The sequence below is a fragment of the Lycium barbarum genome, chromosome 4, assembly GCF_019175385.1.
Source record: "Lycium barbarum isolate Lr01 chromosome 4, ASM1917538v2, whole genome shotgun sequence".
In the NCBI taxonomy this organism is placed as follows: Eukaryota; Viridiplantae; Streptophyta; class Magnoliopsida; order Solanales; family Solanaceae; genus Lycium; species Lycium barbarum.
The window spans coordinates 16573742-16632857 of record NC_083340.1 but is presented as its reverse complement, the minus strand read 5'-3'; the positions used below and the strand labels follow the sequence as shown (position 1 = coordinate 16632857).

The following is a 59116-nucleotide window of genomic DNA, read 5'->3' as shown; positions in this document are numbered from 1 at the left end:
ACAAATGAAAATTAACTAATATAAAAACCTTGTTTCTTGTAAAAGCTAGTCATTTGATGAGTGATTAAATCCAACTTATTAATTTTATCATCAATTAATTGACTATACTAATAGTTTAAACAAAAACTTACTGATCCAGTGATAATGGAATCAATGTTGTTTGATTATATGAATATTAGAACATCAACTTATTGACTTGATAACAATCAAGTGAATACGTTGATGTTCAAATATTCATATAATCAAACAACATTGATTCCATTATCACTAGATTAGTAAATTATTGTTAAACTATTGGTAGAGTCAATCAATTTTGTGATCAATTGTGATATTATTAATAAGTTGGGTTTAATCACTCATTGGACGACTCGTTTGATATTTAATTGTTATCAAGTGAATACGTTGACGTTCAAATATTCATATAATCAAACAACATTGATTCCATTATCACTAGATCAATAAGTTATTGTTAAACTATTAGTAGAGTCAATCAATTTTGCGATCAATTGTGATATTATTAATAAGTTGAGTTTAGCCACTCATTGGACGACTCGTTTGATATTTAATTGTTATCAAGTGAATACGTTGATGTTCAAATATTCATATAATCAAACAACATTCATTTCAGTATCACTAGATCAGTAAGTTATTGTTAAACTATTAGTAGAGTCAATCAATTTTGCGATCAATTATGATATTATTAATAAGTTGGGTTTAATAACTCATTGAACGACTCGTTTGATATTTAATTGTTATCAAGTCAATAAGTTGATGTTCTAATATTCATATAATCAAATAACATTGATTCCATTATCACTGGATCAATAAATTTTTGTTTAAACTATTAGTATAGTCAATTAATTGATGATAAAATTAATAAGTTGGATTTAATCACTCATCAAATGACTAGTTTTTACAAGAAACAAGGTTTTTATATTAGTTAATTTTCATTTGTGATCAATCAATTAATTTTCAATTGAGTTCATGTATAAGCAATAATGAGTTACTTAAACAACTTCGTGTTGTTTATTATAAGCAACCTTTATTTATTTAAATAACTACTAGTTGTTTACCTAGTTTTAATGAGATACAAGGTTATTGTATAAGCAACAAGGAGTTGTTTAAGCAACCAATAGTTGCTTGCGTATTTTTTAAGAGAAAAACGTACAGTTTTTTTTTTTTTTTTTTTGGTAAAAAGTGCTTTTATTTTTGGGTTTTTGTGTAAATTAAAAAAACTTAGGGGTTTTGTGTAAATTAAAAAAACTTAGAGGGCCCTTAATTAAATGTTTATAACAAAAGAAAAGGAAAAAGAAATAGAAATCCCTTTTATTCATTCCACCCTCAAACAACCCTTTTAGCTCATTTTCCCTAAAGACTTAGGGTGTGTTCGGTATGGAATTTCTCCATGTTTGTTTGGTCAAAAATTTTGAAAAACATTTTCTTTAAGAAAACAAGTTCCTCAAAAATTAAAAAAATAACTTCCCTAATAAAAGTAGGGAAAACAAGTCTATAAGTGCATTCTACCAACCACCCAATCCACCCCCCAACCACTCCATCCACCCCAACCACTCCATCCACCCCACCCCTTCCCCCACCCCGCCCCCATCCTACCACACCCAACTACCCCTACCCAGCCCCTGGCAAAAAAAAAAATAATTTTATTTTGAAAAAAAAAACGTTTTGAATTTTTTTTTGGTTTTTTGCATCACCCCAACCCACCGCCACCCGCAATCAAACCCCACCCTTGACCTATCCTCACCCACCCATCCCTGCCCCACCCCCAAGCCCCTCTAAAAAAAATTAATTTTGTTTGAAAAAAAGTTTTGAATTTTTTTTTTTGGTTTTTTGCACCACCCCAACCACCCTGCCCCCCACCCAAATTTTTTTTTTTGTTTTGAAAAAAATGTTTTGAATTTTTATTTTTTATTTTTTGCACCACCCCTGCCCCCCACCAAAAAAAAAATTGTTTTGAAAAAAACGTTTTGCATTTTTTTTGTTTTTGTTTTTTGCACCACCCAACCACCCCCCACCAAAACAAAAATTAATTTTGTTTTGAAAAAAAAGTTTTGATTTTTTTTTTGTTTTTCTCACCACCCCACCCCACCCCCACCCTCGCTCCCAAAATTAATTTTGTTTTGAAAAAAAAAGGTTTGATTTTTTTTTTTGGTTTTTTGCACCACCCTATCCCCACCCCCACCCACCCTGCCCCAACCTTGCCCCACCCTCACCCCTTCCCAAAAAAATTAATTTTACTTTGAAAAAAAAGTTTTGAATTTTTTTTTTTGCACCACCCCACCCCTGCTTCACGCCCACCTCCCCTCTCCCCTAAAAAAATAATTTTGTTTTGAAAAAAAAAAGTTTTGATTTTTTTTTTTTTGGCTTTTTGCCCCGCCCCACCCCCACGCCCTTTCCAGTCACCCCACCACCCCTCCAAAAAAATTGAGGGTGGGGGGTGGGTGGTTGTGGGGGTTGGTGTGGTATGGGTCCACACCGGGGGGGGGGGGGAGATGTGGTGGTTTAGAAAATTCAGAAAAACATTAAATAATAATAAAAAAAATGGGTTGGGATGGAGGGGGGTGAGGCTTGCCATGGGGTTGGGGGTGGGTATTTTCCTGAAAATGCTTTCTACCAACCAAACGAACATGAGAAAATAAGTAATTAAGAAATTCACTTCTTTTCCGCTACCCAAACGAACATGAGAAAATAAGTAGAAATTCACTTATTTTCTAATAACACATTTTCCAGGAAAACATTTTCCTTCATACCGAACACACCCTTAACCCAAGTAGCGTTAATCATTGTAAAGTGTGACACGTGGGGTCTCTAAAGACATGTGGAATCGATGTGTCCATTCCCAGTGAAATAGGGAAAAGAATTTTGTGCAATATTGAAGGCTTTTTGTACAATTTACTAATGTTGTGTTGGGCCCACTCAACTCCTACCAACTTATGCGTCAATTAATCAAGTTTTACATTTAAAAAACTTTAAATCATGATTTGAAATTTCAAATCATGCCTTTTTAGATGATTTAGGATTTCATCTCATGATATGAAATCATGAGATAAAATCACATGTCCAAACACTGATTTCACCTCATGACATAAAATTGCATGTCCAAACGCCTACTTAAACTTGAAAGAACACAGGAAAAAAATGGAATAAGTATAGTACTGTGTAGGGGTGTCAATGGTACGGTTCGTCGGATATTTTACAAATTTTATACCATATCAATTTTTTGGTTATTTTATTTTGTATAACCAAAATAAGAATTTTTGAAACCGTCCCATCATCTCGATTTTTTTTCGGTATCGGTACGGTTCGGTTAATTTTTTGGTATGTTATAAAATAAAATAAAAAGCGTCATATATGTAGGAAATCAATCCGTCATCTGTATTGATGTATGAAAGTCATTATATATAAAGTAGGTATCTAACTATCAGCATAATACTAGGCTAAATTATAGGACCTAATTACTATACATAAGGAAGAAATCATGCCTAATATACAGTTGCTAATTATGAAAAGATTATCCTAATATTTACAATATTTACGTAGACTATTACATAGTCTATCACACCCCCGCAGTCGAAGCGGGAGGTTGTCGTACGCTTAGACTATCCCTGAAATCATCAAAGAGCACGCGCGGAAGATTTTTAGTGAAGATGTCTGCGATCTGGTAACAGGACGGGACGTGAAGAACACAGACTTCTCCATGAGCAACTTTCTCACGTACGAAATGTATGTCCATCTCAATATGTTTAGTACGTTGGTGCTGAACTGGGTTACCTGATAGGTATATGGCACTAACATTATCACAATAAACCAATGTAGCTGTCCGGATGGGACAACGAAGCTCCAACAGAAGGTTGCGAAGCCAACAGGACTCAGAGACGACATTAGCGACGCCACGGTATTCGGCCTCGGCACTCGACTTAGACAGAGTAGGTTGCCGTTTGGATGACCATGAGAGGAGATTATCGCCAAGGAAAACACAGTAACCGGATGTGGATCGGCGAGTGTCCGGACAACCACCCCAATCTGCATCTGTATAAGAAACAAGAGAGGCAATGAAGGATTTGTACAGATGGAGACCAAACTCAATAGTACCTTAAATGTATCGGATTATGCGTTTAAGAGCATGCATATGTGCAACCTTTGGATCATGCATGTGAAGGCATACTTGTTGAACCGCATAGGAGATGTCTGGTCTTGTGAATGTAAGGTACTGCAACGCGCCGACCAACTTACGATATTGTGTGGGATCATCGCAAGAAGGCCCGGCCGTGGCACCAAGTTTGGCTTTAGTGTCGACCGGTGTCTGACTCGGCTTACAGGCAGTCATGCCCGCACGCTCTATAATATCTGCTGCATAATTTTTCTGAGAGAGAAACATGCCGTGTGAAGTCCGGGTAACAGCAATACCCAGAAAATAGCTTAAAGGGCCCAGATCCTTCATAGCAAATTCGGCACTAAGTAGAGACATGATGGATTTTCTAAGGGCATCTGAAGAAGCTGTGAGAATAATATCATCAACATATAGCAGAATATAAGCAATGTCAGAACCTCGATAATAAATAAAGAGAGAGTGATCAGATCGGCTATGTGAAAAACCAATAGTAGAGACATAGTCTGCAAAGTGTTGGAACCATGCACGGGGAGCTTGTTTAAGTCCGTATAGCGATTTCTTCAAGAGACACACATGATGGGGATGCTTTGGATCCTTAAATCCAATAGGCTGATGCATATAAGCAGTCTCATTAAGATTACCGTGTAAGAAAGCATTCTTGACGTCCAACTGATGAATGGGCCAAGAGTGTGCAAGTGCAATACTCAAGACAACGTGAATAGTAGCCAGTTTGACAACCGGACTGAAAGACTCGTCGCAGTCAACTTCAACCTGTTAAGACCTGCCATCACACACAAGACAGACTTTGTGCCTCTCAAAAGAACCATCAGATTTCTTTTTGTGACAAAAAATCCACATAGAACGAATAAGATTCACATCAATGGGACGTGGAACCAACTCCTACGTCTTATTTTTAATTAGAGCATTATATTCATCAACCATGGTAGCTTTCCAATTGTGGTCATTTAAAGCAGTTATAGGATTTCGCAGGATAGGCGAGATGGTGGAAGTATTTAAGTTAAACGGTTGTTTGGGCTTGAAAATCCCATGTTGGCTTCTAGTGACCATGTGGGTGGGCTGCTGGGGAGGCACGGGTGGGGCAGTGGCGGGGAGGGGCTGCTGGGCAGTGGCCGTGCGGTTGGACTGCTGGGCAGTGAGGGGGACGGGCTGCTGGGCAGTCACGGGTGGAGCAGTGGGGGGAGGGGCTGCTGGGTAGTCACGGGTGGAGCAGCGGGGGGGGGGGGGGGGGGGAGAGGCAGCTGGGCAGTAGGGGGTCGGGCTGGACCGAGGGAACGACGGGTGGAGTAGGCTGCGACAGAAAATGCAGGGTGCATGGAGAAATCCCATGGTCCGAAAAATCATAAGAAGTTAGGGTTGGTGAGTGCAACTTTGAGAAGGAAAATTGAGTTTCCTCAAAGATGACATGCTTTGATATGATGATTTTGTTGGTGGATAAATCATAACATTTATAACCTCTATGATTCAACAGATAGCCCAAAAATACACACGGGGTGGATCTTGCTTGCAACTTATGAATAGTTGTAGATGGGAAAAGTGGATAGCATAGACACCTAAAAATCCGGAGATGAGAATAGGCGGGGATTCGTTGGTAGAGAACTTGCGTTGGTGCTTTATACCCAAGGACCTTGGTGGGAAGTACATTAAGGAGGTATGTGGCCATTTGGAGAGCATGATGCCAAAAGGAGGGGGCATGGAGGAGTGGACAAAAAGAGTGCGCACTATGTTGTTAATGGATTTAATTTTTCTTTCCGCTTTGCCGTTTTGAGGAGAGGTATGGGGGCAAGAAATTTTGAAATTTAAACTATTGGAGGTGCAAAAAGATTGAAAATGCCCATTGGTGAACTCCCACCCATTATCACATTGAATGTTTTTTATGTCTCTTTCGAATTGAGTCCGTATTAATGCCTTAAAAGATAGAAAAGTAGAATAAACTTGGGACTTGTTAGAGATTGGAAAAGTCCAAAGAAAATTACTATAATCATCAAGAAAGAAAACATAATAGCGGTGCCCATTAGAACTCAAAACAGGAGATGTCCATAAATCACTATGAATGATATCAAATGGCATAGTAGTAAATGACAATGAATCATAAAATGGAAATTTAACGTGTTTTCCCAAAGGACAAGAGGTACAAAAAGAAGTTCGGGCCCTATTACATTCAATTAAGGCATTACTACAAAGAGAACTAAGGATAGCATTTTTCGAATGGCCGAGTCGGGAATGCTACAAGCTAGGTGATGATGCAATGAAGGTTGATGGTGGAGTGGTCCGTTTTGTGGCAGTGATAGGATACAATTCCCCGATGCTCTCACATCTCATTAGGCGGCTCTCCGTCGGTAAATCCTTCACAGAAAAACCAAAAGGATCAAACTCAACAGAAACATTATTGTCCTTAGTGAATTTACGTACGGAAATAAGGGTTTTGATGAGTTTTGGAGAATGCAAGACATTTTGGAGACGTAATTGGGGATTAGGTGGGGTTAGGGATGTACGACCATAGCCTCGAATTGGAATAGTGCTACCATTACCAACAATGATTCCAGAATTATTGCTCAAATTAAAATAAGACGTGAGAGTACCTGAGTTGACAGTCATGTGGGAAGTCGCTCCGGTGTCTATGTACTAATTATCATCCGGTTGATACATGGATAGAGTGTGCATGGCTGCCTCCACGTCTGTTGGAGTGTACCCAAAATAGGATGGATCATGCATGGAATAGGCCTGCTGAGGTCGTGGACCGGCACCTAGAATGTCGCTGCCGGGCCGTGGCGTCGTGGGATGCTGCTGCCACGGCCTTGTTGGATACGGGCAGGGGGCAGTGGCCACTGCTATGGTGGCCAGGCAGGCCAGTAGTAGCCCCCTGCCGGTGGCTGTCCCGTCAGCCACTGGCCGTGGCTGGTCTGTCCGCCGCCGCCGTGGCCGGATTTCCTGCGGTGGTTGTTCTTGTTGTTCCCCTTTCCCTTGTTCTTGTTGGAATTCCTGCCACGATTATTATCATGACGGTTAGTTGAATTATTGGTGCCGCCAGGTGGCGGGGAGGGAGTATCATTGTCAACAAGTAGAGCCGCGGGACTAGAATCGTGGGCACGTTCCTTAGCTGCGGCGTCTTCGAGCTTGAGTCTGGAGCACACTTCAGAGAAAGAGGGCAACATATCCTTCTGTTGCATGGTGGTGACAAAGTGTGCATATGTCTCCAGTAAGCCTGCAAAGAGGCGCAAGACCAGACGTTGGTCGGACACCGGCGACCCCACGTTAGCAAGCTGATCCGCAAGTGACTTTAGCCTATTATAATAGGCCATAATCGAGCCGAAGTCTACCACTTTTGTGGTGGTGAATTCAGTTTCAAGGTACGCTGCCCTTGAGTGCTTGTTATCTTGGAAAAGTTGAGCAACTCGATTCCAAGCCTTCTCCGCAACATCATCCGCCACGAGAATAGAGGTAAGAATATCATGGGATACGGTGGCGTATATCCATTGAAGGACCACCGCATCTAGCCGTTTCCAGAGCGGAAGATTAGTCGCCTTCGTTGCGTTGTACGCGGTGAGTTTAGTGGTGTCAGTTGGTGGTATGATGTGCTCAAGTACGGAGTGGACGCGGGCTAGAACTTTGAATAGTGTCGCCCATTCGTGATAATGGCCGGTTTCCATGTCTAGAGTGATTGGTATTAAAGATTTCACATTCGTGACGGTTAAAGCAGAATGAAAATTTTTGTTGTCAGCCATTGAAGAGAGAAGAGGGAGGAGGAAAGGGGGGGGGGGGGGGGGGGGGGGAGAGGGCAACTACGGCTAGGGTTAGGAGAGAGGGAAGTGGACGACTAGGTTTAGGAGGTGAGGGAGGAAATCTAGTATGATACCATGTAGGAAATCAATCCGTCATCTGTATTGATGTATGAAAGTCATTATATACAAAGTATGTATCTAACTATCATCATAATACTAGGCTAAATTATAGGACCTAATTACTATACATAAGGAAGAGATCATGCCTAATATACAGTTGCTAATTATGAAAAGATTATCCTAATATTTACAATATTTACGTAGACTATTACATAGTCTATCAATATAAAGCTCACAAATAGAAGTTGTACACGATATCATGCATACTTGTATAAGACTTTGGCAAAAACTTTATATATATATATATATATATATATATATATATATATATATATATATATTGTTTAAAATGTGAAGAATCAAGAAAACATGAATCACTACAAGAATATAGATTCATCCCACTAATATTAAATAAAGACAAAAAATTTAGATCACACGAGCGAGACATAAGATTGAGTCTAATAAAATTCAGTATCCAGTAAAAAAACTTAAATTATACGAGAGGATAGATATCTAATACATTGTAGCTTTCTACTCAACATCACTGGAATACCTTGTAACTTATTGGTTACGATTCGGGGTGGTAGAACTAATTTAGTTTTAATAGGGGTAACACAACGGGTTTCGAAGTTGGGACTTAAGTGTTAATTATTTGTTGCCAACTTGTAGTCACCACAGTTACAAGGCGAAAAATTTATTGTCTTATGAATTTAAACTTAATATATAAAATATATTTTACACATAAATGTATTCGGTACGGTTCGATATTTTTTCGGTTTATTTTTATAAAATAAAAAACCTATCCAATTTTTCGGTACGGTTAATTTATATAAAAATCGTCGGTTTTATTAAAATATTCTAATGATCGGTTTGGTACAATTCGGTTCTAGCGGTTAAGTCGATTTTTACGAAACTATTGACACCCCTAATACTGTGGGTCCCATATCTTCCATATGGCATTGATTGATTTCCTAGCACGTGACCTTGAGCACATCACCTTTTCTTAGAAACTTGAAAAGCACTCAAACTTGTCCTTATTTACTAAAATGTTACTCCCTCCGGATAAAAAAAGAGTCCACTTAGTCAAATGTTACACCCCTTAAGAAACTATTTACTTTAAAAAAAATATGTAAATTAACTAAACTACCCCTAATTAAATAGACATTGGGATTTGACTACATAACACTTAATAGGGAAAAATCTAAAAAAATAAGTTTAATTATTTCTAATTTAATAAGTGGACATTTTTTTTTATCAAAAAAAAAAAAAACTAAGTGGACACTTTTTTTTGCTCAGGAGCTAGTAACAGATAAATACTGAAATAAATTCAACAATCAAGAGCAAAATGTAGTTATAAAAAAAGGACCCACAATGTTACTGCTAGGGACGCATTTGAAATAAAATAGAAAGGCATATGGGTTTAGAGTCAATTGCGAGAGTAGTACTAATTTCCATTCAACTATGTGCAACAATAAAAAACACAACTTTTCAGAAATACCATAATTGCCCTCCAAATTGCCAAGCAAGCATGTTGATGAAACAGAGTCCTCAAGCTGCTAACTGTGGCTTCTTATATTAGAGAATTGAGTCTAAATTCTTTACACCGGTAAATTGGATATTTTTTCTACTATTTGATCAACCAAAAGAAAATATAAATTGTGCTTATAATTAGCTAAATTATTAATTCAAAAATGATACAAGTAACCCGGTACAATATATTACATTACACATATACTATTAGTGTACACATGTAAAATTCATATAATAACGGTGTAGGAAAGACGTATTATTGTATAGAGGGGGCTATTTTGACACCCGAATATATTTATTGGCACCTAATTGTAATTCATTAACTTGCATTTACAAATAAATTGACCTTATAAAATACTATCACAGTTGATCGTTTTGCTTTATCATATTTCTATCCTCTTTATTATATATTGAAAGGTACTGCTCAGCAGTAAGTACAACAAAATAAACAAAGTATTTAAAAGCAAATTCGTGTAACTTATTTGCTTTGTTTATTCAATCAAAATAATTTAAGTAGAATTACCAATATCTTCCATTGCTATATCCATCTATTTTTGATTTTCATCAATCTCTTCGTTGATGGTTGTTGCTTGCATTTATATAAAATCAATCTCTTCATTTTTTATGGGTCTTTTCTTTTTTCATTTGCCACAATTTTCATTCCCAAAGGGTAATCCACAATTGTTAGCCAATACTCAGAACTAGTGCATATTTAAGTAGAGTGAATGGATAGTAAAAATAGATCTTAATACGGTACTTGATTCGTCTCCGAAAGAAAATTAGAAAATTACATCCAATGGATAATAAAAATAGATCTTAATACTTGCGTGTAGATAAAATCAATTAAATTAGGCCATCTTAAGAAAAATATATCCTTCACAAAAACAAAGAGCCAAAAAGAAGAAAATGGCTGGGAAAAGAAAACACGAATTCTACTTTTTGGTATTTTTTCCATTTGCCACAAACATTCATTCCAAAGCGATAATCCACAACTGTTGGCCACTAATTAGAACTAGTGCATATCCAATAAAACAGCAGCAAGTTGAGTGAATAAATTTTACATTAACAAGTATAATACAAATAGATCTTTAGAAATCGTTCATTTGTTTCTAAAAGAAAATCATAAAATTGCATCCAGTGTGGGAGATTCACAAACAAAGAACCCCAGAAACAATTACAAATAAGACTCATCAAATATACTCATTAGGAATGTCAGCAATTTTGTGCCTCTTCTCCTATTCCCCTCTCACATCGCCTTTTCAGTTCTGGACAATCTCTAACTAGTAAACTTGTGAGGGCAGTTAGGTGCTTCAATCCCTCGGGTAAAGATTTTAGCATCTCACAGTTGTAAACCAATAACTCCGTGAGTGAAGTTAATCCTTCCGGCCATTCCTCGGGGAGACTATCTAGTGCGTTACAATCATCAATAACCAAACTCTTCAAAGCGTTGAGACTAACTAGGCTGGTAGGCAGCTATTTGAGATCATTGATGCCAACGATAATCAAGGATTTGAGATTTGCAAGATTAGATATGGAGCTCAAACCTGTTGCATCTAACTCCCCCCAAATTTCCAATTTCTTGATAGAAGAAAGGGCTGGAAAAAACAAACATAGGGCACTCCCAAATCGTCATCTCTTCAAGCATGTTGGAATTGCTCTCCTCCTTCCTTTTTCAGCAATCCTTTCAGATCATCAAAGAACCTTATATCAAGTTTTCTCAGGGATGGAAACCTTCTTCTTGTGGGGAATCCGGAATGAACATCATCCTCTTCAACATACTCCACCACCTCAGACCCCTCGTGTAACTCTACACTTTCTAGACAATGCAGCTCCCCGCAAGGTGGTAAGCACGAGCAATTTTTGCAGTCTCTAATTTCAATAGTGACTGACCTTTCCCAGAACTAAGTGCTTTATCCAATCTGGGAAACGGGATCCTCTAAAGCTAGTGATTCTTAATGATTTCAGATTGGGGTGTGGTTTTAGAGCTTCAAGCAGTTTAACTTCTTCTGATTCATATCTATGTGGTCCCCATCTATCCCAATCCATGCTTAAAGAGTGCAGATTTGCTTTTGCAGATAAATTGGCTTCTTCTGCCTCTTTATAGTTCTTAACTCTCTCAAGGTGTGTGATTGAAATTGAGCCATGGAGGTTTAAGTTTCGGAGTTCACCAAGTTGATAACCTTTCCTCTCGCCCACAATAAAGAAACCTAGAGTTTTAAGGCAGGTCAAAGATGCCATCCTTGGTGGCATAGAAGTCAAGGGGCAGTCATCAAGTAAAAGATTTCGGAGACTACAAAGTTTACTTGTTTGTTTTGGCAGACAAGAAAATGATTCGCAATCTGATAGATTAAGAGTTGGCAGATTTTGAAGCTTGCATAACCTTTTTGGAAGACTACGAATATCCATATTATCAGACAGGTCCAGGTATCTTAAATGTACTAGATCTCTAATGGAAGACGATAACTGCTTAATATTTGAGTCACTAAGATTAAGCACCCTTAACGAGACAAACTTTGTCAAGAGCAAAGGAGAGTAAGACGACACCACTTTAGCAAAACTAATGGACATCATATTTTCATAATCTTCTTCTACATTCATTTCACGAATATTGCTGCTTGGTGTGCTTGCTGAAAACAGAGATGTAGCCAAATCATGGATGAGATCATGCATCTTGAAATGAGTTTTACCAGCAGATGTATCTTCTTCGACCACTTGAAAGAAAGACCTGAAGTATAATTCTTTCCATACTTCATTACCCACATCCCATAGCTCCAAGTTTCCCCTCGATAAAAGAAAGCCGTGTGCCATCCAGAGAGAGCTTAGCTTTTCCTTTTCCATTTTGGTGTCCTTGGGGAATACTGCACAATATGCAAAGCATTGTCTCAAATCAAGTGGAAGGTGATGGTAACTCAGTCTCAAGGCAGGCAAAATAGAATTTTCTTCTTCAGGTAACTTCCAAATCTCACTGTTTCTCACATGTTCCCATTCACTTTCTTCGCTCTTGAAGCGTAAAAGACCTCCAAGAGTCTTGGCTGCTAGAGGCAGATCACCACATTTTTTCACAATCTCCTTTCCAATAGCCACAACTCCTTAAGCTTATCCTGAAAGGGGGCGAATTCAATGTCACCCACTGACTTTTTTTCAATATATTCTACAATTCCCTTTATCAATCTCCACATCAAAATCATCTGAGACACAAACCCATATTTTGGGCTAGAAATGATCAGTCACTCTCGGATCATTATAGACCATTTGGGCAAGTGTTGTTTTTCCAAGTTCCCCCATACCAAGTATTGGGAGCACTGAAAGTTCTTGGGCAGCATTAACATTGTTTAACAGGATTTCCACTATCTCATTCCTCCCTTTGTCGCTTCCATAAACTTTTGGTTCAGTTAAAACAGAACATGTTCCAAGCAATGTCCACATAAGCATGTTGTTACATTCAAGCTCATTAGGAGTTAGCAGAAAATAGAGAAGTTGCACAATAAAGAGTCACAGATGAGCAGCAGACATGATAATGTGGGGAGTTGACGAACTGGACTGGGAAAATCATGCTAAGTTCCACTAGGCAGAAAGTTATTTAAGAGGACAAAATATAGTTTTGAAGTTTCTCCATTTTCTCTGCAATCATTTTATAAATCAGTTATGAAGTTGTATTTCTCGGTGCCTCATTTTCGAAGTGAAAAATGCAATAAGAATGGGGAATAATGTTAGGAGGATTTCCTAACTTTTCTTATTTATGAAATTACTTTTTATATTATGATGTAGAAGTTAAGTAATCATTAAGAGTAGTCACTCCTACAGTCTTGAATTCACAATTTTTTCATGGTTAATTTTAGAGTTAATGGTAAAAAACACACTAAACTATTATTTTTTCACTAGTTTCACACACCAACTATCACTCCGATCCCTTTGTATTGCGAGCCATCTTTCTCTTTTTGCTTCTTCTCGTTTTCTTTTTTTATCTTCTTTGTTTGTTATAAAACACACCTCTATGCTGAGTTGTTGGTGTGCCTCATACACTCTCCATTTTAGATAAAAAAAAAAAATAGTGCCAAGTGGCACTCCACGTGGCTAAATTTGTCCACCTAATCTAATTAGAACGTTTATTAGATTTTATTTAGTGCCCCTAAAGTTGAAGTTGGATTACCAAAAATGCCCATTAAATATCGAACAACCATTTTACCCTTTCCTTGAATCCTACTCCTAGAATAATTTTGTACAAAAAGGTAAAATACCTTAGAAGTACTTAGAAAAGAGATTTTGATATATAGTGGCTTGTCCTTTAGTTGCTTTTCCTGGGCATCTTCTATCACAGATTGAATTGTAGAAAACGTGCTTGAAAGCTTTTCAAACTCGTCCTTAAAACCAAAAAACAATCCAAGTTCCCCTTGGATGAAAGAACTCAGATTGTCTATCAGAATTTGAAGGAAAGCTTCTGCCATATGTTCAATTGATCACTATAACGAATGTTAGACATTTGGAGGGAGTTGGTGAGTGTTGGTGAGTAAACAATGAATATGTATTATTGAAAAATGGGGAGTTCAAAGTTGTTTAAATAAAAGGAAGGATATAGAATCTCCTACTGCTTCAATGAGGAGTTCAAGCCAGAGTTAGAAAGAAGAAAAACATGAATTCTGATTCTAGCTTGGACTCCTTGTAGAAGCAATTGGAGATTCTATATCTATTCTTTCATCTAAATAAGAACTAAGATTTATTCAACAAATATTGTCCTGAGTTATTGTAGTCGTGTCAACAATTATGGTAGTATCAATTTTAGTTAATTAACACATTATCAACTATTATTGTCGAATTATTTTGGGTTACAATAATTTTCAATTAGAAATTTTCATATTTTGGTTGTGAACTATTATCCTTCGTTAGAAAGTATTAACTCCTCGATAAACTTTTCGTAGGATATGAGCTTTTGTTTCCAATGCATTTTTTCAACTAATATTTCATAATCCTTAAGCATATCAAAATTTAATCGTTTATTCTAATCTTAGTTCTTATTTAGATAAAAGAAAGGATATAGAATCTCCTATTACTTCTGCTAGGAGTCCAAGCTTGAGTTAGAAAGAAGAAAAAAAGGGATTCTCTGATTCTTGGACTCCTCCATTTCGGGGCAAATTTATTCCTCAACTTTGAGGTTTAGAGCTGATACCATTGTTAAAAAAAGTGGTTCACTTATACCCTTGCTTCCTAACAAATAGAGCATATTTTCCCTTTTCGTTAACAGACTCATATTTACTAAATTAAAAAAATCATTTATCCAAGTGGAATATCAGTCCAACTCATTAATATTTACCGATCCAGACCCAACCCATCCGAAAATAACCCAATCCCTCTTTTATTCAGTCACCTGACTTTAGAATCCTAGGTCGACTGAACACAAAAGTGGGTTCTAAATATCATCTTTGCAATTTGAAAGTTGGATGTCTGTTGTGGGGTATATTAGCTAGAAATCGCAAAGTTGAGGGATATATTTGTCCCTTTCCCTTGTGAATATAATATACTATCTCCATCTTAAGGAAAAAAGTCTTGGAAAAAGTGCAGCCAGGTTAGGATAGTAGAAAGACAGATAATCTTATTCTTGTCAAACATATCATGAAATACAGTAACTTAACACGGAACAACTGTTAATTTGTTGAGAAGACCTTTTTTTTTTTTTTTTTGCAATTCTTTAAAGGCGACAATATACATAATATGATGTCCATCCTATTTGCGATGCACAGGTCACTCATTACCACAATATGCAAACACGCAAGTCAATAAGAAACTTTTATTCTTTGATCATAGACTCATAGTAAAGAAAAAAAATATAGATTCGAGAGCATAAGTATGGTGAGCTTCTAATAATAGTTGTTATTGCAATAAGAGTTATCTTCTAATCACAATAAGTACTAGGATAAATATATTTGTTACCGGGAAAAGAAAATGATATCAGATTGAACTATCAAAATTTGTGGTAAGAAAGGATACAACCAGAACTTATTCGGTCAAGCTCTCCATTGAATATAATCAGTTTCCTAGACTTGTTCGACACTGCTGCTCTGTATAGCTCTTCCACGAAATCTCTATATTGCAGAAATAAATGCTGTCATCGTAAAATTTCTATGAAATCGACCACTTGATATACACTAAGGTGGAAGAGTTTTATGTTACCATTAACATTAAAATATGGATAGGCGACTACAAAGAGTTCATCTTCTGGCTTGACACAGTCAGCCATCTTGACCTTCTAGGTGAAACCGAAATCCTTGAAAAAAGAAGGCTGTGTCAAATAGTCCAACTTAAAAGATGCTCCTACGGGAATTGATTGTCTTGCAAATTTCACTTCATTTACCTCCGGCAAAAACTGAATAATGCAAGTTTGACAAATCGCACCTGATAGAGTAAAAGAGCTTAATGGGAAAAGAGGTTATCACAAACATTAACAGGGAAGTATGCTGCAAAATATACAATGCCACATGCATGAAGACGAGAGATGAACTCTGGAAATAGCTGAATTTTGGTTTATGTTGTATAAAGTCGAAACTAGAAGAATTAAGCCCACACTCTTATGCAGTACAGTCCAACAGGTAAGGATTAAGCAACAGCTTTTCCTTGCTAATTTTCTGATTACTTCTTTTACGGTTAATATTTTCCACGTATACCGTTTCCAGGTGATTTTCATCTACACTCCGATTTTAAGCCCCAACTTAAAAAATAAGTTAAATATCTTAGTATCAACCATAAAAAAAGAAAGAAAAATTATCTGAATATCAAATAAGCATTTCAAATTCATGTAAAATGACAAATAAGTGGTTCTTATCTGTTTGAAACAATGAGGGATGTGTGGTGCATATGCTCCTATGTAATGATGCATTTTCCTTTTGTGTTAGGCCAACATCCCTGGTGAGTTGCCAAAGTGGCTTATAGGGGTTATTCGTGTTTCTCGTGCATAACTGTCATCAGCTATTGTACAAAAACTGGAGCCTGGCTCAGCATCATAGGTCAATCTTGACACCCATCAACTATCACAGGAATTAATTTTTGAAATATATACACACATCCCTGTTAGTCGATTCATATTTTCATTCATTAGTTTCTCAAGATTTTCCAGTTTTGAGAAACATTAGATGAAGGTAAACTTTTCCTCTTTTTTTGTTGTTTCGGATTAGTTGTTCCTCGTGCCTTTGAATTGTGGGAATTGTGATGTTTCTCGTATGACATTTCAAGTTGTATCTGTATGGTAGAGTGTATTGCTCGGTGATTAAATATCACAGGTTTGATTAATCAGATAAATTTCTCACACTTTTTTGACTGCCTTTGACTGCATGAAGTTAGTACAGAACGGTGTTGATAGCTTATCTTTTACTTTTTCTTATCCCTGGGATACTGTACGTTTTAATGTGGCTGGTAAGTATGGAAACGTACTGTAAAATAGTGCCCCTTAAAATAAAAATATCAAAAGAAAAAAGGGAAAGAAAAGAAAACGAGACATCGTTTACTACAATCTTTTTCCTCTTCTTGCCTCTTTTACCCCCTCGAAGTTGGTAGGCTTCTTATAGCTTGTATAATCACATATGTAAAATAAAACAAATTATGGAGGATCACAATTTTGTTCGCTTATAATTGAGGTTGTCTAATCTCTAAACTGTCGTGAACTCCAACTTGTAGTCTCATGCATTACATATATGGTTTGCTTCCTCTATTCTATTTGGAGATCGTAAAGGCTGTCCTATGTGGAAGTTTTCCACATTATTTGCTTATGAGTTGAACAAATGACTTCAGAGAGCACATTGAACTATCTGGATAACCATTCTGGAAAATGGATCTTAATGCCATTGCTTGCTTATGAACCCTTCATCATTCATCAACTGGTCAATTCCTTGAACTATGTTAGCTTTCTTCACCATGTCTCTGGGGTCATCAGTAAGTAAAAATCACATGTCCCATTTTCAAGTACTTTGCTACCAATTTGGCATCATGGAATTGATCACCCCGGATTGGCCACGCCAACACTAGGATGTTGCTGAGTTCCATCCGCAATGTGATAGAAATCCGCCAGTTGAAGGATGGCTCAAAATCAACAACTGTGGTGCCCATCCCTTTATTATCAACCCTCTGTTCCCTATTCTTTTTTCCAATCCATGAGGGTAATATCCTCCTCCTTGTTGGCTGCCTCCAAAGAGACCCTTAGGTGGACCGGGTCGGCCAGAACCGGCCTGAATAACCCAAATAAAAGAATGGTCTGATGCCTCTAATGCATCAGCCAGTTGAGCATATGCTTCTAAACGAGGTCAAACTTTACTACCAAAGGACGCATAAATTACGGATCGCTGAGGTTTTGAGTTCAACCATTGCATCACCTCTTCCTCTGTAAAGTTTAATTGGCGGTTCAACCTGACTTCATGATCATGTAGTATTGAACTACGTGATTTCCAAAATGTTTCTGGCAACAATGGGCCTACACCCCATACTGGCTTTTCAATATGATTAATTACATAATCAATGAATGGACCCTCAAGATCATAGCAGGTATTGATCAACGATGCAATAGAACCCTCTACCTGATCTACCCATCTGGGTTTTTGACCCAGTCTTGGAGGCCCATCTTTTATCCCACCCTGTGGTCCCGATAGATCGTTCTATCTATTTGGACCACCACCGTGATGATGACCTGGCCCATGATGATTTCGTTTGATATCAGAGTAACTCAGAGCCATACTTTCAGGCAACCCCACAAGGATCCGAATCTCACCCAGTTTCATCTCATCCACATGGTTCTTCCAGGCTGCAAACTCTATTGCAGCAGCACAAGCTCCAGAAGTGAAGAAAGAGACAAATGGTATGTCAGATTTCATGAAAATTTCCTTGCTCCAACTCATAATGACATCCACCACCACACATATGGGTCGGGTCTTAGAAGATCCATTGCATCGTTCTGATTGTAAGGTATCAATCCCCTGTCCTAACTGCTGATAGTGATGCTGGAAAGGCCCATGCTTGAAATTTTGTCCTTTTCCTTTTGGTGGGAAAGCTAGTAACGGCAGTGGTGATAGAGTTGATGTTATAGTAGAGCTTTCAACACTGGTAATGGAGGTGGTGATGGAGTTGATGTTGTAGTAGAAAGTTCAACGAGTTGAATCAGAGAATGGTGACGAAGATTGGTGGGGATGGAGGAGGAGAGGTGGGAGGGGATGATAAAGGTGACTTTAAAGTTGAAAGAGGTGAGATTTTTGCAGAGTTCCAGACATGGGAAGAGATGACCTTGACCATAAAATGGGAGCACCAAAATCTCTCCGTTAGTGGCTTCCATGTTTTTGTTCTCTGATTAAGATTACACTTGTTGGGTTTGATTCATTCTCTATATATAAACAAGACAATGTTGAATTCTTCTTGTGAAGTGTGAATAAGAATGTGTGGGGAAAGTGGAGAGGAAACTTGGACACAAAGTAAATTGAAAGGATTAATGGAGCTGAAAAGGACATAGTGTAGCACGTAGCAATAGCGTCTTGGCAATGTTGAGTAATTATTAGAAGAAACTAATTAAGAGTAGTTTGTTGTTTACTGTTTACGCTTTTTCATGTAATATCCACATTTTTTAGACCTCCCCTATTTAGGGAAACGTTTCTTTAATTATCCTCACGTCAGTAAACAACAATACAGTAATTTGTTGTTTACTGTATTCTAGTCTAAATGCTGTTTGGGGTAAAACCTAAGTATTCTAGTCTAAAAGTGTTTGGTTGTCTAGCATATGTTTGTACTGTTCCCGCTCACAGAAGTAAATTAGACCCTAGAGCTATACTATGTGTCTTTCTTGGGTATCCTGCTGGGAAGAAAGGTTTCAAACTCTTGAATTTAGAAACTAAACAAATTTTTGTTTCCAGAGATGTCAAGTTTCATGAGTCCATTTTTCCTTTCTCATCTGTCAAGGACAGTACCTCTACTTTCCCTATTCCCACTCACACTAATGACCTAAATGATCCCACTCTCAACTCCTATTGATACTGTCCTTGATAAAACTCAACCAAATGATCATGAAACATATTCTCCCAATTCATCCTCTCAGCATGATCCTTCCAGTTCAATTGCACCATCTCACAATACATCCAACTCCTCACCTTTGTGTTCTATTCCTGATCCTACACCTCATGATTCTGCTGTTGCTTTACCTAATCCTCCTATTCCCATGCTTGCTCCTAGAACTTCTAGTAGAAGAACTACAACTCCATCTTATCTTAAGGACTACATTTGCAATTCAGTTTTCATCACTAGCTTACAAGACTGTTGCTTTTTTACACCTTCTGAACCACGTACTTTGTCCTTCGCTAATCTCTCCAACACAAACCAAACAATTCTAAATTCTACTTCTTAAATTTCTGAACCTAATTCATACACTCAGGCTTCCCTTCACCCTAGTTGGCAAGAAGCAATGGCCAAGGAGTTTGAGGCACTTGAGCTCAACAAAACTTGGGAACTGGTTCCTTTACTTGGAGGAAAAAGAGAACTACCATGCAAATGGGTTTATAAAGTGAAGTATAAATCAGATGATTCATTAGAGAGGCTTAAAGAAAGGTTAGTCATAAGAGGTGATACACAGAGGGCGGGCATTGACTTTACAGAAACCTATTCTCCTGTTGTCAAAATGACAACAATCAGGTGCATTCTAGCAGTAGCAGTTAAGGCAGGTTGGGACATCCTTCAATTGGATGTTAATAATGCCTTCCTGCATGGGGAATTGCACGAAGAGATGTATATGAAGTGTCCACCTGGTATGGTTTCACCCTCACCTACTCATGTTTGTCTCTTGCACAAGTCACTTTATAGACTGTGGCAAGCTTCGAGACAATGGTATGCTCGACTCACAGCAGCTTCAAGTTTTAAGGGTTATGTTCATTCTATGAATGATTACTCACTATTTTTTAAGAAGTCAAATGAGAAAATCACTATTATTGCAGTCTATGTTGACGACATTTTACTCACTGAGATGATTTACAAGAACAAATTACAGTCAAGCATTTTCTTAACTCAGAATTTCGTATCAAGGATCTTGGTTTAGCAATTTTTTTCCTAGGTATGGAAATAATTTGAGAACCACATGGATTAATTCTTACTCAAAAGAGATTTACCATGGATCTCTTAGCAGATTTTGACTCACTTGCTCTAAAGCCTGCATCTTCACCTCTTGATCCTTTTATTAAGCTCAAAATAGATGAAGGAGCTCCTTTGCTTAATCCTACTTATTATCGTACTCCTAGGGAAGTTGAACTTCCTAACTCATACCCGACCGGATTTATCCTACACTGTTCAGCATCTAAGTCAGTACATGCAGATGCCTCGCAAACCGCACCTCGATGCTGCGTTTCACTGTTTGAGATACCTTCTTGGTGCACCCAATTTGGGGCTTTATATGAACTCTAAACCTTCTTCACAGCTGACTGCCTTTTGCGATTCCGATTGGGGATCTTGCCCGAAGTCACGACGATCCATCAGTGGTTATTCTATCACATTTGGGGGTTCACTGGTGTCATGGAAATCGAAGAAACAAACCATGGTTTCCCTATCATCTGCGGAGGCAGAATATCGCTCAATGCGACGAGTTGTGGCGGAGGTGACTCGGTTGGTGCGTTTGTTTGATGATTTGTCCATCAAACCCTCTTTGCCGGTGACTTTACACTCCGACAGCCAGGCGGCAATTCATATTGCCAAAAACCCGGTCTTTCACGAGCGGACTAAGCACGTTGATCTCGATTGCCATTTTGTACGGCAGCAATATGTCGCTGGCATCATTTCCCTCTCTTATTTTCCTTCAAAATCTCAAGAAAGATATGCACAGATGCAGCCCAGTCTCGTTCCTTTTATTTTATGTCCTTTGAACAAGAAGTGAAGACCATTGTATATACTACACCTTACACTATCATAACATTCTCTTTAATCATTAGCTGTACAAATTAGTTAGAGTTTGTTTTCTACCTTTAGGAATTTATTTTTTCCATCCTTTAGCTTTTGATTATTTGCACAGATTAGGTAGTTAGGGAATTACATATTTGCACAGTAGGTAGTTCATACTTGTATAAATATGGGTACATTTTCATTGATGAAATACACAGAAATTTCACAAATCAGTCTCCTTTCTTTAACATTTCTCTTTCTCTTTACGTACATAAGTCACCTTCTCGAATTATATTAATTCCATAATTTCTCATTGACGAGCATTTCTATTGTCGAGAGAAGATGGAAATCTCACACTCTCATTGTTTACACAAGATATTCTGAAAAAACAAATAGGTAAAAACACTTTTATATGCCCTACATATTTTTTACTTATATTGTATTAAGAAAAACTTACTACGCACTCATTAATCTCGAAAAGTAAATTACACATTATTTGATGGAAATATAGTAAAAAAAATTCATATATACATATATTTCTCATGAGAATTCGTCAACAAAGAAATTGCCATCAAACTGAAGACGTGGTAATAGTCCAGGTAGGAAAAAAGAACAACTAATAGTTGGAGTGTGAAATTCGTGTAAAAGTGATAGTTCATGTATTTTTGACCATTATCTCAAAAAGAAAACCATACCATTAGAACTTCACAAGCATTTCTTAAGTATGAATTTTGTTCTTTTAATTCATACTGTTCGAGCCATTATGCTCTTGTAAATTGTAATGCATATGGACATGTTGGATAACTAACGTAAAAATGCCATTTCCTCTATATTCTTCTCAGAGGACCATATTTTCACCAATATTTATATAATATTGAGTGTAAATTCTTTACACCGGTAAATTGGATATTTTTCTACTATTTGACCAACCAAAAGAAAATATAAATAGCTGCTTATAATTAGCTAAATTAATAATTCAAAAATGATACAAGTAACCGGTACAATATATTACATTACACATATACTATTAGTGTACACAAGTAATATTCATATAATAACGGTATAGGAAAGATGTATTATTGTATAGAGGGGGCTATTTTGACACCCGGATATATTTATTGGCACCTAATTGTAGTTCATTAACTTGCATTTACAAATAAATTGACCTTATAAAATACTATCACAGTTGATCGATTTGCTTTACCATATTTCTATCCTCTTTATTATATATGGAAAGGTATTGCTCAGTGCTCACCAATTAGTACAACAAAATAAACAAAGTATTTAAACGCAAATTCGCGTAACTTATTTGCTTAGTTTATTTAATCAAAATAATTTAAGTAGAATTATCAATATCTTCCATTGCTATATTCGTCTATTCTTGATTTTCATCAATCTCTTCATTGATGGTTGTAGCTTGCATTTAGATAAAATCAATCTCTTCATTTTTTTACGGGTCTTTTCTTTTTTCATTTGCCACAATTTTCATTCCCAAAGGGTAATCCACAACTGTTAGCCAATACTCAGAACTAGTGCATATTTAAGTAGAGTGAATGGATAATAAAAATAGATCTTAATACGGTAGTTGATTCGTTTCCGAAAGAAAATTAGAAAATTACATCCAATGGATAATAAATATAGATCTTAATACTTGCGTGTAGATAAAATCAATTAAATTAGGCCATCTTCAGAAAAATATATCCTTCACAAAAAAAAGAGCCAAAAGGAAGAAAATGGCTGGGAAAAGAAAACACGAATTATACTTTTTGGTCTTTCTTCCATTTGCCACAATATTCAACTGTCAGCCAATAATTAGAACTAGTGCATATCCAATAAAACAGCAGCAAGTTGAGTGAATGAATTTTACATTAACAAGTATAATACAAATGGATCTTTAGAAATCGTTCATTTGTTTCTAAAAGAAAATCATAAAATTGCATCCAGTGTGGGAGATTCACAAACAAAGAAACCTAGAAACAATTACAAATAAGACTCATCCAATAACCACATCAGGAATGTGAGCAATTTTGTGCCAGTCTTCACCTATCTCCTCCTCACAGCGCTTTTCCAGTTCCGGACAACCTTTAACTATTAAACTTGTGAGGGCTGTTAGGTGCTTCAGTCCCTTGGGTAAAGATTTTAGCATCTGGCAGTCCAAAAGAGATAACTCTGTGAGTGAAGTTAAACCTTCCAGCCCTTCCTTGAGGAGACTCTCTAGTGCGTAACATAAACGAATTTCCAGCCGCTTCAAAGCATTTAGACTAGCCAAGCTGGTAGGCAGCTCTTTGAGATCATTGATGCGAAAGATACGCAAGTATTTGAGATTTGCAAGGCTTTTGAACATCGCTGCTGGGAGTGAAATCCCTTTGATACCCACAATTTCAAGGGAAGTAAGAGTGCTAAGATTAGATATGGATCTCAAACCTGTTGCATATGTGTGCCCACGAACAACCAATATCTTGACAGAAGAAAGGGCTGGAAAAACAAACATAGGGCAATCCGAAATCATCATATTTTCAAGCATGGGCAATTGCTCTTCTTCGTCCTTTTTCATCAATCCTTTCAGATTACTAAAACCACTTATATGAAGTTTCCTCAAGGACGGAAACCTTCTTCTTGTGGGAAATCCAGAATGAACATCATCCTCTTCAACATACTCCACCTCCGCAGACCCGTATTCTAACTTAAGACTTTCTAGACAAGGCAGCTCCCCAAAGTCTGGGAGACGGTATCCTCCGAAGCGAATGATTTTTAAAGATTTCAGATTGGGGTGTGGTTTGAGGGCTTCAAGCACTTTAACTAAATCTGATTCATATCTATGTGGTCCATCCCAACTCATGCTTAAAGAGTGCAGATTTCCTTTTGCAGATAAATTGGCTTCTTTTGCATCCATATCATTCTTCACTCTCTCAAGGTGTGTGATTGAAATTGAACCACAAAGGTTTATGTTTCGGAGTTCACCAAGTTGATAACCTTTCTTGCTTCCCACAACAAAGCGACCTAGAGTCTTAAGGTATGTCAAAGATCCTATCCTTGGTGGAATAGAAGTCAATGGACAGTTGTCAAGTAAAAGATTCCGAAGACTACTAATTTTACTTGTTTGTTTTGGCAAACAAGAAAGTTGGTTGCAATTATTGAGAGCAAGAGTCTGCAGATTTTGTAGCTTGCATAACCTTTTTGGAAGATTAGGAATGTCAGTGTCAGACAGGTTCAAGTACCTTAAATGTACTAGATCTCCAATGGAAGATGATAACCGCTTATATCTTGAGTTACTTAGATTAAGCACCCTTAACGAGAGAAACTTTTTCAAGAGCAGTGGAGGAGAGTAAGGAGACACCGCTTCAGCGAAACCAACAGACATCATATCGTTATAACATCTATTGGACATCATATCGTTATAATGTCTTACATTTATTTCGCGGATATTGCTGCTTGACATGCTTGCTGAAAACAGAGATGTAGCCAAATCATGGATGAGATCATGCATCCTGAAATAAGTTTTATCAGATTTAACTTCAATCTCTTGGAAAAAAGACCTCAAGTATAATTCATTCCATACTTCATTACCCACATCCTTTAGCTCCAAGTTTTCTCTCGATAAAAGAAAGTCGTGTGCCATCCAGAGAGAGATTAGCTCTTCCTTTTTCATTTTGGTATCCTTTGGGAATACTGCACAATACACAGCATTGTCTCAAATCAATTGGAAGGTGATGGTAACTCAGTCTCAGGACAGGCAAAATAGAATTTTCTTCTTCGGGTAAATTCCAAATCTCACTATCTTTCACATGTTTCCATTCACTTTCTTCTCTCTTGAACCGTAAAAGACCTCCAAGTGTCTTCGCTGCTAAAGGCACACCACCACATTTTTTCACAATCTTCTTTCCAATAGCCACAAGTTTAGGATTTATTTCTTCGTGATGCCCAAATGCACGTTGCATGAACAACATCCAACAATCTTCTTGAGATAGATTTGTCAACTGAAATGGTTGCAAAGTTCCCATAATCGATCCAACCTTTTCAAGACGAGTAGTGATTAGAACAGAAGCACCACTTGCTCCAACCTTCAAGACTGCTTTTAAATTAGCCCACTTCTCTTGATTTTCATTCCAAACATCATCCAAAACAAGAAAGTATCGTTTTCCCTTCAACAACTCCTGAAGCTTCTTTTGAAAGGGAGCCAACTTCAGGTCACCAATTGGCCTTCCTTCAATAGATTCTATAATTGCCTTTATCAACCTCTTTTCATCAAAGTCTTCTGAGACACAAACCCATATTTTCAAGTTGAAATGCTCGATCACTCTCTGATCATTGAAGACCATTTGGGCAAGTGTCGTCTTTCCAAGTCCCCCCATACCGATTATAGGGAGCACTGAAAGTTCTTGTGCATCATTAATTGGAATTTTCACTAGCTCATCCTCCTCTTTATACCTTCCGTAGACTTCTGGTTCTGTTAAAAGAAAACCTGTTTCACCACAGTGTCCACACAAGAATGTTGTTACATTTAAGTCAATAGAAAATAGACAACAATTTTAGCAAAATAAAGAGACAATGATAAGCTTGAGGAGAGAAACGACGAACAAGTTTTAGAAAAGATAATCAAAATACCTATAGACATAAAATGATGCAAGAGGGCAAAAGGCACGTTTTTGAAATTTCTCCATCTTCAACGCAATCATTATCAGAATCAGTTATTAACTGATGTAAGCTAAACAATTGTTTTCCTTTTCTTGTGCCATCATTTTCAAACCATAATTGGAGAATGAAATTACTTTTTATATTATGGCAGAGAAGTTATGTATTCCTTAAATAGTCGCTCCTATGGTCCTGAAACACCTCAGGTTTTCATGATTTTGTTCAGTTGCACATAGATGAACGTTTTTGAACGATATTTTGAAGTTGAGGTTGAAAAGCTGGGAAAGGGTATGTAGTTTTAAAATTATGTGGTGCTTTATTTGTTTCTCTATCAAAATAAATGTGAAAATTAGACTATTTATGATTTGTTATGAGAAATTGAAGGTTTGAAACTTTACTTGAAATATACTTTCAAATCATAACTTTAAAAACTTGAATTTGAAAATTCTTTTACAAAGTTGTGCATAAACAAGCTCATTTTATTGAACTGTCCATCAGTCTTGCCTTTGTGTTTACGTGTTCAACTTTATACAAGTTGAGGTGTCTACTCGTGCATACCTAAAGCTGGAAGGCATACGTGCCAGCTGAGGCTAAGTTTGAAGACTTATTTATGTATTATGCATATTTGCAAAGTTTGAAAATTTCACAAACGCCACCGAGCTTTTCCTCACCCCCGAAGGCACATGGTTTGGTTACTACAAGAAATGAATGTAAACCAGGGCTGGCCCAAGGCCAAAGCCACTAAGGCAATGGCTTTGGGCCCCTATTCTTTATTAAGTTTTATGCTATTTTGTTTAAAAAGTTATCATTTTTTTTTGTTCGGAGTGCCCTTCAAATGCACTAGTCTTTAATTTTTGCCCCTCAAATTATTGGTCTTTAATTTTTGTCCTTCACCTAAAACTTCTAAGTTTCGGGTTCGAACCTCCTCTAAGTCAAAAATTTAAAAACATTTGGCCAGGTAGAACTCTGATTCGCAAGGCAAGGTTTTGCCTGTGAAACTCTGCCTTAAGGCAGAAATTTAAGGCAGAATTCTGCCTGAAGGTAAAATTCTGCCTTCAAACAGAGTTTTGCTCAAAACTCTGCCTGAAGGTAGAGTTTGAAACTCTGCCTGAAACAGGCAGAATTCTGCCGGCAGGCCTAACTTGGTCCGAATAGGCCTAAGTTTGCTATAAAACTCTACCTTGCAATTTTTTTTTTAGTGAGCGGAGGTTCGAACCCTAAACCTCATGGTATTCGGCGAAGGACAAAAATTAAAGACCACCCCAAAATAAGGGCATTCCTGCGAATTGCTCAAAAATTATTGTTACTTATGGTACTTTTAAGTAGTTTCTACATATGTAAATTATTTTTCAAAAAAATGCAAAGATTGTATGTCTGAATTCACGATAAAAATAAATAAGTTGGACTCTTGAAATCCAAATTGTGTCACATAAACTAAGACAGACTGAGTGCACAATGTTTATAAAAGAAAAAAAGAGAAGAAATTTTTTTAGTAGCGTGATTGATTAGCTATATAGTCAGTTGAATTTTTTTCAAATAAATTGATTTGAAAAAATTGTTAACAACTTTACATTGTTCTTGACGACTATAAAACAGTAATTAATGACTTCGCATCTAAAAAAAAACTAGAAAAGTTGACTTTAAAATTAAAAAAAAAAACAAAAGACGATCCTTCTCCTTAAAAAAACAAAATTATATCCTGTTTGGGCAAGCTTATATTTCCCCTAAAAGTACTTATTTTTCAATAAATGCTTATTTTAAAAAAGTGAGGTATTTGGCCAAGCTTTTGGTAGAAATTAATAGTCTGTTTGGCCAAGCTTCTAAAATCAGCTTATTTTAAAAAGTACTTTTCAAAAAAAACTTTTGACGAAAAGCAGTCTGTGTTTGGCTAATTAATTAAAAAAACACTTTTGACCAGCAATTAGTGTTTGACCAAGCTTTTAAAAATTGCTTCTATTTAAATTTTTCTCAAAAGTACTTCTCAAAAAAGTGCTTTTGGGCAAAAACTCTTTTTTAGCTTCTGAAAAACTAATTCTACTACTAACCCTCAGGGGTTGGCCTGGTGGTAATTGGCTTGAGCCTTGGGGTGCTCCCCTTCAAGGTCTCAAGTTCGAAACCCACTGGGTGCAAACAATTTCTGAGGGCCATCGGACTGGGGTAAAACCCTGAATTAACCGTGGTGCACTTGCGGGAAACTCCTTGCCGAGGGCCTGTGCACCCCCGGGATTAGTCGGGGCTCAAAGAGACCCGGACACCCGGTGCTTAATCAAAAAAAAAAAACTAATTCTACTACTCCCCAAAAGCACTTATTTTCTCCCAGAAGCTTGGTCAAACACTTCACTTTTTTTCAAATAAGCACTTATTGAAAAAATAAGTACTTTTTGGGGGGGAAATAAGCTTGGCCAAACATGCTATAAGTGCTTTTGAGGAGTAGCACAAGCAGTTTTTCAGAAGTTAAAAAAATAGCTTTTGACCAAAAATATTTTTTTGAAAAGTACTTTTGAAGAAAAAATACAGTTAGAATCACTTTTTAAAAGCTTGATCAAACACTAATTGCCGCTCAAGAATACTTTTTAAATTAATTTACCAAACAAAAATTACTTTTAGCCAAAATTACTTTTTTTAAAAGCCCTTTTGAAAAAATCATCTTTTAAAATAAGCCAATTTTAGAAGTTTGGCTAAACAAGCTATTAGGGCATCTCTTGTAAGTTCATTTTTTTGCACGGATTGCCCTTCGTTTGGGGTGGTCTTTAAATTTTGCCCTTCAAATTTGTGGTCTTTAAATTTTGCCCTTCATATTTGTGGTCTTTAAATTTTTCCCTTTGCTTGGAAAGATGAGCGAATACATGAAGTTCTGGGTTCGAACCCCCGCTCAGGCATAAAATAAAAAAATAATTTCGCAAGGCAGGACTAGGGGATTGTATGCCGGATCCAGCATACAATCTTTAGGAAAAAGTTAAAGTTATGCCGGATCCGGCATAACTAAAAGTCTGCCCCTAAAGGCAAAGTCTGCCCCCCCCTCCGGCAGACTTTTAGTTAAACATAACTAAAAGTCTGCCGGAGGGGGCATACAAAATTTAAACTTTGCCTTGTAAGGCAAACTTTTAGTTATGCCTTAAGGAAAACTTACGCCTTATGGAGCATACTTTTAGTTATGTTTTATGGGCACACTTTTATTTAAGGCATTAATAAAGGTTTACCTTGAAAAGTTTAAAAAAAATACATATATATGTTTCAAGGCAAAGTTTGCCCATAAGGCATAAGTATGCCCCCATCGGCATAAGTTTGGTAATTCCTGAACAAGTTTATGCCGATGGGGGCATACTTTTAATGGGAAAACTTTTATGCCGGATCCGGCATAAACTTGTGAAGGAATTATCAAAGTTATGCCGAAACCGGCATACTTATGCCAAGTCTACCCATAAGGCATAAATATGCCTGGTCCGACATAACTTTGTTAATTCCTTCACAAGTGTATGCTGATGGGGGCATAGCGAAATTTAAACTCTGCCTTGCGAATTTTTTTTAAAATTTTGACTGTGTGGGGGTTCGAACCTGAAACCCATGGAATTTAGCGAAGGGCAAAATTTAAAGATTTCAAATATGAGGGGCAAAATTTAAAGACCACCCCAAAAGAAGGGCAATTCGTAAGTTTAGCTTTAGGCCCTCAATCTTATTGAGACGGGGCTGATATAAACTAAGCTATTGTAATACTCCTTTTGTTCCAATTTATGTAACATTTTTCTTGTTTAGTGTGTCCAAAAAAAGGATATATTTTTAAATTTTAAAAATAATTTAACTTTAAACTTCATATTTTACATGATTTATAGTCATAGAATTATTTATGACATGGGTAAGATTACAAATTTTAAAAGATTTTTTTTTTTTTTTTCATACTCAATCAAATATCATCACATAAATTGGGACAAGAGAGTACTATTTAATCTAAAAATTGCTAAAGAGTACCTGTTTCACGTGTAGCAATTCGTCTCTCAGCAATTATTTCGCGCAAATGAAACATCCTTCGTTCCTCCGCAATTGCATCTAGTTTCTCCATCATTTCTTTCATTTTTTTTACCACCTTGTAACGGAAAGTGATAATCTGTGGATGATGATGCCCCAATACAGTCTTCTTGAATCTTGCTGCCTTAGTTTTACATTCGTCCAAGATGTCATCAACTTCATATGCACCAACATTGAGTTTTTGTAACCAGTTCTTTATTGCCTTGTCCTTCAATTGCTTCTCCTGGGCATCTTCTAGGACCGCTTGAATTGTAGTAAACGTGCTTGAAAGCTTTTCAAACTCCTCCTTAAAACCAAAAAAAAATCCAAGTTCCCCTTGGATAATAGAACTCAAATTGTCTAGCAGAACTTGAAGGAAAGCTTCTGCCATTTGTTGAATTCACTATAACGATTAGATATGTGGAAGGAGTCTAGATTACTGGAATTGTAACACAATTTTATGTGCGTAAACAATGAATGTATATTTTTGAAACAAAGTAAGTTGTTGGAATGAAATATGGGCAGTTCAAAGTTGACTGGTTTGTTCACAAAGCTTGACTTGAGCAAAACTCAATTATTGAATCATTTCATAGAAAGTGCACTTGCCCATGGGGCCATGTCTCAATTACTAGATGATAAAAGCGCCCAACACAAAAGATAGTACTCCCTTCATTTTCAATTTATATGAACTCATTTGATTAGATATGATATTTAAAAAAAAAAAAAAATTTAAAACTTATGGTTCAAAATAAGTCTTGAAAATTTGTGTGATTGTAAATCATTCATAAAGTGAATTTATTTCCAAATTAGGAAAGAGTTCATTTATTTTGACACCTACTAAAAAGAAAATAGGTTCAAATAAATTAAAACAGAGGGAGTATTATATATTTTTTTTATCTATCTTTAAAAAAAGATATATTTTTATATTTAAAAATCATTTAATTTAATTTAAATCCATTTAACTTAATTTACATTTACACAAATATCTATAACTTATTTTAGATCATAAGTTTTCAAGATTTTTCTTTTCTTTTTAAATTTCGTGTCTAGTCAAATTATGTCACATAAATTAGGACAGAGAGAGTACCTTTTAATAATATAATTATGGAATTTTTATTATAGAAAGTATTATAATTCAATTAATTGAAAATATCAATAAATTATTTTACTTAGTCCGCTTCTCCCATATATAACTTTCCTGGTTTGATTCTCAAATTGAAAGATTTGAAATACACCTTCTCCTACCGAGTTTCATGTCATCATCTCTTTCAACTCAAAAACACTGAAAAACGCTTTTATGTGTTAGCATCTATTGTAGTCTTAAATTTTTAAGTATCGACCAACTTCATCATTTTAAGAAAATATGCATATATGTTTCTTGACCGTTTATATTTCGTCTTCTTGATGTTATTCCTCATTATTTGTGTGAGACGTATGTGCCTAAACTTATACCAAAAGGTAAATCTTTTGATTTTATGACTTCTTTAGTGATTTTTATGTTCAATTTAAATGGTTATTTCTTTTTTCGTGAATTTCTTTTCTTTAAATTTTTTCTAAGCGTACCTTACCATTTTTTGAACTTATTATCATTATTTAAATGTTTTTTTTTTTGCAATTATCTCCTACTTCTTCACGTGGACCCCACCTTAATTTTTTTTTTAATTTCTACTATTGAAGAAGAGTGAGCCCACCTTAATTTTTTTTAACTATATTAGAAGAGTGGGTGGATGACATCTAACACAGTCTTCTAATATTGTTAACTTTGCAAGACTTTTCTTTCGCCTTAATTTGTCTTGCACATTAACAGGACCACAAAACACACCTATCTGGTTTTGTCAATCTCTCAAGTTGTCAACTTGGTGCTTCCATTCCTTTGAGTCGCATTTGCTTTTGAAAAGGAGTAGTTACTGAATTACTTTTCCTAAAAATATTAAACACTGTACTCCATATGTACTAGAAGTAACTTTTCCGAATATGATAGTTAATTATACTCAAGTTAATCTTTTAAATATCTACTTTTGAATTTTTTTTCCTTAAATATTTTATTTGATTTTGGGAATCACACTTTGTTTTTTAATCCGATTATAGTATAGATATAGAAAATAAAATTTCTCTTTTACTTATCCATTTTAACAAGTCAAGAGAATTTGTAAAAGCTTGAAATGCGATAGGCGTCTACAAGGCAGTAAACCCGTCCACCAGTTCGGGTTAACCGGTTCAAACCGGTAACCGGACCGATAAAATCGAAACCGGTTGAACCGGTTAATCGGTTCCGGTTTCTATTTTTTTGGAACCGGAACCGGTTAAACCGGTCGAATAAGTTGAACATATATATATATATATATATATATATATATATGTAAGTTATATAACCTAAGTATATTGATATATATATAAGTATATTCTTACTATATTTTAGGTATATATATAGTATAACTTAAGCATATAACTTAATATATATATATATATATATATATATATATATATATATATATATATATATATATATATATATATATATATAAATTTATAAACTTAGAAAAAAATTAAGTTATAAATAACTTAAGTTATAATATATAAGTTATAAGTATATATAGTATACTTAAACATATATATATATATATATATATATATATATATATATATATATATATATATATATATATATATAAGTTATAGTATAACCTAAGTATATTGATATATATAAGTATACTCTTACTATATTTTAGGTATATGTAGTATAACTTAAGCATATAACTTAATATATATATACACACATACACGTATATGCTGTATTGCTGACTTGCTGTTAGCCTGTTAGTCAGTAAATATATAAACTTTACTTATAAACTTATATAACATATATAAATATACCTACAATATACTAATAAATACTATAATATATATATACACTATACAAAAAATAAAAAATAAAAAGAGGTTTTGGACGTGTTTGAACCGGACCGATTCCGATTTTAGATTTTTAACCGGTAAATCGGAACTGATTAAATCGAAATCGGTGGCCGATTTTGATTTTTTAACCGAAAACAGGCCGATTTATTAACCGATTATCGATCCGGTCCGATTAAAACCGGTTAACAGGTTTACAAGGCAGTGGAAGAACAATGTGTCCAGCTTTTTCATAAAGCTTGACTTGTAACTTGACTTGCACTTTCATGGAAACTACTCATGCCATGTCTTTTATTGCCCACATCGATGCCAACAGCTGCCGACCTTCTTGTGGTGTAGTCTTTCTGTCCGTGGAAAATTTTCCACAATAAGAGCCCGTTTGGATTGGCTTATAAGTTGCCTATAAGCTTTTTTCAGCCTTTTTGAGTATTTGGCTGGCCAGCTTAAAGCTATCTTGTGCTTAAAATAAGCTCAAAAAAATAATTGGGTCCATTTGACTTAGCTTATCTAAAACAGCTTATAAGCTGAAAACAACTTATAAGCCAAAAAAAAGAAGTTGGCCTACCCTAACTTATTTTTTTTGGCTTATAAGCTGCTTTTTTTAAGCCCATCCAAACAGGCTCTAACACGGGCTTTGGTCTTGTCAATCTCAATTTGTCAACTTCATGATGATATCTAAATTAATGTTTTGAGAGGGTCCCGAATCAAAATGACCCAATTTAAAAAGACTGACTCAAAATATCCTAAAAAAAAAAAGTGATACTTTTTTGTCCCAAAAAAATTATTCTTTTTTTAGTCTGTCCCAAAAAAATTATCCTTTTTTTAGTCTGTCCCCAAAAAATATCACCTTTCTATATTTAGAAATAATTTAACTTTATGAGTGCGGAAATAACATGAATGAGCCAAAATGGCTACACGACTCTGAATGTCTGACATGACATAACTGACTTGTCTAGTCTATGAAACCTCTACCGTGAGTCTGACTAGGAAACATACTTACTGGGACAAGGCCCCCAGCATACCTTTAGATGCAAAACTACATAAAGCAGGACAATGTCTAAACTCCGAATGAGATGGGGCTCACCAATAAGCTGGTACGTGTAAATCCTAATGAGCAGAAGCGTCGTCCTCTAAATCCGTACCTGCATCGTGAAATGCAGGCCCCCGGGCAATAAAAAGGGGACGTCAGCACATTGAATGTACTGGTATGTAAAGAAACCGAAAGAAACAACATGGAACATGGAATAACATGATAAGAACTGAATCTGAAAACCTGGACATGAACATGAGCATGAGTACGTATGTATATATATATATATATATATATATATATATATATATATATATATATATATATATATATAACATAAGTAAAAACATGATAAGTAGGGAGAGCATTGCATAAACCGACATGTGATATCACCACGTGGATACGTGGAGTCTGGTGCCTCGCTGGACCAGTAGAGCCTCTATACCTTGCCAGGGTATAAGGTGATAACGTGCCTGACGGATCCATTAAGTGTAAAATTAAGGTATCGTCCTAACTGGGCGGAGCGATCCTTGTCCTATGGTGGCTACATAGTTTCAGGCTATCTGAGTCTTCTCGGTAATTCGTGCAACTCCCAAAAACATGAACATAATATAGTTGGCTAAGAAGCCCATGATTTTCGTGAAATAATCTTGTACTTGTCTTGTAATCATGGTTTCACGAAATAACTTTTAAACACGGTTTCATGAAATAGCTTGTAAACATATTCTTGATTCATGAGTAATAACAATAGTTCATAATCATATACATGTAATTGACTTGAAAACATGCTTGTGACTTGCAAAATAAAATCATAAAGTTTCATATGAACATAATGAGAACACATGAGGAAAAATTCATGATTCATGGATTAAGCTAGGGTTTCTAATAACCGAAATAGAAGATTAGGAATACAACAACGAATATAGATACAAAATTTTTGTACATAAATACATAAATACGGGCTACCAATATGTTGGGTTTAATGCCCTAGGATTTGAACTTCATGAATATCAAGAAACAGAGCTTGGGGAAGAACGTAGAGATTCCCATATGTGGATAGCGCCTACATACCTTAACTTCCTGCTTTTTGAGCGTATCACAATGTCCTTCAATCCCTTCAACTTTAATCTATAGCAATACAGGTCATAGGGACTCTATATTAGCAACAATATCCATGCTTTGTTCATCTAAGCATTTTATCAAACACTTGGTGGGCATGAAGCTCCACAACCTTCACTAATGGTGTTTTCTTCACCCAATCCCCACTCTATTAATTATAGCTGATTCTACAATCTCAATTAGGTTTAATTAACATCATTCTTCATCACCCACAAGAATACAACAATCCTAAGTCAACAATCCAAAACTCTAGCATAGTTCATATAATCCTCTTTATCAAACTCATTTACTATTCTCCCAAGAACCCATCAATTCACAATTATAAATGATTAGAGAGTAGAAACATTACCTTTCTGAAGTCGAATTCTCTTGAATTCGGGTTCTAGGGTTTTCACATCCAACAAAAATGTTCCAATCCTAACTCTATGAATTAGAAGAGTTTACTCAAGTTAGAAAGGGATTAGGGACTTAAATTCAACCTAGAATCATGATAAAAACTTACCTCGGAAGATCTTGAGGTTTGGGACTTGTTCTCTCTGAATTTAGGGTGAGTTTTCGTGAATGGGATGTTGGCGAAATAAACCCCAAATCCCAAAAATAACAAAAAAAAAACGCGTAAACCCGACTTTTGACCCGAAATCGACCTGTTTCGCGATGGGTCCGCGATGCCGGTGCATCGCACAACATTCGCCAGCTAAAAACTCAGAGTTGCGCGATCGGTCCGCGAAGCGGGACCATCGCGCGCTCTCTCACGCGCCCTCACGCGCCCCGAGAAGCGACGGGTGTCGGTTCTGCATAGCGTTCGGTAAAATACGCATAACTTCTTGTACACAGCTCTGTTCAAGACCCATAATATACCGTTGGAAAGATAATTTCAAAGTTCTACAACTTTAATCAAGGAAGTTTTCCCAAATTAAAAACTTATAATGGGTTGTTGTCCCCTCCAAGTCAGATCATCCGAAAACGTTTCCTTAAATCGTCCTTTTGGATGGCTTATGCCCATATTTGGCTTATGGGTCCTTCTTGAAACTTACTTAACACTTCATTACCAATATAAGGGACATTATAACTTTTCTCCAAAATGTCATTAAGCCATCATTAATTCGATACTTGTAATTCTTGCTCGACACACAACATATACCTTGCTTTCCTTAACAACTTTCGTCTCCGCCGTCAAGGCCATGTTATGAGGGAGTGTCCATTTAGGGGTAGTCCAGGTGGTTCAGCCCAGCCTCCTGGGTCAGTTGCTGGTTCATCTTCCCCTTCGGTAGCTATGCGCCCTACGGAGCAGGGTATGCCGACACCAGCAGACCGCGGTAGAGGTCGTGACGGAGTTTCCAGTTCTAGCGGTCCTTCGAACCGCATATATGCCTTGACCAGCCGGCAGGATCTGGAGGCGTCCCCAAACGTGGACACAGGTATATTATTGGTCTTCTCCTGAGATATATATGCATTGATAGGTCCAGGCTCTACTTTATCATATATTTCCCCCCCCAGGTGCTAGTAGAATTGGGATAAAACCCGAATCGATAGAACCGTTCGAGGTAGCCGTATATACAGATGAAAAGTTAATATTGAGGATTTAAAAGGCTAACACGGTAATTGTATGGTCAGAAAAGTAAAAGACCCTCTCTAGAGCGGAGTGAGACGCGTTACGAGAACCTTTCGGAAGTTGTTAAGACCCTAACTTACCCTAGATTACGTGATAAAGGTCGTGCGGGGAAGTGGATGCAATTATACCAGCATTAACGCACCAAAATTCATCAGAGTTTCGAGGTTAAGCGTGCTAGGACAAGAGAAATTTTAGGATGGGTGAACCCCTGGGAAGTGCACTAAAGGTTCTATAAATGTAGATATAAGAGACAGATGTGAAATAAGGGTAACCCAAAGGAAATTAGAATATGCGGAGTGGTTAGAAACCTTAAAGAGGTCGCGTAGGCTAAGGCGGACTAGATCGGTGAGAAGGAAGAAAGCGTAACGCAGCTCTGGAATCAGAGTAAGTTTGAATCGCGTTTGGAAATATTTATAAGCGAGAGGATGATGGGCATATATGTATGCATATGACATCCCATTTATGACTGTATCGATCGATAGGTGAATCGCAACAACCAGTGTTGCGATGTACGGAAGACATTAATTGAACGGAATTTAAGAAACAAAACGGAAGATATAGTGCAAATATTATAAGGTAGACTCATACTGGTTCCATCACTGGTTAAAGCTGGAAAGTCCTAATACAATGATATTCGGGAGCAGAAAGAAAGTGAGCACGTGAAGGGTAAGGGATCCGAAGTGTTGGTAATGTCAAAGGAAAGGAATATGGGTGAGTAAAGCCTCTAAGAGAGACGACGCGCAAAGCATGAGATTGTTTGAGTAGAGATTCGAAGAACAGGTCTGTAAAAGAATTAGAATGTAATAGTATGGGACAAAAAGAGTAATAGACCTGAGGAAGGTTAACGGTGAAAATAGGACGAGCATGTGGGAGTACGGAGGATACTTTAATAAGTCGCGATAGGAAACCGATTACTTATCAAAGGAAGGACCAAGATAATGAGATGACGCAGTCGACTAGAAAACCCATGATATGGAATGAGGATTCATGTGAAGAACGAGGGGTTCGATTATCAAGAAAATAGAGTGAAAGATAAGGAATGGGCATGAAGGAAAGGACAAACTATAAGAGAGACCTTCCCGACGTATTATAACCCCCCGTGAGGCCAGTTGAACATTCGAGGACGAATGTTCTAAAGGGGGGGGGGGGAGGATGTTATACCCCGTATTTTGTACATTCGGATATGTCAATACAATTGCAAGAAGTTAAGGGCAAGGATATATTTTGATCTTGTTTAACACACAAGTTGTTTGTGAAAATTATTGATGTGGAAATATTGAGGAAGGCTAAGGGCAAAGTCGGAATTAGAAAAATAATTTTTTCATGAATTACACAACAACAACAAAAAAAAAAGTCTTGAAACAAAAAAAGGGCCAAGAGGCCGTCCAAGAGGGTGTGGGATTAGGCCCACATGGAAGCTTAATAAATAAGATAAAAGATGATTAATTCATCACATGTATCATCTTCAACACTTGAGAAGTTTGAAGAAGCTTGGAGAAAGAAAAAGAGAAGGTCATTCGGCCAAGCTATAGCCAAAATAGACCCCTTGAAAAATTGATCAAAAATTATTTTCTTCTGGCAAATCAACCAATTGGAAGGTCCTCTTTAACGTGGGATAGTTGTTGGAGCAATTAAACCACTCTTTGTTGCAAGTTCATAACCCTACCCAAGTGAGAAGTTAAGGGGAAAAGGTAAGGTTTAATCTTCCTTTTATATGTTATGGATGGTTGTGTATGTTGTAGTATGTAGAAATGGGTGAAATTCATGAAAATATGGATGTATGTTGTGGCCGTGTATATGTAGTGTCATGGCCGTGTGGTTATTGTGTGGTATAGAAGAGAATGAATCAATTTTACTTAGTATTTTGGTTGTTGTTGTAATGGAATCTATGACGAAAATGAAGGTCTAATAATTCTAGTTGAAGTTGTAAGTGTTGGAGAGTTGTTTTAGAAGCTAATGTGACTTTAATATCACTTCTTGTATTTATGAAAAATAATGTTGCTAGCATGTAAATTGTTGGTGTAGTTCATGAATTTGAAAGAAGGAAATGTGTTGTTATTGTTCTTGTTGAATTTGGAAGGTTTCGGGTAGTGTGTTGGTTGAGCCGTTTGAAATGTCGTGCGGATTGTTGAAGTGTTCTTGAATATTGTTTGAATGGTTTCAGATTAATACTTGAATATGTGAGCAATTATGAATTGAACTTAAGTGAAATGCCGTCGAAGTTTGTAGAAAGAAGTTACTAACGTTAGAACGCATTTTGAATTGATTGTTGATATTGTTAGAATGATTGTTGGTATTGTTGTTGATAATTTGGTCGAGTTGAATTCTCGGATTTGTTGTTGATGATTGGCCGAGTTGAATTCTCGGGGTTGTTGAATGTACAGGGGAAATGCTGAAATTTCTGTAAATAAAGTGTTGGTTTAGAATTGGACTCTTAAGTGTCTATGGCTAATGCTTGGTATATACTAATATTGTTGTAGATCTTGCGAAGTCAAAGACTTAAGTTCGGATTAGCTTAGGAAGCGGGCAAGGTATGTAAGGCTTACCCTTTCTTTCTTTTGGCATGATCCTTATGAAACAAACATACGACGTATATGTATGATTTCAAAGAAACTCCTATTCTTAGAGCCACTAGGATGGATAATATTCTTGATTTCCATAAGCTACTTCATATGGTTTTGATACGTATTTATGATTTCCGAAGCTCTATTTGATATGTTTTCGAGTTTATCTATGATTCTTATTCACTTCTTGACATGAGTACGCTCGGTATAGTTGAGCTTATTGTATGGTTGAATAACGACTAAAGCATAAAGAGTTCATGTCCCAAAAAGGGTTCTGTAAGTATTAATGTTTCTAACTTTTGTATTCAATCTTGGATTGCTTTGGAAACGTTCGCAAAGGTTCTGTGGTAAAAGTGTTCATAACTTTCTCATACTAAACCGGATTGACTTGAAACGTGTTTACGATCCTCAAGTGTCGATTTGTGTACTTACCTATCGAGTCTTGATTTATGTGCATATGGTTTCTCACTACTCTGCTCGTGCACGCCTTAATATGTCATTCACCGAGTCCCGGGCCGGGTATGTTATCGTGCGCACTCCACTGCATAATGGGTCGGGTATGGTATATGTATATGATGATATGATAAGATGATGATATGTTACGGCGGCCAGGAGGGCATATGATGATTTCATTCACCGAGTCCCTCACTAAAGGGCCGGGTACGGTATGTGTATATGTATATGTATATGTATATGCATTATGATATGATAGCATGCTGATATGATGACATGACTTCATTCACCGAGTCCCTCACTAGAGGGCCGGGTACGGTATATGTATACATGTATATTCATGATGACATGATTTTATCCACCGAGTCCCGTAATGGGCCGGATACGGTATATGTATACATGTATATTCATGATGACATGATTTTATCCACCGAGTCCCGTAATGGGCCGGATACGGTATATGTATACATGTATATTCATGATGACATGATTTTATCCACCGAGTCCCGTAATGGGCCGGGTACGGTATATGATATTGGTACACTTGATTTGATTTCGTTATGCACAGGTACAGTGGTTTCTTTATTATCATACTTGTCTCCTGGAATCTCTATTTCAGTTATGATCGTTTCAGTTGCATCTCATGCCTTACATACTCAGTACATATTCCGTACTGACCCCCTTTTCTTCGGGGGCTGCGTTTCATGCCCGCAGGTACAGACGTACACGTGAGTGACCCGACAGCTTAGGCCATCCATTTTGCTGCTTTGGAGTGCTCCCTTGTTCTGGAGCCTACATTTTGGTACAGACTCTTTCGTTGTATATATGTATGTATGTATTCAGGGGTACGGCGGGGCCCTGTCCCTTCATATGATTCTGTTGTCTTTGTTAGAGGCCTGTAGACATGTATGTGGGTCATGGGTCGTTATTGTTCAGTTATGTCTGTGTGGTTTGCGTCTTAAGCGGTTTCATTTGCTATGAGGCCTGTATGTATGTGTACGTATGTATATGTTCTGGGCGACATGTTTTACGACAGCCTTGCTGGCTTCCGTGTGATATATTTGTTATATGTGACCGCTTAAGACGACATCTGATATTTGTATCTGTATAAGTCAGTGTATGTCGAATCTGGATTTGCCATTTATATGCCGATTCTGGTAAGTGAGTGTGTATGGGTGTCCAGCTCGGGCACTAGTTACAGCCTACGGGGTTGGGTCGTGACATCAGCAACCACATTAGCCTTACCAGGATGATACAAAATATCCAAGTCATAATCTTTTAACAACTCCAACCACCTCCTCTGTCTGAGATTCAACTCTCGCTGCTTGAAGATACATTGTAGACTCTTGTGATCAGTAAAAACATCATAATGCTCACCATACAGACAATGACGCAAAATTTTCAAAGCAAATACCACAACAGCCAACTCCAAGTCATAAGTCGGATAGTTCTTCTCATGCTTCTTCAACTGACGTGAAGCATAAGCAATCATCTTACCGTTCTGCATCAATACACAACCCAAACCAATTCTAGAAGCATCACAATACACCACATATCCACCAGACCCAGAAGGTAAAGTCAAAATAGGAGTCGAAGTCAACCTTGTCTTAAGCTCTTGGAAAAAAATTTCACAAGCTTCGGACTACTGAAACTTAGCAGTCTTTTATGTCTATTTAGTCAATAGTGAGGCTATGGATGAAAAACCTTCCACAAACTTTTTGTAATAATTTGCCAAACCCAAGAAACTACGAATTTCCATCGCACTAGTTGGTCTAAGCCAATCCTTAACCGCTGAAATTTTCTGAGGATCTACCTTAATGCCGTCACCAGTCACTACATGATCCAAGAAAGACACAGACTCAAGCCAGAACTCACACATAGAGAATTTTGCATAAAGCTCGTTCTCCTCCAGCGTTATCAAAGTTATCCTCAAATGATTAGCATGATCTTCACGATTCTTAGAGTACATCAAAATGTCGTCAATAAACACAATAATGAAGCGGTTTAGATACGGCTTAAACACCCGGTTCATCAAATCCATAAACGCAGCTGCCGCATTAGTCAACCCAAAGGACATCACTAGAAACTCAAAGTGCCTATAATGAGTACGGAAAGCAGTTTTTGGGATATCCTTCTCCTTTGTCTTCAATTGGGGATACCTCGACCTCAGGTCAATCTTTGAAAAGAACTTAGCAGCCTGAAGTTAGTCAAATAGATCATTTATCCTAGGCAAAGGATATTTATTCTTAATGGTCACCTTATTAAGCTGACAGTAATCAACACATATCCTAAGGGAACTATCTTTCTTTCGAACAAACAAGACTGGAGCACCCCAAGGTAAGGAACTTGGTCGGATGAAACGTTTATCCAAGAAGTCCTTCAACTGATCTTTTAACTCCCTTAGTTCTACTGAAGCCATACGATAAGGTGGAATAGAAATAGGTTGGGTGTCAGGAATAACATAAAACCCAAAATCAATAACCCTAGCAGGAGGGATGCCAGGGAGATCTTCGGGAAACACTTTGGGATAATTACTAACTATGGGAACATATGCAAATTCAGGTACTATTTCTTTTGTATCATTAACAACAACCAAATGGTAAATACACCCCTTAGTAATCATCTTATGAGCCTTAAGATAAGAAATAAATCTACCCTTTGGCTTAGCGATTTCACCCTCCCACACAATAACAGGCTCCTCGAGAAAGGTGAAACGAACTAACTTATGGCGACAATCCATGTTAGCATAACACGCGGACAACTAGTCCATCCCCATAATTACATCAAAATCCACCATCTCAAGTTCATACAAATCAGCCATGGTCTCTTGACCTTTAATCACGACAACACAATTTCTATACACTCTAGAAGCAATAACAGGAACACCCGAAGATATATCAACAGCTAAAGGTTCCAACAAAGGTTTGGGTTTCATACCCATATCAAGGGCAAAATAAGGAGTCACATAGGATAAATTTGAACTCAGATCAATCAATGAGTAAGTATCATGAGAATAGATGGTAAGGATATATGTAACCATAGCGTCAAAAGCCTCAGCTGCCTCCCTACAAGTCAGCCCATAAAGTCGAGCTGTTCTTCTACCAGAAGTGTTAGCAACTTCCTTTCCTTTGCTATTATTACGAGCATTCTGATTATTATTGTTAGCATTACCAGCAGGCGGATTTATAGCAGATGCAGAAGTAGGTGAATCATTCTTTTGGTTATTCATAGCAGGCATCTCAAGTAGTCACTTTTTGCATTCCCTCTTGATGTGGCCTCCAATCCCACAATGATGACAAATACACTCTTCCCACACTGGCGGACAACTACTTCCCTACGAAAACTTACTATTATTATTATTATTATTATTATTATTATTATTATTATTATTATTATTATTATTATTATTATTATTATTATTATTATTATTATTATTATTTTTCTGGCCTTGCCTACCAGAAGGCACACTAGCATGGGAATAAGCGCCAGACTGAGTAGGTGCAGAATACCCTCTACTCTGCCCTCCTTTATAATTATTACCACTAAAATCACCCGCCGATCGGGCCTTCTTATTCTGATCTCGATTCACCCTCTCCTCATTTTTCCAACTCTATTGTTGCTCAGCAAACCCAACCAAAGATGAGAAAGTGCAAGTAGGAGACATAGCCACAGCAGCACATGTAGACTTGATACGTGGTACCAAGCCTTTCACAAAATGAGTCAACTTATGCTTTTCAGTCGGAATCATGTATAAAGCATACTTTGACAGGCGGGTGAACTCCAAACTATACTCACGAACCGACTTGTTACCCTGTTCTAGCTTTTTAAACTTCGTAGCCATAGCAAATCTCTCCTCATCAGACAGAAACCTTTGCATGAACGCCTCTTCAAATTCAGCCCACGTCAGAGCTAAAGCAGCGTCACCCCTCTCAAACTCCCACATCTCAAACCATATGTGAGCAACATCCTTCAATTGATACGAAGCGAGCCTCACAGCTTCTGAGTCCTGGGCATCCATTGCCATCAATTCCTTGAAGGTTTCATCTAAAAAGTGTTGGAGGTCATCCACCTCTCGTGACCCAAAGAACTCTGGTGACTTTAAGTCTAGGAATTGCTTAAGTCTGCCTCCATGCTGCTGCTGATCCGCAACCAATGCAGTCAACATTTGAATAGCTGTTTGCATAGTATCAATCTCAGGCACACTGTTAGACCCCATATTTTATACGTCGAGTTATTCGCGAAGGAATCGACGTGAGATAGAAACCTCAGATTTTTAATTTCTAAACTAGAACTAATCGGTTATAAATTTTACTTAGTATAAAAATGTTATTGGAGATTAGGAACTACTTAATTGTGGTGTTAATTAAAATTTTGTGACAACCATGAACCAAGAAGGAACACCAACGTGCAATACACAAAAGATGACTCAAAGTCATCTAAAACAACGCTATTATGGAAGACATACACATATGCATTTAATGTTGATTCATCCACTACACTTTCATTATATTTTGGACAATTAAATTGGAAGAAATATACATGTAATACTCGGCCAAGATGGCTGAAAATTGGAGGAGAAAAAGTTGAAGCATGCAATTGAATATTGAAGCATCCATTACTTTATGAAAGCATGCATTATTTTATGAAGACATAACATGGTGGAGGAATCATTTCACATTAAATATTGACCATTCATCTTTGTATGATTGCAATGGACAAAGGGTAGTGTATGAATCATTCACTACACATGCAATTGAATTATAAACAACTAAATGAAAAGGAGAAGACAAGATGGAATTCGGCCAACTAGCCAAAAGTGTTGAGAAAAAAAAGATGAATTTGAGTTTAAAAATTTATTGAGTGGCTCAAGGTCATTAGTGGAGCATGTGTCCAACTTGTAGACATCAAAGTTTAACCAAATAATGACTAAGAAATCAGTCATTACAATTCATTTCAACTACACAACACAAAGAAAGAAAACCTAAACTTAGAGAGAGAAAGCTCTCGACCACAATGGCTGATTTTTGAGCTTTTGAGTCTTGACCCAAAAATTATTTTCCAAGGTGTTTCAACCCTTTAGAAGGTCCCTAGAAACGTGAATATAGTCATTGAAGCAACAAGAACCATTTTCATTTCAATTCACAAACTCTAGCCAAGTTGAGAAGTCAAGTTGTCAAGGTAAGATCTAACTTTCTTTTCATGTATTAAGGGTGATGTAGATGTGTAAATATAAGTTGTATGCATGAAATGATGTGTGTTGATGTTGGAACATGATAGTAACCATGGAGTTATATATGTTGATGTTGAAGTATGGTAGTAACTTGGTGAACATGAATTGCATGCATAAAATCATGAATGTTGGTGTTGGAATAATGTTGTGGCCGTGGGGACTGTTTTGGTTGAAATGGTTGGACTGATTTTATTTAGTAATTATGGTTGTTGTTATCATGGATCTCATGGTAAAATGAATGAAAAGAATTGGAAGGTTAAAGGTGAAGTTGTGTTAGTATGAAAATAAATTGAATCTATGATTTTATGTGAGTGATGTTGAAGCATGTTGAAACCGTGTATGGACTGTTTTTGTAAGAAGTTAGTGAACTGATTTTACTTGATATTTTGATTGTTATTGTCATGAATTTTATGATGAAAATAATGGTGTTTAATGGTTGGAGTTGGAACTAAAGCCGTTTGTGAGTTGCTGTAAGGATTATAGAAATGACGATGTAGCTTAGTTGCGTATGAATTGATGTTGTACTTGTCGTGTGGATATCTGGTCATAACCTACTGAAATTATATGAAAAGAAGACATGAAATAATGTGTAAGAATCATATGTGGTTTGCTTAGTATGTTCGTAAACGTTTGCAAGAATTCCGAGCATTGTTTTGGGACTGTTTTGGACATGTTGTTGGACTGTTTTGGACGTGTTGTGGTAATGGACTGTTTTGGACTTGTTGTTTTCATTAAGTTGGAAAAACTAATTATAGTTAAGAGTATACATCATGTTGTCCTAGTGGTTGGGCAGTTATAGAATCGCTTCGACGAAATATTATGACTATAGACTAACAAGAATAAATTAGATGTGTCATAATCGCATGTACACTATTATCTAGTGTTGTAAAGTATGGGCTGTTTTGACACGTTGTTGTTATTCTTATTGAGCTTGGAAGATTAATGATAATTAAGATTATACATTGTGTTGTATGTTGGATGGGCTGTTACAAGTTGTTACATGCAAATGTTAAGGCTACCAACTATTAGAAGTAACTTGAGAATGTAGTAGCCGTATGTGAATCGTTATTGCATGTTGTGAATGTGGACTGTTTGGAATGTTGTGTGGGCTGTCCGGATTGGTATTGAACATATAATTATTGATGTTGGGTTGGTTGTATGTAGTTGGTTTGGATACAAGAGAAAACGTCGTCTAAACATCTAGAAAGGAGGTACTAACGTTAGAATACGTTTTGAATCTCCCCGTAGCTTAAATGTAGTTGTTGGCGTCTTAATATAGGTTGAAGTATTATTGGGCAGCGTATACTTATTGTGTGGCGAATAAGCGCTAAAGGTATGTGAAGCTAACCCTTCTTTCTTTTTGGCATGATCGTTGTGAAATGAATATACGATATATATACGATTCCAAAGGAATTCCTATTCTTAGAGCCACTAGGATGGCTATTGATCTTGATTCCCATAACTTATGTTTTGATATATATATATTGATATGTACATATGATTCAAGGTTCCATTTTGATATAATCCACAGGGACATCCGAAAGGTATATGATATGACTATTATTGAAATTGCGAATGATGGTTCGCGTTGACTATTCTATTGAGTCCTTAAAAATATTTTAAATTGCATATAGTTTCTCACTACTCTGCTCGTGCATATCTCAATATATCTTTCACCGAGTCCCGGGCCGGGTATGTTATCGTGCACACTTCCACTGCATTGTTCGCCGGGTCCCTCATTAAAGGGTCGGGTACAATATATATATATATATATATATATATATATATATATATATATATATTCTGGAGTTATGCTGTGTTATGGTGTTATGCTGTGTTATGATGTTATGCTGTGTTACAGAGTTATATTATATTCTGGAGTATGCTGTGTTATGGCGCCAGAGACGGGGTGGCGACCATGTTCACCGAGTCCCATAATGGGGCCGGATCTGACATATGATATTGATGTGCATGAGTTATGTTTCAAAAGCAAGTACTTGGTATTCTGGTTATTGTACTCATTTTCTGTACTTCTTATTTCAGTTATGATCCCGTTTACTGTATTTCATGCTTTACATGCTCGATACATATTCCGTACTGACCCCCTTTCTTCGGGGGGCTGCGTTTCATGCCCGCAGGTGCAGATACTCGCTTTGGTGATCCGTCAGCTTAAGATTTCCCTTCTGCTATCTTGGAGAGTTCCGTTGTTCCGGAGCCCAGATTTGGTACAGATCCCTTCTGATATAAATATATGCATATGTTGACTAAGGGTACGACGGGGCCCTGTCCCGTCATATTTCACTATTGAAACTCTTAGAGGTCTGTGGACATGTGTGTGGGTCATATTCAGACGTGATCAGTTGCGTGTGTGTTATCAGTATGATTATTCTATTGTGGTAGCAGCCTTGTCGGCTTGCATTTATATGAATATTTATGCGACAGTTCTGAGACCATGGTTTGGTCGTTATATGATCCATATTGAATTTGTTGTGAAATGAACATATAGCTAAAGAGTATGTATACGGGTGTCCAGGTCGGGCACCAGTCACGGCCTACGGGGTTGGGTCGTGACACACACCCACAATAGGAACAGCAGGAGCAGGCGGTGCTGGGGATGGTGCTTGATTTCCAGCATTATTTCCATTACCAGCATTTGTGCCCCCAAGATTTCGATTAGCTCTCACAGCTTTTGCTCGGTTACCGTTTTTGGATTGCATTAGAGCCACTTTTGCAAGGCATGAATTAACCAGCGAAATAGAATGATCCTAAAAGGACTTGAAGCTCTACAGCACGATCTAGAATCAAGAAGAATAGGAAACACCTATAAATGTCCTAGGAGTTTCTCAGTCATGCAGGTGATCAGGCTGCACAAGGAAAATCCCACTAGACACAGCTCCACAAACGCCGGCAATAATCCTAGGACGTATTTAAACCTAGGCTCTAATACCAAGCTTGTCACGCCCCAAAACCCACCCAAGATGTGACTGGCATCCGACGTTAGGAACGACATCAAAAGAACCTAAATGATGCAATAATAACACTTGAACACGCCAGGTTCAACATTCGCCTCCAACAGTTTAATAAAATAAAGGCAAAAAGATCATGAATATAAGAATTAAATCAACGGAAGTCTTTATAAATCAAATACTTATTCAAGCGTAACAACGTGCCCAAGAGTTAATCAATAACTTAACAAGTACCCACAAATGTATACTAGGGAGTTCTAAGATAAAGGAATAATAGTCTGTCGCATCGAGACGCAACCCAAAAAAATAATATAATGAATAAATTAATAGGGTGTCCCACGATTGAATGTGTGGGCTCGTCAAATTAGCAGCAACAACAAGTCCTTCTTAAACGCCTGGAGTATTAAGAACCTGCTCTTCTCCGTTACCTAACATACCATAAAAAACAACAATGGTATGCCTGAGTACTTCGTACTCAGTGAGTGCCTCGGGGACAATCAGTAATAATAAAATAGATTACATAATACATAAAAAAATCAGTCTTGAAGATCATGTGAAAGCAATGTAAGAACAGTTATTCAATTTGTGTGTCTCAATAAGAATTATCAAAATCGATTACAAGACCTCTCGTCAAGGTACAACTTCAAATATGCCTTTCAATTGATCATAATTAACAATAACAATTCCATGAGAAAATATGAATATCACACATGCCAATACAAGCCCAGGAATAGAGCACATCGAAGGGGTAACCGTAGAGGCTCCCTTGTCACAGCGCGCCACACCGCAATATGAAATTCAACGGTGGTTGTCCTTCCTCCTAAATAGCTAGGCATAATCACACCACAAGTAGCGAACCCGGAAATGGCTACTCTTCGTCCCGAATGGCTAGGCATTATCACACTAGGATACATAGTGGGTACCCTTCCTCCCTAGTAGCTAGGCCAAACACAAAAACAAAGTTCATAGCATAGAAGCCGATTCACCATTTGTCTCAAAGTAGTCACACCATCAAATAGCATTAAAGTTCATTATGCCATTACGAAAATCCATAATTTCATAGATAATCTTGAAAACATTTCCACTTCTTTAAACAAGATTCCTTTGTCTTCGTTTCTTTGTAAAATCATCAATACCAATAATTAACCATCATTACTAAACATCTCTTATAGAAGGATAAACGATTATGATTTCATATACGTATATAGAGGATAATACAATCAAGGTTTAATGTGGGCTTGTCTCCTCATGCACACCAACCACAAGCAAAGACATGAATTAGGGTTTTGCATGAGAAGTTCACCTCTTTATTCAATAAAGAATCTTTGAGAAGAAAACATATATCCATGATGAGGTTTTTAAAAGAGGGACATACCTTAGTATGTTAAACAAAGTTTAACAATTCGCTTTTCTAGTGAAGAACACCCAAAGCCTAGCTTGAATCACTTTAGGAAGAATTATGTTGCAAACCCTCGATTTTAGTCACAAGAATCCTGTTAAGAATCATGGGTTTGATGTTAGGATTGATAATCAATGATTAAGATGTTCTTACCTTAGTGTTCGAGCCCTAGAGAGATATTTTCGTCCTTAGGGTTTTTGAGAGTGAAAAGAATGGAAGAAAAACTAAAATTTTGCATCTTATATAATTTCAGCCCGTCATGCACAATCGACGGTAGAATCGACGGAGCGATGAATAGATCAACGGAACGTCGATCTGCTCCGTCGAATGGTCTTTGTGCTAGGTCAATTCTACGGTACAAACGATGGAGCGTCGATCTGCTCCGTCAAAGTTATGAAATTTCCAGTGAGGAACTTTCTCTTCCTTACTTTCTACGATGCAAAAGAAGGAGCGTCGAACAAATCGACGATACAAAAGACGACAGTCAAACCTCCTTTTCGTGAAACTGCAGTGAATTTTCATTTTGACCATATCCTCTTGGGTCTTTAGCCTAAAGTCATGCACGTAACCCAACATATAAGGTTCCAAAAGACTCATACAATGCTTTCACACTCTATACGGATTTACGGATTGTTACAGTCCCAGTGGCCCCACACGATTTTAATCTCTTTCCAACTCGACTATGGATCAATTTAAACAGAAGAATCCCCCCGCAAAACTAATCGTACAATGATCGAATTGGTTTTAAGACTCACATTGTGGAAAGTTCAGTAACGGCCAAACGGGTCGTTACAAAACTCCTGATACTTCTAGAATAAAATGTGGCTTCTCCTACTCTCGTAGAGAGAGTGAATTTTATGCGAACTAATGACTGATAGAAATATCTTTGCTTTGATGATGTTGGCCAGACGCTAAAGCCGTATATAATATGGAAGAGAGTATTGTATATATGCCATATTGCAGTTGTAGAGACAAACTCATCTTCCACAAACTCTAAGTTTAAATCAATATATCTAGGTTACGACATGGCTTACTTTTCTGGATCAACCTTGGGGCTCTTTCTTCTCCTATTGTTGTTGCTACAGCGAGCTTCCCGTTCTCCTAGTTCTCTTACAATTTTATCTTTTTCTCAGATTATCCCTACTATAAACAAACTCTTCGTCGTAAAGACGACTGTGTCCTTTCCTAGTAGAAGTTAGCATTAATGGTTCAAGGATATAAAACTCGATCAACGTTTCAGGAATATTTTAATCGTTTAACATTTAGCGTTCTAACATTCGTGTTTTTATAATATGAACGTGTGTTGCATGATAATAACATGTCAATTATATTGAACGCTTGCATAAAAGAAAGAAATGTTGTATAAACGCAATTGATGTAATAATACTAATGAAAGACAGCTATTTTTTAATTTTAAAAAAATCTCTTTAGAGCATCAGAACAAATAATTAGCAACTACATAAATGAGATCTAGGAGCTAGTTGAAGAGCATGGATTTGTTATCAACCATTGTTTCAGAAAAGCAAACAGATTTGGAGATAAATTTGCTACCCTGAGTCACAACTATGATATAGTCCATGTCTTCAACTCTTTTGCTGAACTCCCAAATCAAGTCAAAGGCCTCATCAACATGGATACTTGGAACCTTCCCTCCTTTAGGATTAAAAGAGCCAAACCAGCTCACATCATATATGTCCTCCTTAATCACTATGTATAGGTTCTGTTTTTTTTTTTTTTTGTGTTAGACTAACAATAGAAGTCTCTACTCAATGATCATGTACAGCGTTTGGAATGTCAAACTCAAATTGTAACTTTTTACACATCAATGATCAATGGAGACAATGTTTAACTAAAAAAAAAAAAAAAATAGATTGTAACCTAAAGGAAATATCCAAAATTAGAAGTGCTACAATTATTGAATGAAGGAATCCTTCGAGATTCAAAGCATATATTCAAGCCACTAAATAATATCATCAAATTGAGTTGGTTTTGGACTTGGAAGAACTTATGTACCTTTACATTATTGCAAATCTTTCCTTGTATTGTTCATTTGTTTTCCTTAATCCATCTGAGATTTATTGCTTCTGAGAAAGCGTCAAAGGATCAGTGTTTTTACCCTTCCTTCGCAACAGTTCCAATTTCAACAGCACCAAAGTTCATATCTAAACTCATGTATTTTGATGTCAGTTGGAGAAAACGTAGATATATCTGTTGCCGAATCTCGGTAACAATTGAATTTGTAAGTGAGGTATAGAATATGTGGATGAATTTTAATCTATTATTCGGTTGATATGAAATTGATATGGACTTATTTGTAATAATATATATAGATATGTAAGTTTTCGCCTAGAATAAATATATTGATATTGGTGATTGAGCGCTATATATATATATATATATATATATATATATATATATATATATATATATATTGTATTGAGTGGATGAACAAGCCAAAGTATACTTCAAATCCGGACTAAAATGAGAGAGAGAGAGAGAGTGAGCTTCAATATATTTTTCTATTACAATGTTCTTGATCTCAAAAACCAACCCCTAAAAGTAGGAAAATGTCTTCTATTTATAGGTTTGCCTCATGGGTCTTGATTACAATGCAAAGCCTTTTAGAATAAAGAAACCCTAAAAGGATAAGATAGGACTGTACGGTCTGACACCCGTACGTTTGTCAGTACAAAATGACAAAACAGTCCTGACGCGTGGCAGCACCGCAACTGGTTCACCAGACCAACAGCCACGTTCAGTTCGGACATGGAGAAACCCGACTAATGGCCATGTAAACTTGACATGGAGAAACCGGACTAACGGCCACGTAAACTTGACTTGGAGAAATCGGACTAACGGATACACTTCTCTCATCTCGGGTCAGCCGCATTTGGTGCAATTCCCCCGGTCTGAAGAAAAAACCGAACATACTCGTCCTCATTTGGTCCTACCCTCGGCCCCAGGTCTCACCGGTCTTGCATTGACCCGGTTTTTACCGTATACAATATCAACTTTCATGACATTTGAAGAAAAAATATGCAATGACTTTTGATGCCTTGTACTATGATGGAATTTACCTATGAAAGAATCACGGTAGTTCAAATAGATAATTTTCTTCAACATTTTTTCACGTTTTGTCCAACTCTATGTAAATTCCTTTTGCAATTATACTTCATAGTACAAGTTTTAATATTACAATTTTATTCAGTATTGGATTCTTTTTAAAGGAATAACACTAAAGATTCCTAATAAGATTGTACATTGTAACAGTTAGGATATGGGGTGCTTGAAAATAACAGTAATTAGAGGAGAAAGAAAAGTTAACCCCTTATCCAAATATAACTCAACATATCTAAATATAACTCAACATTGCCACGTTTATGAATTGCCGCATTGGGAGGAAAATTAATTACTACTATATTTTAGTTTTAGGATTTCTAATTTCACAATTGTAGTCAAATAATAACATTGTTGTCGAATTCATAGTCTTAGATTTTGGTAAAATTTGAGGTATTACAATTTTATCCCATGTAATTGTTTTAGCTATTGAAGGGCATAAAAGTCTATTAATATTTAGAGGATATTTTCGTTGATCAAAGTTTAGCGTTTAACATTCGTGCTTTTATAATATTAAAAAGTAATTTAATTGTTATGTAATAAAAGTTGGTCAACACTTCAAAAATATTTTCGTCAATCAACATATAACGTTCCAACCTTCATGTTTTTATAATATCAAGGGAGAGAACGAAGGAGTGGGGAACTTAATTAAAGTTGTAATTAATGCCCTGATTGTTATGACCAAAGCGCGTATCTCATTTGATAGCAAACAGCCAAACAAATGAACTTAGCTACGAACTTCATCGCTAAATTTCTCATAGCTATTTTTTTTTTTTTTTGATAATTCATTGCTAATCAATCGCTAAATAGTATTAGCGACGAATTTTACTATTTAACTTTTCGTCGATAATTCATGTTTATTCCGTAGGAAAAAGAGATCTAAGTTGTTTACATGAAGGTAAAATTTTGTATTCGTTTTAAAATCCAAGATGTCGTATCCGATTCCATTTTCACTGCGAAATTATTTATCTATACGCCATCTTTGATAATTTGACGTGCATTATCAATTTATTTTATTTTTAAACCTTCAATTACTGGTCACTTTCATTTTTTATTATCGAACTTATTTATCAGTTCAAATAATAAACATATTTATATAAAGTAAAATTTTAATTGATTTAGAGTCCGAAATAGTAGGACTTCCTACATAATGGTTCAAATAAAGAAAGATTTAGTAAGCAAACTATTAGTTGAATTTAAAGTGCTAAATATTGGGAAAATAATTTAATTACGATTTCGTTCAATATGTAGAGTAAAAAAGACAAATGATTTAGTCGATTAACTAAAATTTAGTATCCCAACAATATTACGCTAAAAAAACATAACTGTCTATTTATATTGAGTAGTAAGAGAGTTGTTAATTATGGCTCACAACTAACTAATGATCCATCTTGAGAAATTGGCAAAATCATCTTTAAATTGTTCTAGCCCAGCATAATTTATGGTCAGCTCCAAGTCATATTCTGCATGTGGCTGAGGTTACTCTTGTAAATTCTAAATTTATATATTCTAAATTTATATCATAGAATTTTGATCAAAATATATTACAACAGACCTTGATCCTAACAAATTACTTAAAAATCAATTGAGATTAGAAGCAGAATGTATAAAAAGCATGGTTTGATAACCCAGAAAAGCGAGTAAACAACTTACAAAAATTGTTTAATTGTAGAGAACGTGTAGAAAAATATTTCCCCCTAATTAGTAAACAAAACTTAAATTCTTTTACACATTCGTAGTAATATAAAATGAACCATTTATTTAATTTCCACGTTTCAATTATATGACATTTTTTCATTATATGACGCTGCAAACTAACTATGTCTGGAATCACTTTATTTTTATACAACTTTTAAATTTTTTACAAACTTAGACTGAGATGTGAGATTTTATTTATCAAACCAACTCTTTCATTCTCTAACATATAAAGTATACTTAATTATCTTCAATTTTGCATTTATTTTTTCTAAGATCATTAAATTGTATAAAATTAATTTAGTATAATCTATAAAAATAATTTATTATAATCTATAAAAATAGAATAATTCAAACCTACAACAAGTACTAACTATGTTCTTACTTATTCTCTGTAGATTTTCTTCATCTTTTGGTATTACCTATCTTTTATCAATTTTTTTGTTACATAATTCTAATAAGAGAAATAATTTATACAAGATATTTAATAATAGGATATGCTTTGTTTCATTAATAAATTCTTTTAGATTGTCTTGTATTTCCTTGCATTACTTCACTTATTACAACAGAAAAGGGAGAAAAAACTATCTCTCTTAGAAAACAAGCTTTTGTTGGAAAATATCAAAGCTAATGATATCACAGTGAAATTAATGCAAAATCCTGCAAAACTCTAGAATAAATTCATAAATGTTGTTTGGTACCTGGAAAGTTAAAAATAATTCATCTCTGCATTCAATAATCTTCCTTTTGTTGTTTGGTTTATGGTCAATTGATAATTGTATGCCCAAAAATCCTTCTGCGGACGTGCTTACGAATTACGACATATAAATAGGAGAATAAATGTTACACCTCGGAAAATTTTCCGTTGGTACGAAAGTGAATGAACTAGTGATGAGTGCGAGTGTATGACATTCCATGAATGAGAAATGACATTTGATAACCTTAGGCGAGATTTCAAAGGCGTCCGATGTAAGACGAGGAAGTTGGCTAAGATAAGGCGAGGTGTGAGATGAGCAATGCGTGTAAATGGACGTGAATGATTAGAATGAAAAGTCGAGAGATGAGAAAAGTTGCGGGTTTGCAAACTGCCCAGTTGGTCGTAAACTGAAATACGGACCGTAAAATGGTATACGGTCCGTAAACTGGCAGGTCGTAAATTGGCATGCAAAACTTTAACTTTCTGCCAGTTGAGGAAATGGTTAAATGCGACCTGGAATACGGACCGTAAAGTGATTTACGGCCCGTAAACCATGGTCGTAAACCACCATATTGCAGCCTGAGTTTTCTGGTTCTGGTTATGGTTAAAAACGACCACGAAGGACGGTCCGTAAACTGGAATACGGACCGTAAACCACATTTACGACCACTGTGCACTTCAAAAATCAGATTTCAAGTCATTAAATAAGGGGACCAAGGCTTATTTCATTTCACTTCTACATCACACCCCTTCTCTCTACAAATATCTCTCTACATTATTACACAAGTTTTCAAGGATTATAAGTCATCAACAACACAAAACAAGTGAATCAAGTGTAAGCAAGCCATTAAATACCATTCAAGTCAAGAGATACAAATGGAGAAAAACTAGGGTTTTGCTCAAAGTGGAGTATTATCAACTAAAGCTTGTTCCTACAACATATAAGGTAAGATACATTATGTTTATATGTTGTTTAAGATATTGGGGAGTGGAAATACTTGGATTGTAGAAGAATATAGTAAAATGGGCCATGAATGATGAATAGTGCCATCTTGAGGAATAGTTTGAATTGAGTTATGAGTCTTGATGTATTGTAATGCAATTGTGTTATAAATGGTGTTGAGAACCTGAAATGAGCAATGCACGTGAATGGATATAGTAGTATGTTATGGCCATAGATATGGACAAATGAAAGTAACTTGAGGAATATGGATAATGTGAATGACTAATGGCCATGTGTACTCGTTATCGACCCTAATGATGGTATGAATTTAATGAAGGTAGAAACGCTAGTGTTGGAGGGGAATGCGCAAGTGTAGAATAGTGCGACGGAGAGGTATGTAAGGCTAACCCTTCTTTCATAAGGCATGGTTCTTTGGCCAATCATCTATCTTTCTATGAGCTCATGATATGCTCCACATGATTCTATTCTCAAAAGCTACCGAGCTTATGACCCTTGATGTGTACTATGATTATACTACGTTCCTCGTATGACGAGTAAGCCTATAATATAGATGTAACGATAATGATGATGATAGTAATGATGATGAGAGTAAAATGAGACTAAAGATGCTTATGAGATGTTATATGTATGTGTGCCTATGAAGGGCTATGATAAGATCCCAAGCTTATGATGCCGGGTAAGAATATATGTATATGAATATGTATAGTGTATGTATATGATTATGAAACGCGCGCGCACTTCTGCAGAAGGTGCGGATAACCCTAAGCCTTGGTAGGGCCAGGTATGTATAACCTTGAGCCTTGGTTGGCCAAGTATTTATGAAACACCGATCCTTCAAGGTCGGGTACGCTATATAAGGGCTATATGTGTATATATATATATATATATATATATATATATATATATATATATATATATATGAGTATATTGCTATGTATATGACATCATTAAGAGTACGAATATGTTATGCATATGAGATGTAAATGATTATGAAGGTAACTAAGTATGGATATGGATGTATGTATGCGGATACGCAATAGAAACGGAATGTCCCTATGGAACGCAAGTAAGTGCCATGATGACGATATTATTGTCTCCCCTCTTATGCTATTTCATATGTTGTCTATTATGCTTCTATATCAATGTTGATCATGCTTTACATACTCAGTACATTCTTCGTACTGACGTCCTTTCGTTTGTGGACGCTGCGTCATGCCCGCAGGTGCACAGGGAGACAGGCTTGATCCATAGTTGCTTTCTTAGAGATTTAATAGCAGAGCTCCATTTATTTAGGGGCGATAGATTTTGGGTACTTATTCTTTTGTGTACATAATTATGGGCATAGCAGGGTCCTGTCCCGCTCATGTGATATGTTACACTCTCCTTAGAGGCTCGTAGTCACGTGTATATGGTTAGATATGTTTGGCCTTGTCGGCCTATGTTTTGTATATCATTTTGTTGGCCTCGTCGGCCTTGTACATTTGATATGGCATAGATGCCTATGATGTTATCCAAGATGATTGTCGTCCAATAGGACTAGTATGATTGATGACTAGAATGCATGAATTGATTTACGGTTCACCTAGATGTTATGTGAATGTATGTTAAGGGGTGACCGGGTGGGGTAGCACCGGGTGCTCGTCGCGGCCCCTAGTCGGGTTGTGACAAAAAGTGGTATCAGAGCAGTTCAGTCCTAGGATGTGTCTACGAGCCGTGTCTAGTAGAGTCTTGGTTATGGGTGTGTTGTGCGCCACACTTATAAACAGGAAGCTGTGGACATTTTAGGAATAAATGACCTTCTTTCTTCATAACAATCGTGCGATAGAGCTATGATGTAAGAAATTCTTGTTCCTTAATCGTGTGTTTTGTATTTCAGAAATGCCTATAAAGAAAAAGGCTACAGCAGCCCAAAAGGGAAAGACGGTGGCAGAAAAGCAGGATAAAAGAGCACCGCCACCGGTAGTAAAGGAAAGTGAGTCCCAGAGTGCGGCTCAATCTCAGTCCTCCCAGACAGTGCCTATTACTGAGGAGCGTGAGGGAGCCTCAGCCCCAGCTCTAGCACCTCCAGCTCCTCCCCCAGATGCTTCGGGCCGAGATGTAAGAGAGGCCATACATTTACTTACTCAGTTGGTTGCCGCTCAGACTCAGCGGCAAGGCTCAGGGCAAGGTGATAGGGCTGTTAGTGCAAGGGCCCGTGACTTCATTGCTTTGAAACCTCCGGAATTCTTTGGGTCAAAACCGGAGGAGGATCCTCAGGACTTCATTGATGGTATGTTGAGGACGCTCCGATTGATACATGCTTCAGACACCGAGTCGATGGAGCTAGCGTCATATAGATTGAGAGATGTCTCGATCCAATGGTATACAGTTTGGATGGCTTCACGGGGAGCCAATGCACCTCTCCTGGTATGGAAAGAGTTTGTTGATGCTTTTCTCCGTCATTATATGCCTCCAGAGGTTCGGCGAGCTAGAGCCGATAAATTTTTGAATTTGAGGCAAGGGAGTATGAGCTCCCTATAGTATAGCCTCCACTTTAACTCCTTGGCTAGGTACGCTTCGGTCATGGTGGCGGATATGAGTGACCGGGTACACCGATTTGTGAAGGGCCTAGGGCCACACTTGATGGATAGATGCTTGACCGCGTCTCTCCAGGACGGTATGGATATTGAAGTCATTCAGGCCCATGCTCAGAACTTAGAAGAAAGCCTGCAACAGCAAAGAAGTAAACGTGAGCAAGATAGGGGCCATAGCAAGAGGGACAGATCGTCGGGTTCGACGAGTGATTTTAGAGGTGGGCATAGGCAAAAGTTCCCCATACATTCAGGTTATTCTATGACCAGTGCACCTCCACGGTTTTCAGGCCAGAGATTTGACAAATCTACTCGTTCGGGGCCGAGTTAGAGTTTTTCAGGATCTCAGTTTAGAGGTGATTCGGGTCAGGCAAGGCCACCCGTACCACAATGTTCCCAGTGTGAGAAGTTGCATTGGGGTCAATGCCGGTCAGGTTCAGACGTTTGCTACTCATGTGGTCGGCCAGGCCATATTATGCGTGATTGCCCCTCAGTTCTTGGTAGAGGTGGGACCCAGCCATCAGGGTTGGTAGCCGGGTCTTCAGCGTCTGTACGCCCTACGGGGCCGGGTTCACATGCGTCAGTCGGCCATGGTAGAGGCAGAGGCATAGCTCCTACTTCTAGCGATCCTCAGCACCGAATTTATGTATTGGCTGGATGCCAAGATCTTGAGTCTTCTCCTGACCTGGTCACAGGTATATTATCAATATTCTCGCATGATGTATATGCTTTGATTGATCCGGGCTTCACATTATCATAT

The 59116-nt window shown here is 36.8% G+C and overlaps 2 protein-coding genes and 2 pseudogenes across 2 annotated transcripts; all 4 read right to left on the bottom strand.

Moving 5' to 3' along the window:
* Nucleotides 1–10558: 10558 nt before the first annotated feature.
* Nucleotides 10559–12721, bottom strand: LOC132637209 (putative disease resistance protein RGA3; annotated as a pseudogene).
* An 8-nt stretch (nt 12722–12729) lies between these two features.
* LOC132637207 (disease resistance protein RGA2-like) lies at nt 12730–15657 on the bottom strand. The gene is made up of 2 exons (XM_060354333.1): nt 13755–15657; nt 12730–12963 (listed from the first exon to the last, which is right to left on the bottom strand). Exons 1-2 carry the CDS (start codon nt 13959–13961, stop codon nt 12730–12732), a joined length of 441 nt encoding a protein of 146 aa, XP_060210316.1. The 5' UTR covers nt 13962–15657.
* An 888-nt stretch (nt 15658–16545) lies between these two features.
* LOC132635399 (probable UDP-glucosyl transferase 73B6) lies at nt 16546–19196 on the bottom strand (annotated as a pseudogene).
* A 4048-nt stretch (nt 19197–23244) lies between these two features.
* On the bottom strand, nt 23245–30640 carry LOC132635398 (putative disease resistance protein RGA3). The gene is given in 3 exon segments (XM_060351770.1): nt 23245–25079; nt 25081–25858; nt 29995–30640. Coding segments are annotated over 3 exon segments (2895 nt in total). The 5' UTR covers nt 30422–30640; the 3' UTR covers nt 23245–23389.
* Nucleotides 30641–59116: the final 28476 nt, after the last annotated feature.

Coding starts and splice junctions, on each gene's coding strand:
- LOC132637207 (XM_060354333.1), bottom strand. CDS start 13,961: ATGGCAGAAGCTTTCCTTCAAATTCTGATAGACAATCTGAGTTCTTTC. Junction 12,964..13,754: donor CTTTTCTAAGTACTTCTAAG/GTATTTTACCTT, acceptor ACTCCTAATGAG/CTTGAATGTAACAACATGCT.